The sequence below is a fragment of the Phragmites australis genome, chromosome 18 (assembly GCF_958298935.1).
Source record: "Phragmites australis chromosome 18, lpPhrAust1.1, whole genome shotgun sequence".
Classification (NCBI taxonomy): Eukaryota; Viridiplantae; Streptophyta; class Magnoliopsida; order Poales; family Poaceae; genus Phragmites; species Phragmites australis.
Genome location: NC_084938.1, coordinates 21,874,071 through 21,946,159, shown reverse-complemented (window position 1 = coordinate 21,946,159; position 72,089 = coordinate 21,874,071). Strand labels below are relative to the sequence as shown.

The 72,089-nt window shown below is 46.4% G+C and overlaps 2 protein-coding genes across 3 annotated transcripts; one reads left to right on the top strand and one right to left on the bottom strand.

The window, feature by feature from the left end:
- Positions 1-30,781: 30,781 nt before the first annotated feature.
- Positions 30,782-33,665, top strand: LOC133899804 (serine/threonine-protein kinase RIPK-like). Its single transcript, XM_062340868.1, has 4 exons — positions 30,782-31,478; positions 31,599-31,734; positions 31,946-32,082; positions 32,593-33,665. The coding sequence occupies exons 1-4, from the start codon at positions 31,065-31,067 to the stop codon at positions 33,313-33,315; spliced, it is 1,410 nt and encodes a 469-aa protein (XP_062196852.1). The 5' UTR covers positions 30,782-31,064; the 3' UTR covers positions 33,316-33,665.
- An 11,525-nt stretch (positions 33,666-45,190) lies between these two features.
- LOC133898327 (guanine nucleotide-binding protein subunit gamma 4-like) lies at positions 45,191-48,467 on the bottom strand. 2 transcript variants are annotated; one of them, XM_062338984.1, is made up of 5 exons: positions 48,047-48,467; positions 47,365-47,417; positions 46,751-46,795; positions 46,623-46,667; positions 45,191-45,928 (listed from the first exon to the last, which is right to left on the bottom strand). In XM_062338984.1, exons 1-5 carry the CDS (start codon positions 48,155-48,157, stop codon positions 45,313-45,315), a joined length of 870 nt encoding a protein of 289 aa, XP_062194968.1. In that variant the 5' UTR covers positions 48,158-48,467; the 3' UTR covers positions 45,191-45,312. The 2 variants fall into 2 exon arrangements, with proteins under 2 accessions (XP_062194968.1, XP_062194969.1); XM_062338985.1 differs by lacking the exons at positions 47,365-47,417; positions 48,047-48,467 and adding an exon at positions 47,032-47,358.
- Positions 48,468-72,089: the final 23,622 nt, after the last annotated feature.

Genomic DNA, 72,089 nt, shown 5'->3' with positions numbered 1-72,089 from the left:
GAAAAAATAGGAGGAATAATAGTGATATGCTATTAAAACTTATTTAAAACTCAGTGGAAAAATAAAAAGAAAATGGTACAACATATATTGATTATTGTCTCTTTATAAACTCATATGAGAAAATCTTTAAAAGAAAAAACTCATAAGCAAGTTTAGAGAATAATATATATATCTTTGATACCTCCTTTAAGAACTCCGAAAGGGAAAATAAGAGATATAACATATGATCTTGTGTAGATATTATCTCATCAAAAATCTTATATGAGAAACTATATAGGAAAAACTCATAAAAAAGAGTGTAATATAATTATGAATATGTATAAACTCCTACTGAACCTTACAAATCTCAGAGTTGCCGCATAACAATTCCATGAATATTGAAAAATAGAATTTGATAAGGACTTAAGGAATAAGCCAGCGAGGTTATCATATGATTTAGTTTGCAAGATTTTCATCTCACTATTATGAGAATAGAACAATTTAGGAGCAATATGTTTGGCTATATTGCTCTTATATAATCTGTTTGCATTTGAGGAATGCATGCATCATTATCTTAATAGATAATGGTCAGTGATTCAATAGAACCACATACCTAATGATTGTTGTATGTGGTTTATTATTTTACGAAGTCATACACACGTATGTGATGTTTTAGAATGATAGGTGGAAGTAGCAATTGGAATATATTTTGATGATTCCTATGAGATGGCTATATCAGCATAAAAATAGTCTATGATCTAGTGCTATGGGGATCAATTATATAGTCAGTGTTTGGATATCCCACCATAAAAATAGTCATATCTTGATTTTTTTATAGAAAAACCTAGATCTTTGATGCCATAAAGATATCTTTGATATCCTCTTTGACTCCTGCCTAATGGCGTTATTAAAGCTACGCTATTTAAGCTAGCAAGTTATCCACAAATGCAATATCTGGTCTGTTACGGTTGATGACACTAAGATATAGAACTTTGGGTTCAATATCTTTTCATCGTCAACCCAATATATGAATAAATATTGATTCATATTTATGGATTGAATGACTATAAGTGTTTTGATGGATATGATTGTTCAATATTATTTGGATACTGATGGACTGATGGATAAATATTCCTGAAGAAATATGCTCAAGTTATAGATTTAAACGAAATTTGGTTTTACCCAAATTATTCATCTCAAATTTCATCTTAAGATGATTACATATTTTGTCATGTGTGGTTTGGAGATGATACAAAATCTAATTGAAATTTCATTATAAACACACAAATGCAATTGTTTTGTTTGGAGTAACACTTATGTGGAAGAAACTCATTTAGTTAGTTGCACCACAATCTACTTAACCGCTTGAAGTCATGGAGTGATTTTACGATGTACATAATATATATTGCGAATTGTATTTAGACTTAGAATACAAAGTCCATTAGGGACTTATATGTCCAAATATATCCAATTCATTTGATCTACTCATGATATTGAATATGAGAACATAATTTCCACACATACCATGGGGTATGTAGTATCGTAATTGATGTCGGGTCTCTGCGTGAACCCTTGTGCTACAAGTCTCGCTATTTCACCACCTTATGAAATAAAAATCTATTTTGCTTCCATAGGGAAGACATTATGTTGTTAAGCAAAAGCAATTCTCCTTAATTACCACATTTGGATTGACCAATTTGAGTGCTGAAGCACTCTGCCTTAGGACTTTTGGTCTAAATCCAATTGAAGGTGTATGGCCATTTGAGGAGAAATATATGTTGAAAATTTATAGTCTTTGACATTGATTGATTCTATGGAATCAATATAGTTTGTGAAAATATTATTCTGTTTAACTCCGTGTATTTCCCAAAACAACTGAGTTAAGGTGTTCCTATGACTCATCACCTAAATTTATGTATACATTTGTGCTAGGTATTTGGATGCTGAATATCCATAAGCGTTTGGATATTGAATATCTATAAGGTGTTTATCAACTTGATGTTGATTTGTATTTATTGTTGTGGAAGAAGAATTCCTCAGTTTCTGCGGTAGCGTGCAAGAAGCTTTATTCTTTATGATTGTACTTCTCTCTCTTATTTTGATTTAGAAGTTGAGTGATTTTTTGGTATCTCTACTCTTTTCAGTACATTCATAGTAGAAATTTAGGATTTGGTGACACCTTTATTATCAGTAAATGCATCTGGCAGGTTATTTGTAATATGTTACAAATACAAGATGTTCTGAATAAAGATTCAGATATCAGGTATGTGGATATGAGGAATGAATGTGAACATGTGTGACATTCTCTTATGATTCCTGACATTTTTTGTGGTATTAATCTCCCCCTAATGTCTGGAATTGTCCTCAAAATGTTATGAGCATACGGAAAATGAATAAGTCACTTCTGAGAGACTCGAGGTATTATATGATTGACAGATAATGATACTTCATATGGATGTCCAATGCCCTTTTATGTATGCTATACGGTGGTGATATCAGTATGTGCAGAACGTAACCAATTTGCAGATGGAAAATACTTAGCTGAGGCTAATTTTTCACATATTAACTACAAAGGAGAGAGTTGTATGATTATAGTTGAATGAATTTGGTTTAATGATACGGTGTGTAAAGTCACATGTCACCAACAAAATATTGGCTAATTGCAATAATATAGTTAGTTATGCAAATAATTTGATTCTTTTGATAAGAGATTCAACTAGATCATTTGAATGTGCACATATGATATTTAATACAGTAGTGCTCAAAAACTAAACAATAATTGAATGCATGTTATGGAACGACATTATCCATATGAATGGATTTGATCATGCGTTCAGGATAATTTACTCTAATTTATTTGAACAATGAGTTTGGTATATGCATGGTGCGTTATATATAAGGGACATATGTGACACTATTTTTTAATGCATCAATCAGTATTATAGAGCACCTAGATAGTTCATAAAATTATTGAATAGAGTCACATATATGTTCTTGAATGCATTCAACAAATTGGGTGATGTATTATGAATTTTAATGTAAGAGGGCCTTAAAATTAAATTCCATGTGTCACATGTGGTGCACACAAATATGAAGATTTTGGGAATACTGTGATCAATAGATTTGTTAATAATTTTTCTTATCGTCTCTAAGGAAGAGTGACCAAGGCAATCATGCCAAGTCTTGATTTGATTAAGATAGAAAAATTATTTTGTACGGAATATATGGTACGGGTTTGATGTATGTATAGTACAATACAAATGGTATATATGGAAGCTTGCCATATGCGTTGATTAAGAGGAGAATTTTCTCTTTTGTTGTCGTAATGAGTTTCAATATGAAAACTATTCTGATGGATATCTCTACAACTTAGTAAGGTACGGGTTGAATTGAGATATAATAGAGGATCATTGATTATAACTTGTGTACCCAGAAGGGAAGTAATTATGCTACAACCAGAGTCAATAATCACTGCATCGTGTCTATCGATTGTCAAAATATTTCTTTGTCTCTTAGTAAGAGTTTAAAAATATTTTAGTTCCCTGTAATATAGAGTTTGTGGTACATATCCACAAGGCATATCTCTTCCACTATCGGATTGATTCCCGTAGAAATCTATATATAGAAATGAAGAATTCAATATGAAATTATTTATCAGATATGTAGAATACATATAAACTTATTTAGTATCATAAGTCTTGATACAATGTTGTATTACAATACTTAATAGGATATAGATAACATGGTATCTAAGGAATTAGGAGACAAGTTAAGATCTCCAAACATGTTGTGCGAAGCAAATTCGACAAACATGTTTTTCATACTCATAGGATCTTTTGGTTGCAGAAGAGTCTGGTTGTACTTGGTTCTTATAGAACCTGTTGTGAACAACTAGACTCCTTGGTGGAGTTAGTTTGAAGATTTGAAGTGTGTTTTAAATCTTTGTCGTTGAGTAGGTCGGTTACGTTCCACAAATTGAAATACAGATTAACTCAATGTCTCGGGGTGCAGTATTTCTTAGTAGAGTACTTGTAGCATCCACACTTATGATAAATACTAGATTTGTCAAGTTTGGAAATGCATTGATTATGATCCGATGCATAGGGCTTCTGCTTCTTGTTACGTTTGTGTTTACCATTGAAGTTTTTTGGATAACGTCTAAAAGTGCTACCCGAACTTGTTGTTATTCTAAATATTAGTATATACATCAGGTAAAGGAGCAGCGCCATTGGGTGCTATTTATGATTCCTTAGAAGGAATTGATCATATTTTTTGGCTTGAAGTAATACATGAATTAAGTTAGAATGAATTTGGTATTCTTTTGCACTTTATTGTTGCTGTAAGATCCTATCAGCAGGAAGCATAATAGATAAAATTTTATCTAACTTTTCCGTATTTGTAGGTTCTTTTCGTAGAAATGCAATTTTGAGCAGAATTTATGAACAACATGATTATAATCTCTGACGGACTTGAAATCATGATGCTGAAGATGTATCCATTCATGATTTGCATCGGGCAGAATGACTTTCTTCTGCTGTTCATATCTGGTTGTTTGAGAGCTAGCCATATGTGCTTAGATTCTCTTCTAGCAGATACTCAGATTTAATATATGGATGAATATGGTGCTTTATTATGTATAAAGCTCCATATTTAACTTGATCTATTAGTGGTAGATCTCCGTTTTGGGGAGGTTGTAATACCGCTAATATTCCGTGGGACGCAAGATTGACTTTGACGTTCATTGTTCATGTTGGATAATTGTGACCATCAAACACGAGTTCATCGAACTTTGATCGGTCATTGTATCCTATATAGATTTGATTAATTTACAATAGTTAAATTAAAAATCATTATGGTAATGTTGTAATAATGATGCATAATTTTGTAAAGTCAAGTTGAGACTTTAAGTACATAGTGTGGATCTTAAATTATGTAGTTAACATGTTAAAGATAATCACCAAATGTGGTGTAGATATCAAATTAGTAGGAGGCATAATTTGATATTTGTCAGTAGACACATATGTTCCTATTACCTTGTGTTATGCTAAATAGAATATTTGGAAGAACATGTTGAAGGTAATCATTAAATCAAGATGACAAAATACATATCTTACAGTAATTGTGGATAATCTACAAATATGTAGTAAATACCATTGTTCCATTACCTTTTGTTTCGCAAATATTAATGGAGGTAATCACATAGAAGGTAATCACCAAAATGGTGTAGACCTCAAATATAGTGATTTAACCTTTTGACAGTAGTCATTGAAAATGGTGTACACTATATTATAGCAATGATTTAACACTTTCACGGCAGTCACCAAAAAAATGGTGTAGACTGCACAGTAGTGGTGCGAGTAATTCGCGGTTATGACATTAACTGTAAATATCACAGTAGATTTTATAACAACCATGATCTTGTGTTATACTGATATTAGTTGAGGTTGCCACTTAAAATTTTGCATGAAAGTCCGCTTTTAATTACGCGCTTTGTGCTTTTATGAAGTAATTTTAGGCTTAAATCAAAATAGGAGTGTAGAACGTATTGAATTGCAATATAAAATAAATTACAAGAATTTAAAAGTGTAAAAAGGTAAAGACATGTTTTTAGGAATGCAGGGATGCGAACACATTGAACATGTTGCAAATCTAGCACTTATTGGGTCCAGAAATGCTTATTTATAAAAGTACATAAACTTGTACAATTATAAGCAAGTATATGGGCTATAACAAAAATAATACACATAGTACTATTCAAATGGGCTATTTATTGGAACCCTAGGGGCCTAAATAGAAATAGCCAACCACTAAATTTTTTCTTTCTGACCTAAAATAAATTTAGGCTGAAGCCCTTATATCATTTTGGTACAAGGTGGTAGAGGGGGATTTTTTTTTTCATATGGCACATGGGCTAAATAAACCTAGGCCGCAGCCCGGGCAGGTATTCGGCCCAAAGGCCCATGCGGACTCCCGTCACCCCACCCCATATAGAAACCCTAACCGCACGCTCCCCCCTATTGTTGGGCGAGATGCGACATTGCCCGCCACTTAGGACCGCCCATCTACACGCTATCGCCGTGTGACTGTCGTCGGTCAGAGCATTGATGCCGTAGTGGTGTGTGGTGTAGTTTGCTGGTGCATCACCACGTCGCATGGAGCAGCCGCATCAGATGGGACGGTGGCCGTGAGGAGCGGTGGTGTGGTGGGTGGTACGACCGCCGGCGCATCGGCCCAATCGGATCTGCTGTCGGCTCTGATGTGGTGCACCGCACGGGATCTGCCGTTGGCTGTCATGGACGGTGGGGCGGTCGCTACTAGAGTGCGGGCGGCACCGATGCCATGCTGGTCAGGTGCCGCTGCTGCTTGGGCTGGTGGTTGCCGCTGGTTGGGTGGAGCCCTGTCTTGGAGGAGTGCCGACTGGAGAGAAGCTCGTTGGCCAGCTTTGGATCGCGCTTCGAAGGAGCACCATCCGAGGGTGATGGATCCACCGTTGGTTCCGGCCGCCGTTGCTTGAGTGCAATCACCGTCAAAGAGGGATGGCCGATTAGGGATCCGCCAGATCTGGGCTCTCTGACCTCGTATGTAGTGTGACGACTGGGGTAGCCATCGAGGTTGTCTCACATGTAGGTGGCCCTGCATGAAGTGGCACCGCGGATTGGGCTTGAAGTACCACCTATGGAAGACGACATCCTTGTGCGGGGTGTCATTTGGAGACGGCAGATGGAAAAGCACCAGTGAGGTGAAGGTGTGGACGGTGAATGGCATGAAGAGCCACGCGCAAGAGGCACGCTGATCCGATCAAATCGGATATGTTGTCGCTGTAGACATGAATCAAAGGATGAAGATTAGATTGCTCCGTGTCTCACCTTCGTGCATAATTTTTTCGTCCTATGTTCTCTTGTCTAATTGCTCCATGATGCTCACCATGATCGATCGATTTCTTTGATGTTCGTCCGTCAGTGTCTGCCTTCTGTTGAAGATCAGCCTAAGAATGGTGTAATCGATGGCTGATTTGGTGCAGCGCCCGGGCCACTCACCATCTTCCAGACGCAGATTGATGATCTCTTGGAGAAGACGAAGCCATGGTGATGCTTACATTGCACGTGCGGCCTTCTAGGGGAGGCCTTCGTGCCTCTTTGTGTTTGTTGTTGCGATTGCTCAGTGGAGATCATCGTGTTGATAACGTATTGCGGTGTGAATTGTAATAAACAGTAGAAAGTAGATTGAGATAGAGATTAGAGAGTGTAATTGCTTGTATTTATTGATGAGAGAGTTTACATATTTATACATGATAAATGAACATGATGAGATGATATCTATTAGAGAGATACCTCTTACTAATAGACGTACCTCTTGATAATTGATCATATAATTATATCTAAAAGGTATCTATTCATAATAGAAACTACGGCTCATATGCAAAAGCAAGCAGCGTCAGGGATTAAACCATTACACACAAAATGGTTCTTTTTTGGCGATTTGGTCTGACTGTTTTGGCCACTTGGTAGGTTTGATTCGATACGTCGACTTTTGCCTAGTACTTGGTCTAGGTAAACATTTTTTAGGGCATTATATATGTAGTTGGTGACCAAATTGAAGTAATATCTGCATTATAAAACACTGTAACATATATAACATTCATTTGGAGTTCAGCATATCTGATTTTAGCTTAATTCACTGTTCGTATGACCAAGATTTAACCAGCCAAAATCAATGGAATCACCCATAACGGACTTTGGAAAGCTTTTTTTTTTCTTGAAAGGAAATTTATTCTCTCTTTTTTTCTTGGAAGAACTTTGCTAAACAGTTTTGCATTACCTGATTTCCAGTGTATCTTGTTGATTTCAGACTCGTGTGTCTTGACGACCAAGAACAGAGTCTGCTATAGTGCTATGTATCTCATCCCTCGCATAAGCATGTATCCATGGCTGTTGCAACAGACAACTACAGATCTTAATTGTCAAAAGATGCAAGGTTCTGCTGACCTTGTAAGTTGATTATATCACCGTATTGTTCATGCATCCGTACTCCCATGTCTAATGAAACTCCTTGTTGTCAACCAGAGTTTTTTTACCATTAAATAAATTTACGAAGGTCACCCGTAAACATAATTTATAGGATATATCAAATATACTAGATAAAATACTCGTAAAAATGGGTTTTTTTTACAGGTCCACCAGTAGATCCGGTGATATATCGGATATACTGGGGCGGGATTTTTTTTTCCTCAACTTGTGATATGATTGCGTTAGTCTGTTAAGTAGTTTTGCTGGAGACTTGAGCGACATGGAAAGAGTTGGTTAATCTGGGTCAGTATGACGCGTATCGCGTGATCTCGACTCCCTGAAAACTTCTCGTAGAACTCGATGGACGCAGAATTATACTCGTCGATTACATGTCAGCGATGATATAGTTAAGAAATCTCTAGCAGTAGTACGTATCATATCACCGTTCAAAAGTACAACGATCACAAACCTAGGAATGAAAAAAATAGAACGATCGATTGGGAGAGCTTTGGGCTTGGATTGCCTATCACAGGTCTGAGCTACGATTAGGCCAAGTTTGTGGAGAACTCCTAGCATCTCTTGTGTTCTTCTCCTACGAACTGTAGCAGTCTCAGTTTCAGTCTTTTACCCAGTTACCACTCCTTTCAAATTGATGAATTCGCTGACGCAGCCGCAGAATTTGTAACCACTAAACACTGAATTTCAAACCTCTGATCAATTTTTCCGCGGTCCGATGTTCTACTTCAGTGACTTCCATGGTCGATATCCCTAGATATTTTTGCAATTTGATGTGATATGCGACGATAACGACATTGGTTAGCTTATAATACGCAAGAGGAACAAGCTAGTGCAAATAATGGAAGGACTTATAGCTTAGCATCACTTTATTGGCTTCCTGCCAAACTGAAATTATTGTACTCTTGCTACTGTTCATATTGGTGTTGATTGTCTTCAAGGTACGAAGAACATTGCCCTCGAGAAAAATCCAGGGTGAAATTTTTGCCCTGCGCTGAAAGATAGACGTACTTGTGCATTTGGAAATGATCAAAAAATTTGAGTTCAGATTGCACTAGTCTTCAGAGTTCACCAGGCAAAGGTGTGAGAACTGACAAATGCAAGTCTACATGCTTCAACTAACCATGTATTGATATTTGCTTTTAAACATTTGCTTGACATCATGAGATTAATCAGTCCTATATCTCCCAATATATAGCAATACTTCTAACCTTGCAGAGTTGTTAGTCCAACTAATCCTACGCAGATTCAAACATAAAAGAAAACCAAGAAAGAAAATATGAACTTTCCTAAAGCCAATTTGCTTTCATATTCTGGCTCTTTGGAGCACTGGTCAATATGCACGTCAGACAACAAAATCATTGATATGTTTTTATAAGTTTACATTACTTTCGCCATAAAACGACTGGCCCCTTCGCTTAAAGCTAAAAGCAAATAAGCAAGAACGGTAAAAGCCTATTTGGAACACATGTCAATGAAAAAGGCAGGACCAAAAAAATAATAAATTACTAGACGTTATGTTCAATATAACCTTAAAAGAATATATAAAACATGGGAATAATGCTGTAGAGATGTTGGGATGCTCCATGGGAATTTTAAAATAAAATATTTGATTAATGGAGGGGTGAGGGTAGACAAAGATTAAAATCGCCTCGGATTTTCAGAAAGAAGAAGAAGATAGGCTTAAGCCTTTGTTTAAAATCCCCGAAAATAAAGTGGAGAAGAATATTTCCCTAACAAAGATAATTTTTTGGCATCATTCGTACAATCCCAAGAGGCACCATATGGAATTTTGCTACAGTACTCGAGTCCTCCAAAATTTCTCGTTTGGCTGCCTTGTCTGATTAGCTTTCCAGTTTCCAAGTTGGCTGCCTGGCTGGTGTTGCTTTCAGTTTCAGGTTTGGTGATTACCGCACGAACCTCTAAGCTGGCAGGAAATAAGTTATAAGTAGCGATGCATATGCGTTCTCCTGTAGCATCATAGGACTGTTATTTATCTATAACGTACTCCATCTGGTTGCAAATGTAGGTCATTTTAGCCTCTTTAACTATTCTCTAAATATAAGTTATTCTCGAACTTATATGTATTTTTTCTCTTTTGTTCTTGTCTTACCCTTGTTTAATAAATACTACCACTCTCATAAATAAATGAGTTATCTTTTCAATGCAGAATAAATGAAGAACAATAAAGTTATTTGATCTACTTTCTTAATCCTTGTGCATAAATCTAAAATAACTTACATTTGCAATCGGAGAGAGTATATCTCAAAATAGTGAATCTTATCTAAATAAAAAATTATTTTACATGTTTATTACTTAGTATATATGATTAATATTAGGTGGATCTCACCACCACCGTAAAATCCACATTAAGTAGTGACCATCCAATAATACTACATGAGGATGCATCTATAATACTGCTACCTAGAATCTATTATATATATTAAATGGCTAAAAATTGGAATATAATTCTATAGTCAAATAGCTGTAGGTACTGTTCATATGAGTCTAACGTATATGTATGTATGTATGTATATATACACATATTTTTTTTAAAAAATTCAAAAAAATAGCAAAATGAATAATAATTATATTGATAAATCAGCTAAAATAATCTAAAATGTATAGGAAAATATCTAAAACTCAAAAGAATATGAAACAAATTAGTTAGGTTCGTATTACTGTCGTCTACATGTTAAAATTATGTACATATATGAAAGTATCACTATTTTTTTTATAATTAAATGAATATGTTCAATATTGATAAATTCATAAATAAATATTGAGATACCTAAAAAATAGTGAATCTATTTCTTTTAATCTTTTTTTATCATGCTCTGTAAAAAAATAGATGCGATATAAGTGTGGCAATTCGCCAGTTTATTTCCAAGCTTTCAACTTTGTGTCCCGTGGATGGATGACTGGACCTTCTGGAATTTCGAATAAAGCATTCATGTTCGCCGGCCTGTAACACGGGGGCCTCTTTCCATCATAAGGGATTTTGCAGAACATTCACAGATGATATTTCCAAAGAGCGGTACGTAAAGCCGGGTAGATTATAAACAAGTACGCCCCTAGTGGAATTTTTTCTTTTTAGACTTTTTCAAAAACAATTTTATAAATGGATCATCCAGAAAATATTATTTAAAAATAAACTTTTTAAATGGCGTCACAACCTTTTAGCGCCGTTGGTGCAGTGCTTCACGTCAAGATGAATAGCAAGACGGCATAACCTTTGCTCCGTTGTCAGGCATGTGTAAAACAAATTGTCAGAACAAATTCAGAGCAGAGATGGCACTCGAGTGCTGAGCGGATTGAGAAAGCACACAGGCTGCTGGACATAACAATCCACATACTCCATGCTCCCCTCCACTTGTCTCTTTACGTATCTGTAAAGGCAGGAGGGCGAGAAGAGGGCAGGCAGGTTCGGACGAGGGCAGGCAGGGACGGAGCACGAGAGGAAATTTCCTTCCTCGGCATGTCGGGCATAGGGCGTCCGTGCTGGCGAGTGATGTACTCCTGCTGCTCGATGTGATGGACTCGTAGCCCCGTCGGTAGGGGCCGAGTGCCGACCCCATTCAATCCAGGCAAAATTGTAAAAACCACCCCAAATATCATTTGGATTTTGACTTTTCACTCTACAACTGATTTTGTTGCAAATGCCACCTTGTTAATTGTATATGGTTCAATTTCCATCCCATAACCAATTTTATTGCAAATACCATCCTGCTAATTGTGTATGGACAAGTTTACACACCCACCATGCAAGTGCTCAGTTGACTCGCTTGATTTTCATGGACACATAGCAGCGTCAGGCCACCTCAGTCAAGGATGTTTTAGATTCAGTGTGATGGGGGCATTTATCTTGTGCAAGATGATAATCAAGAGAATGGGTTGATGACCCCTAAGCTTATAAAGTGATCGGTTGCAACAACGACGGATCGTGCCACCGGTGACTTGACGTTGTTGGTCAGCCAAGCTAAACAGACGCAGCTCTACGTTAATGAAAATCGATTGAGTCAGCTGAGCACTTGCATGGTGGGTGTGAAAATTGAACCATACATAATTCGTGGGGTGGACCTAAGTGACATTTGAGGTGGTTTCTGCAATTTTGCCTTCAATCCAAAGGCGTTTAGTGGAAGGCTTATTTTTTTACCATAAAATCTATCATACTCTCTCTATTCAGAAATAAAAGACGTATTTCTTTTGGGCTTAGTCTTCGAATTTAGATTTTGATTAAGATTTTCTCATAAAATATATCATTTATAGCTGCAAAACATATATAATATAAAATTATTTCGAACTATGAACCTAGTTGTATAATTTTTATACACTAGACATTCTTATAATTTGATTAAATATTAATCAAAGTACATAATTTTTGACTTTTTCAAAAAGAAATGTGCATACTATTTCTGAACAAATGAATTATAGTATAATCCATTCAGTCAGTTTTGGATATGGATATAGTCACCATCATACTATTTTAACTACTCATTTCTAGTATAACATATATGCAAATATCGTAAATTTATAATACTATAAAAATATTATTCAAAATAAATCTAGCTCCATTCCGGTTTACCTAGCGTATAACTTTTGCATGCAAATTTCATATTAGGTGGCGCTTAAGGCTTAGGGAGATTAGTTTCCAATAACCCCTCTCGTATTCACTGACGATATCCCCTCGTTAATCTCTCAATAATCCCTCCAGCTCCTCCTTCCTCTCCTCCTCGCATGCAACAATTAATCTCTCCATGCTACTCCTCCCTCCATTCCCGGCCAAACAGCGAGCACGACTGCCATGGCAAGGATAAAGATGGCGGCTGGGATAAACAGCGAGTGCGATGAAATCTCTGCCATGGCGTGCGCGCTGATGATGTGGTGTGCGCATGTGGGTAGACCTGTTGTGCGTCGGCGGTGGAAGATAGCATGGACAGCGGCTTCGCTGCTGAAACCGATGATGGCGAGCACCAGGTAGAAATAGTGGATCCAGCCGCTATGGCTGTGGCGAAGGATTGGCTAAACAATGTCACTGAGGAGGAGTCAATGGATTACGTCACTAATTTCTTTGATGATGACGATGTTGAGGACAACGATACCCACATGAGCAAATACGAGGGTGACGACAAGGGCGCGGATGACGTTGAGGATGAGGGCGAGGATGAGGACATGTGTGGGCCTTGATTTGTCTACAGTGACCGGTGGCAAGACCATGGTACCGGCTGGCTGAGGACGAGAACAATGCTTGAAGTGCCGCAAAAAAACAAGGTCTCGAATATTGACGTCAGGAGAGTTCGGCGGCTGGCACATTAACCGAATGTCGAAACCATCAAACGAGCCTGCATGAACAAACTCTGGATCATTGACTACAATGTGCGTCTTCACATTATCCTGTTACATGAATACAGGGTTACCATGTTCCCTCACATGCCACTACGCCTTGATAGCCGGCAATAACTTGTTCACGATGTAATCACAGCTAACATCTTTGGTGATTGATGCCAAAAACCTTGGTTACTAATGTACCACAAGGCCTGTTCGCACTAGACCTCTGAGCAGGCTCCAGAAAGTGTAAGGAAATATGCCTATTTTTCCATCGAAGATCATGCTACCATCCATGTCAAACCTAGGTCTCGCAACTGCCGCTAGAAACATAACCTTTTCTATGAAGTTCTTACTTTGTGTGGTTCTTTTTGGATTCTCCTCGTCAAGCGCCAAATAGTATGTTTTTTTTGGCATGTACAGTAATCAAATTTTGTGTATGTAATCAAACTTTTTTGTGTGTATAGTAAACAAACTTACTCATTTCAGGGCTGGATGCAACATGCTCATTACCATTCTCGTCCATTTGAGCATGTTCTTCTTCCTCGGCACCATGGTTCTCCTCCCCTTGTGCGTGTTCTTTGTGCTCATGGCCACGCCCCGCATGTCCTCCTCTAATGAGTTCAAGTCTACCCTATCTGCGCCCAATGAACCCACTGCTCATGGTGACTCCGCTCCCGGCTAGTCTAGGCACACATTACCAAGGCTGGTGACTGCGCGACCGACATGTCCTTGTCCGGCGAGACCAAGGCTGGCTTGTCCAGTGACTCCGCATCCGCCGTCAACACGCCCTATAAACCTGTGGCCAACACGTCCTCACTCAGCAAGTCCAAGCCCACGTTGCCGACGTCTACCTATGCCATGGTCGCCACTACCTCCTTCTCCTTCTCGAACGTCGCCAAAATTACCTTATGTTAAACCAACAAGATCAACGTCAAAATCAATCCACGAACAACAAACAAATTAAGGGTACTGCAAATCGAATCGAACACTCACCTTCATCGCTATCAGCCCACTCAAGGTCGTACTGCAAATCGATCACCGGGCCCTCATAATCTACAATTTCGTTCCAATCAATCAGGGAAGAGTTGAGATCAAAATTGGCCATCTATTCAATTTGGAAGGAGAAGAGAGGAGTAGAGCTCAGTGCACATGTCTCTAGGAGAAGAGAGGAAAAGAGAGTACTCATAGTGATTATAGGTAGCGGGAGATTTATAAATTTTGAACTCTGAAAATTTCACCATGGCGAGCGCATGGCGATTCCTCATGCAGGATTTGGGCCATGGCGAGCGCAGGAGATCGCGCGGCGAGGCTCGGTCCACATGCAGAAATTCCGTTGGCGCATGCAAGATCGTGGCACAAGATTTGTTTTCATGCAGGGCGGTTTCGGCTGCGCGAGAGTTTAACAAGGAAATTAACTGTTGTGCGGGAGGGTAGATTCGTCCGAAATTTGAACGCGCTGGGCGTTCTTAGTCTTAACGAAAACACTAATACGCTAGGTAGATCGGAATGGAGAGGGAGTATACTATTTTCAACAGTTTAATCAAAATATTTAAAAGGATATTAATGATCAAAGTTTAACCGTATTGAGTGCACGCAACCTAGAACAATAATTTTTTTACTAGAAGGAGCATATATTATGCATGTATCATGAAAATTGTGCCAAATAGTATTTTTTTTAAAGCCTAAAAGATGTGAGAACAAACATTTCAACAGAAACGTGAATTCAAGGAACAACGACAGACACAGTGTCTGAGACACGTTGGTCAAACATAATGCACGACGTAGCTTGCCAAGTCCAAACACCGTCAACAAAGGAGTACTCCTACGTGCACACATCTGGCGCCTGGGCAGCTCTTCAAACACTTGCATGCTAAACAGGAGAAGGCTAGCTACACCCTGACAATTGGAATAATTATCTGGTTATGGCCGACGATAAATTGTCACAGTAGCATGGCACTGTGCTGTAATACAGGCTCAATCCTATCTTGCCACTTTACATGTCGTGACCAATGGCCTCTGCCCGGCAGGGAGCCGGTCGTGGTCGTCGGAGCAACGCCGAGCCGGCCGGCCGGCCGGCCCATTTCGGCACGTTGTTTTCGCGGTGCGTCGAGCGGGTAACCCCACTAGCGTGTGCGTGTTCGGGCGTCGGGGTCAGGGGTTCGGGGCGCCGTGCCGCCGTTGCTTTCCGCTCTCGAGCCGATCGACGCTGGTCCAGCCGACCCCCACGGCGGCAGGTTAGGTTGCAAGGGATCCTGCATTCCTGCGTGCGTGCGTGTAAGGACCCGAGAAAATGTACATGCCCGGCTGGCAGGGCGGCTGCTGGTCGCCTCGGGCACTTTGAATTGATTTTTTAAATAATATTATTTTATTAAAAACTTATAAAATAATACTTAAGATATGATATTTGAAGAAATAAATACCTGTTGCCCTGAGGCCCACATGCGCGTTCGAATAGGTATTGTGTCCCACAAACTATATTTAAAAAAAATCATAATTTTTGCATATAAGCTCATATGAAGATAAGTCTTTCCATAAAAATTGTACCAATCAATGATATCTACAACTTTATAGTTGAACATTTTTATATTTAAACCGCTTTAGATGCTCAAAAATAGTTATAATTTTCAGATTAAAAAACTAGATTTGAAATTTGTAACCACTTTTTGGATATGTAAACACATACAAATATAAAAGTGTTTAATTACAAAGTTATAGATATCATAGGTAGGTATCATATAAAGATTATCTTCATCCGAAATTATATGAAAAAATTATAATTTATTTTAAAATATTATCTACGAGGCATAAGACCTGTCGGCAAATGGAGTGCCCACAACCCCTGAGGCTCACTGTCACATAGCATATCAGCATGTGGTGTATCTATTTCTGTAAATATCAGATTTTAGGTATTATTTTTTGCAATTTCCAATAAAATAATATTATTCCAAAAAAGTTCATTTGAATTCGTGTCGCTTTGTTTATGCTTTCCGGAGTAGAACTTTCATGTGTTGAAGGTATTACTTCACTCGTGGAGACACGAGTGCCAATCGACTCTGGATTTACTGCTACTAATAACAGCTAATTTTCGAAGAGAGGGAGAGATTTCAGTGGTTCCTATAACACGAAGTTTGCAGACAGTCAAAGATATCGAAATCTTGAACTTCATGCCGCTTACCATCGATTCTGCAGAAAGGTTTTGGCAGGTTCAATGGCTTCTCAGGTCTCAGGTCCTCAGCTACTTTCCAAAACAAAACAAATTGTCAAACGACAAAGCGATACGCTGCTGCTTCCGTTCACAAAAAAAGAGAGAAGTGGCACTTAAGAAAAAAGTCGAAAAGAAAACTTGATTCTTCATGGAGGATAGAGATTTTGAATTGTTCATCACAACGGAAACAATCACAGTAGAATTTTCAATACATGTGTCGAGAATTTATTCCTGATAATATATACAGGTTCGGGTTTTCGGTTGTAGTAATACCTACGTCATGTGTGAATGATTATGTGTATGTATTCCCTCGAGTACAGACATATGTGGCTAACCCATTACAAGGAGTAGATCAAATCAAATCTAATCTGGGGTTAAAGTCGTTGAGTTTCTATTGCGCTAAAGTCTTGATGCCTGCTTCTAATAGCCGAGAGAAAAAGAGTCTCCCCCGAGTGGTCGTCTCCTCTTTATATAGGGGTGATGTACCAATACTATCAAACCGTAGTTGATAGAGAGTTATTTTTCTTATCGTTCAAGTAGATAGATCTGTCTTGGATAATAGTCTTTTCGAGTTAGGTAAGCAATCGAGATCTTCCAAGTATACGCCTTCTATATTCCGGACGTATCAGGTACCGTGGATTTAGTTCCATAATATCCGGAGTTGTTAAATATGTTCACGACATACTCCGTCTGTATACTTCTTATAAGTATATACCCCATAGCTAGATATTCGACAGTAGCCCCTAACTCTACTCAGCAGAGAGGATTTCTACAAGCACCCACTTGAGTACCGCCAAGTCTAAGTTTGATCGAGTAAGGTAGATGGAACTCACAGTCGAAAGAATCGAATAAAAAGATGCTCTGTTCCGAGTATCGAGTGGAAACACTTTTGGATCGAGCGCCCTACTGTTACCTACACTTGAGACTCAATAAGGGCTAGCAGTATCGACTTCTCGACATTCGTTTCTAAGTAGAGTTAAAAAACCTTTCAAATTTTGAAACAATGGGTATATGCACATTAAATACGATTAAACGGGCGTGTAGAGATAGATTCACATGGCACCATCATCCTACTTTTCACGCAGATCAAAGCGTCACAATTTTTATCCGAAGTAGAAACAATTTCCGAGTCTCATCTTGAGGCAAGGCCTATTTAATTATCTGAGGGGAGAACTTCATCGTCATTGTCTTAGCCTCGTTGCCTCCTCTGCAGTCTCGCCATTCGAATTCATTCACCATTATTCACATTCTACTCATGGACTCCATCTTTCACTTTGGTTCTTATGGCGGAAACTCCCGATTGGGCGACTTTGCCTTTAGGGGTGCTTAACACTATCTCAAACAAACTGCAACATCTAGAAGATTTCACCTTCTTCCATTGTGTCTGCACCTCATGGCGTGGGGTGCGTAGGATGGTGGAATTTGCTCTTTAAATTCTGAAGGGATCCTTCATGGACGAGGATAGCTTGGTGGAGGTCCATCGCCTGCGAAGTGAAGCAATTTTTGACCTTTATTTTCAAGGTTTAGTCAGCGATAGCTGGGAGATGATTGGAGCCTCGAACGGGCTCTTGATTCTCATCAAGTGAGGGTGTCAGATCAAATGTAGGGTAATTAACTCAGTGACCGAATGGTTCTGTAATCTCCTATTGCTTTCCTATGATGCATTCTGAGTGAACCTGAAGGGGTTCGTAATACAAAAGGATGGGAAATTATTCATCATCATTATTCTGAGGATGTCATGCTTTCATCTTCAGATAACGAAAGGAGTGCACGTTTATCTTATCAATGGACCACCACAGTGGTTTCAGATATCTAGTGGCAAGTTTTGGTGGCGTATTTCGGATTTTTTTGGATGGAGTGGCTTCGAGAGATCCATCGGGAGCTATGGTGACATTGGAACAATCGATGTTCGATTTTAAAATCTGGCAACCAAGTATGAGTGGTTCTTGACTGCTTATGGTTGAGTCTCGCGTGTTTTTCCTGAAGGTTGGTGAACAAATTGATGATCCAACCGAGCACAATTGCATTGACGCTGGTTTCCCTCTACGCATTCGGTGATGACATTTGGGAGCCACTAGAATGAGAGGTTATTCCTTGGGTGAAGAAATATCAATTCTGCTAGGCATGACCTCCGAAATCGTACTATCAGTACCCGGAGTTACCAACCCTGATTGAATTCTTAGCTTCCACCGAGTGAGCTTAGATTACCACTGGACGATTATGACGTGCTTGAAGTTTCCTATCATGACGAGGTTTTCAGGACTGTAAAATCTCTTGAGGGGAATTTCAAGTGGCGTTCTTGTAAATGTATATCACCGAAGCTTTCTACTTAGTTGAGTAGTAGGCTTTTTGGTATGTTTTTGTCTGATGGTTGCAATGAAATATTGCTGATATTTTGCCTATCTAACATGATATTGTCACTATTTTCTTATTGATAGAATAGAGTTTGCATGAGTAGGTGTAATCTTGATTCGTAGGTGTGCAGACCACTTTCAAGACTTATTGATCGAATATTCATTGATATCTAAAAACTCAACTAGACAAACGATTAGAAATATTGGCCCTCGAGTAATCACTTGAGACAAACGTAAGAATAAGAAATAGATATAGTGTAAAACTAGGAAGATAAAATAATGATACCCTTTTGTAAACTTTCACTGACTTGCGCGCTTGACCAGCGTATGGACATGAACCCGACAGAGAACACACATGAGATCTACTAGAATTTTAGAACCTTTTTTAGCTGTTAGGCATGAGATGTCTGGCAATCTCTTATGCCATTATGCTTTATTAGGTGTAGTTGTTTGCCATCAATTCAACATAAGCCTCTATTGGCTCTTATCCAAAGCAATCGATGCAAAGTCAGATAAACTTTTGCAAAAGATATATACAAAATTTACGAAAAATATGGTATTATTATGTAGCCCTCGACTATATGGTCGAGAAAAAGATTACTCAATCTAAGAGTATAAAGGAACATACCTATGTTATTGAAAGTGTATGGTGTTTTAGCCCTCAACTATCTAGTAGATGACTGGATCGAGTAAAGAGTAAAGCCGTAGCATTGAAAGTATGCGATGTAGCTACCGACTCTCTGTTTGATGTGATAATCATATAGAGCATATGCACCAAAATATACTTGATGTGACCCTTGTGCCTTTGCTCCATGACTGAATTCGAGTAGAATGTGGAGCATAAGCAATGGCATTATACGATATCCCTTCTGTCCCTCAGGTTAGTATGATAACAAAAAAAAGTGAAGCAAGAAACACCAAAAAAGTATGATATAGCCCCCGACTCTCCACTCGATCCCTCGATAGCTGGATCGAGTGGAGAGTAGAGCATAAGCATTGACTTCCATTTATCGACCACGTACTCAAAGACTCTAGCCCCAGAGCGGTTGGTTGAGATTATGTTATGGTCATCAGGTGTATTCAAACTGCCGAATATGTGAGCATTAAAAACCCACTCCCGCTTGTGCTCGTGTTCACAGCAACCTTTGATTTGACGTTCAATAATGACCGCGCACCTCTCTTTGCAGAGATTGGACAAGTCACAATGTGTCAGTGACGCCTCAACTTCCGTCAGACATGCCACGCAATCGAGGCGGCCTCGCTCTCACGCCTAGTGATATCGGATCTTGACAGCTCCGTGTGTATAGTGCGACCTATTTCTATGACTATAAATAGAGACAAAACTGAGACTGTTGGTTTTTCACCCTGTCCCCTTCCTTTCCCCCTACACGCCTAGTAGAACTTGTAGAGGTTGAAGCCATGGCCTCCACTCCACCGTCATCTCCCAAGCCCAATCTAGAAAGTGAAGAGATATAATTTCTCACGCCAAGGCCCATCGCCATGGTTCCTTCAGGAGTCATCATCGTTTCTTCCAACAGGGAGGAATCGATTGAAAGACCTAAGAGGAGAAAGAACAGAGTTTTCGTCGGAGGTCACTGACCCTTCACCCGCCACCTCCAACGAACGAGTGACACAGGACTCGGTGACACAATCCACGCAGGAGGGAGATGAAGATGGTGGTGATCTTGATGAGGACATCAACCAGGTCGCCGACAAGGTCTTCAATGATGGAGCCTCCGAACCTCCGATGTTAGAGAAAGTGCAGTTGTCTTCTCCATCGATAACTTCTAGATCGTCTTCACGCCCTATGGAGGGCCACTTGGCATCATCAACGCCGGTCAGCAGCTCCAGTAGCGTCTTCGCCTACGCCACTCTCCCTGACCCTTACACTGATCGACGTCTAGTTCCTGGTGTGATCAGCTGTCGTTCGAGGGATGAGTATAGAAGGTTCCTCTACTCGTTCAAGGGGGAGTGTGACCTGCACTATTTGCAAGAGCTAGGCCAATATTTTCTGTCAAATTTGCACTAGCCACATAGGTTAGATGAAAAAAAGTTTATAATTGAGCAGTTAATTGAATCAAATGTAATTTACCTTTTCTATGAATGAAACTTTCGGAGTTGGTCGATATTGTATCAGTGCTCGAGTATCTCACCGTTTGGAGTAGATAGCTGCACTGATTCAGGTCGGGTAACTTCGACCATTATATAGGATCCTTCCCACTTGGGTGATTACTTATGGCGCCTAGCCTATTTCTGCACCATTTGTAGAACAAGTTCCCCAGTAATGAGTTTTCTAGATTGGATCTTTTGACTATGATACTTACAAAATACTTGTTGATACTTAGCTGCTTGAATAGATGCTCAATCGCGATACTCCTTGAGTAAATTGATGTCGTTCGCTCATAATTACTCTTGCTCTTCCTCCAAGTAACGTTCCACTCATGGTGATCTGAACTGTAACTCAGTAGGGAGCACTGCCTATGCTCCATAAACTAAATAAAATAGAGTTTCACTGGTGGCCTTGTTAGTCAAAGTATGAACGACCTATAGTACCGAGGGAAGTTCTTTCACCCAACGTTTCAAGTAAGCCTTTATCCTGTCGAAGACTCGAGTTTTCATGCCCTGCAAGACTATACCATTAGCATGTTCAGCTTGACCGTTACTTTATGGGTGAACTACTGAGGCGAAACAGGTTTTGATACCAATTTTTTCATAGAATGCAGTGAAGGTCCCACTTCTGAACTGGCTACCGTTATCCATAATTGTCTGATGCAGAATATCAAATCGAGTAATTATACTCCTCATGAACTTCTTAGTCGCTTCTACGATTATCTTTCCCATGGGCTCGGTCTCGATCTACTTAGTGAACGTGTAGATAGCCACGAATAGGAATTTATAACCATCTTGGACCCTTGGGAACGGTCATAGGATATCCAAGCCCCAGATAAAGGTCAAGAAAGAGGAATTGTTTGCAGAGCTTGGGTTGATCGAGTGGTCCATATTCCAAAAAATTGGCTATGCTCGCACTTTTTGACCATCTCGGAAGTATCCTGGAGGTCAGTCGGCCAATGGAATCTTTAACGAAAAGTTTTTTTGACCAAGATACAGTAAGACACATGATTACCACACATGTCTCCATGGATATAGAATAATATTTTCTTGCTCTCTTCCTGCATGATGCACTTTATTAAGATTTTGTTAACCCCTTTCAGTAGAGCTTGCTATTTACCAAAGCGTAAAGCCTGGACTGACGAGCAATTTTCTCTACATATATCATCATCACGGATGTCTCGACCTTCGAGATATGCTTGGTATGGAGTCATCCAAGTCGCTTCGCGTTCGAGTAGTGCAGCATCCATGTCTGGGGGTTCTGCCTTGCTGACTGGACCAGACTGCTGGTTGAGTTGGGCAGCATCCGTTCGTCGAATGGTCAGAACATATGGTTTGAGGAGTTACTCAACGAAGACTCCTATGGGTACCGGAGCTCGGGAAAAAGCGAGTCTACCAAGTTCACCGCACCAGAGTTATCATTGTTGATGTGCGTTACTTCTAACCCTTCGAACTTCTGCTCGAACTTTCACACCTCGTTCATGTAAGCTGTCATGTTGTTGTCCATTCGACGATAAATTCTGCTAGTACTCTTGACTTTACACTTGTGCGTGGCACATATCCGACATCGAACTTATTGAGCTTGACCTTCCACTGCGCGATTGGTTCAGTAGCCTCTCTATTGCGTATGATATCCTTCAGCGGATATGTCATCACGACGGTGATCTTGTGTACTTGAAAATAGTATCGTAGCTTCTGGGAAGACATCAATACTGCATATAACAACTTATGCACTTGTGGGTAACATAGCTTAGCGTCATGTAGGACTTTGCTCATATAGTAAACAGGTTTCTAGACCTTGGCCTTTCTTTTAGGGTTTTCCTGTTCGACCACCAGGACCGTGATTACAAGTTTTGGGGTTGCTGCAATGTATAAAAAGAGCTATTCTTTTTCGTTAGGCTATGTAAGAATTAACAGAGACAATAAATACCTTTTTAAATCCTAGATGGCGCACTCTGATTCTTCCACTCAAACCGGTCGTGTTTATTCAATAGCTTGACGAAAAGCATCCCTCGCTCGCCCATGTTAGAGATGAATCGACTAAGTGCTGCAATGCATCCTGTTAATTTTTGAACTTCTTTCAGTGTTCAAGGCGACCACATCTGATGAAGAGCTTCGATTTTGCCCGTATTGTCCTCAATGTCTCGACTTAACACTAGGAACCCGAGAAGCTTACCAGGCAGAATGTCGAACATGTATTTTTTGGGATTAAACATCATACAATACTTCCTGAAGCTGTCAAATGTTTCCTTGAGATCGATGACTAATGCATCTTCGGTTCTGGACTTGAGTACAATATCATCGACATACACTTTTACATTGTGCCCAATTTGTGGTTATAAACAGTTCTGAATACAGTGTTGATAAGTAGCACCAGTGTTTTTTAAACTGAAAAGCATATTTACATAGCATAATACACCAAAAGGAGTGGTAACAACAGTTTCTCCTCATCCTCTATTTCCATGCTAATTTGGTGATACCCCGAATAGGTATCTAGAACACATAGTAATGCATAACCTGCCATGGAGTCGACGATCTGGTTGATGCGAGGAAGAGATAAAGGATCCTTGGAACATGCTTTGTTGAGGTTAGTGAAGTCGATGCATATTCTCCATTTGTAATTGGCTTTCTTAATGAGGACAGGATTCGCCAGCCATGCAGGAGTTTGCCGACCTCTTCTCGGATGGCTTGCTTCCTATCCTCCGCAAATCTTCGCTGCTTCTGCACCACGGATTTTGAGTCAGGCTTAACAGCTAGTCAATGCTTGATCACCTCCCTAGGGACTCCGGACATATCGGACGGTTGCCACGCAAACACGTCTTGGTTTTCCCGGAGTAAAGTGATGAGCTCGAGTTCCTATTTAGGGTCGAGGTTAGTCCCAATCTTAATCGTCTTGGCTGGTTCAGACAGGTCGAGGGGTATTGCCTTGACACCACCATCAATCTTTTTGTCGTTGGTGTCGTTGCTGGTCTCACCCTTGGTGCCATCGTTGTACTTGGAAGTATCAGTAAGACTTACAAGCTTGGAGTCCCTGATCTCAATGGTGGCTTGATGCTTCTAACACTTGGAATTTGCGCCCTTAGAAGTGGTTGCCGCTCGACTGAGGTGCTCGACCATGTTCAAGCTCTGCTTATCGCATTTGATTGCTGCACGCTGATCTCCTCCAACAATTGGGACTCGGGATCTTGATCGTCTGGTATGCATAGTGCACCATTGCTATAAACTTACCTAGCATTAGGCGGCCCAAGATCACATTGTACGTCATCTCGAAGTCCGCTACATCGAAGGTAAGCTTCTCTGTACGAAAGTTGTCGGGCATGCCAAATGTAAACGACAACTCAATCTGGACCAGGGGTATGGTCGATGAGTTGGGGGTTATGCTATGGAAAGGCTCGACTCCCGCCTTAAGCTCCGACCTTTGAACTCCCATCTTATTTAGGGTCTTGGCAAAGATGAGGTTAATTGAACTACCCCCATCGACCAAGGTTCGGGGAACCAAAAATGTTGAGGATAGTCGGCTGGATCACAACCAGGCATGGACCATGGTGTGAAACTACAGGCAGATGATCAACTTGATTGAAGGTGATCGGAACCTCTGACCACTTGAGGTATTGAGTAGGCCTAGTCATAGCCAACTTGACCTCTCGTTCAACCGCCTCGTACTTCCTCTTAGATTCATACACGACGGATCCTCTGAAGTTGTTTGCTAGACTTTGTTGGCCTCATGAAATTCGGGCTCACTGTTAATTTTTGGCTTGTCCTGTTTGTTGTTATGCTTAGTAACAGCGGTCTTGAGATTTTCATCAAACTTCTTTTTGATGACATGGCATTTGTCGAAGTCGTGTTGGCTGGTGCCACTTATCAACGGTGTATTTAGAACTGTTTACAACCCCAAATTGGGCGAAATTTAGAAGCGTATGTCAATGTTATTACAGTCAAGTCCAGAACCAAAGATGCATTGATCGTCGATCTTCAGGAAGCATTCGACAGCCTCAGGAAGTATCGTATGATGCTTAATCCCAAAAAATGCACATTCTGCGTTCCGTCCGGCAAGCTTCACAAGTTCTTAGTGTCAAGTCGAGGCATTGAGGCCAATCTGGGCAAAATTAAAGCTCTTGACCAAATGCGATTGCCTCGAACACTGAAAGAAGCTAAAAAATTAACAAGATGCACTATAGCTTTTAGTCGATTCATCTCTAAAATGGATGCCTTTAGTCAATCTGTTGAAAAAACATGATTGGTTCTAATGGACGAAAGAAGCGTAGCGCACCTTCTAGGATTTTAAAAGGTATTTATCATCTTCGTTAATTGTTACGTCGCCTAATGAAGAAGAAGAGATCTTTGAACGTGTGGATCTTTCAAGTAGCCATCTTCCCGAGAAGATCCATGTCTCGGATGCCTCGCTTGAAGGCAAGGATGACTAACTCATCGAAGATGTTCGAGATCGTATTACACCTATTGCTGAACCGACAAATGATATCTCAGAGTAATTTGTCTTGACCCTGGTTCAGCTGATGGAGGTCGTTCTCTGTTCCTGGGTGCTCGAATATGCCTTAGAAGTTGGCTATGAAGTGAGCCTTTTACTCGGCCCATGATCTAATCGAGTTAAGAGACAGGTTCAACAACCAGGACCTAGTAGGTTCATCGAGTGCGATTAGCAGATAATTGGCCATTAACTTGTTGTCTTCGTCTGTTGCTCGAATAACTGTGGTATAGATTTATAACCACTCGTTAGGGTTAATCTTCCCATCGTACTTATATATCGGGCCTGCCTTGAACTTCTCGTGCCATCGTATCGACCGAAGCTCATATATGAAAGCTTCGCAGCCTCCATCGAATTCTTCAGGAGATGAGGGAGGACTATCACGCATGTTCCTTCGAGCAGGGGAGTTACGTTAACCATCTCGTCTTGGAGATCTACTATCGTAATAATGGTGGTCGTCCTTCAAGCGTTTCTCACGGTCATTGTCTATCACTGTACATATATCATACCAATAGTGAGGAATATGATTCCTCGGGTCTTCTTGGTTGCTGCGCATATGGATAGGACAGTTACAGTTTGGCCCGCAAAGTAGTGCTCAGGCTCGATTACTCGAGCTTCCCGCCTGGGACCCTCGACTTGGGGATGCTTGTGTCTGTGGTTCCTTGAGCTAGTGCCTTGCTAGCTGGAGTGCCTAGAGTTACTAGGATTGTTCGCTTGAGCAGCTTGGATCTAGGCCACATCGAGTAGGGCCCTAACCTGATTAACCGTAGGGGTTAAAGGATGCATTAGATCCAACTCTGGAAGGGATCTTAGAATTAGATGGGCTCCCTGGATATTAGCATCCGGAGTGCTAAAAACATCGTTGCCCAAACTTGGTTGTGGTCGAGACGATGTTGCTCTGCGATCGTTATTATGAGATAGCTTGTTCCTCGATGCTTGAACCATTGGCGGTGGAGGTTTGCCCACCGTAAGTTGTCGTTGAAGACCAGGAGGTATCTGACTTCCTACGGTCCGTCGATGTAGAGTTATGTTAGGGACACGTAAAACTCCAGCTACAGATGTCTCTAGCGGTACTTCACCAGCAATGTCGGTACCAAGAGTGACGGTTACCGTTGCTGGATCCTTAGGAATTTTCGTGCAATTGTTTACCACGGTGTTTGGATCTACCACTATTGGGTCAGCAGGTGGGATATCGACTCCTCTGGCTACGAACATAAATCGATCTATTCGGCTGCTCTGGTTGGCGGCGGTGTCATCATCACCACCCTTATCACTGTCGGTGTCCATGCACTGGAAAACATTAGGCTCCTTAGGATCCCATTCGAGATGTCCTACCTCACGGTATGTGTCCAATAGCCTAGACTCGATAATACCGGTGCGGATCAGTTCACTTTGATGGTCCCAACAGAAGATCATAGTTCTGATTGCGATCTCCAATCCAACTAGGGGCGATTCGAGGGTGATCGCTGTTGACTCGAAGTGGTCGTAGAAGCCGGCGTCGGAGAATCCAGTGCCGATATGCACTTGAGACACAGTCGATACTGAAAAGCAGAAAACCCCTACCTTGCGCACCAGTTGTCGAGGATTTGTTCCTGACAATGTGTCCAGAAATAATAAGGTTATCCTTATGGATCAAAGATCGAACATGAAGCGAGACACACACAATGTATACAGGTTCAGGCCTTCAGTTGAAATAATACCCTACTTCATATGTGGATGATTATATGTATGTATTCAATCGAGTACAAGCAATGCGGCTAACCTATTACAAGAAGTAGATCGAATCTAGTCTAACCTAGGGCTAAAGTCGCCAAGTTCCTATTGTACTAAAGTCTTGATGCCTGCCTCCAATAGCCGATAGAAAAAAAAAGTCTCTCCCGGGGGGTCTGGGTCCCCTCCTTATAGAGGTGATATATCAACTCATATCCAGCCGTAGTCGATCGGGGGTCCTTTTCTTTATCGTTCAAGTAGATAGATTTGTCATGTATATTTGTCTCGAGTTGGGTAAGCGATCGAGACTTTTCTAGTATATACTTTCTGGATTCAAACGTATCAAATACCACGAATTTAGTTTCATAATATTCGAAGTTATTAAGTATACTCATGGCATATCTCATCCTTATATTATATACTTCTTATATATATATATATATATATATATATATATATATATATATATATATATATATATATATATATGGCGCTGCTATTCTTAGCGCTGCGCGTTGAATAGCTATTTAGCGCCCCAGGATACCCCGCGCCCCGATCGTAGATTCGCTCGGGAAATCCGCTCGAAGCCGTAAAACTTTCGACCGCAGCCGTATATTTTGCTTCCGTAACCGTATGAAGAGCATATTTGGTCCGTTTCGATCGGGAAAACATTTTTTAGCCGTAAAACTTTCGATCACAGCCGTAAATTTGCTTCTGCAACCGTATGAAGATGTCCTTTGGTCAGGGAACCGTATAACCATAAAATAATTTTTGTTGAGAACGAGTTGATTTCCAGATTTTTAATCGTACACAAAACAATCAGGGAACCGTATAACTTAGATTGGTCAGTAGTAAAATATACATTTATGAACCATATATGAATCATACAGAGAGCCGTAAATCATATTGTTATGAAGCGTAAAATTTAATTTTATGGTAACGAGTGATCTTTCGTACACATAAACATATTCAAAGTATCCATGTAACCATAAATCAATTATGATTAAATCATTCGTGCTTTTATTTTTCGGAGTCGTAGCCATTTAAAAGGGCTCCATTCAATTTAGATTGTGACCGTAACTATAATTAATTTAATACGGTACGCTGCTGTTGTTATTTACGGAGGGCGTTATGAGGGGGAAACAAAATGGGCGCCATTCACGGGATGACGGTTGGCCCAATGAGGGGAGGTTACATGAAAATAGAAAGGCCTCAGGAAAATCAATTGGCCAGTAGATTTCCAGATTTTTTGTAAATTGTCCTGTCGTGAATAAATAACGTATATACGGTTAAAACAAATGAGTAAATACGAATGGGTAAGGTTATGTGCCACAAGGGGGACCGTGAAAGAATAAAATATATATGGTTATATTATCTAGTTCAGTACGGTTATGTGCGGGTTCGGCATCAACATGACTGTCAAAGGTATGTTAGACGTATACGACCATATATAATATAAAATTATGGTTGGGAATCGATACAGTTAATTGCCACGTCGAATCGTTAAATAAGAAAGAAATATACGGTTGAAATATGAATGGAACACGGTTGCGGTTGTTTTGATCTGGTTGCTATATGGTTACGGTTATAAAGATTAAATAATTACGGTAAGGATATAATACATAAACGGTCGTAATAACATAAAATTTTATGGTCGTAATAATTGCTGGATTACGATTGCGGGTTGGTTGGCGGGGTTTCGCGAGTTTGGTCTGGGTCGGGGGGGGGGGGGGTGAGGGCGGGGCGCGGGGTGGTTCGGGGCTGGTCTGGGTCGGGGGGGGCGGTGCGACCGGTGCGTTGAATAGCTATTTTTAGCGCAGGGAGTAGAATAGAATATATATATATATATATATATATATATATATATATATATATATATATATATATATAGTTAGATATTCAACAACGGTTCGATTGGTCATGCCTACATAGACAAACATAATAAGAATTAAGAAACTACTGCACATTAATCTAAAAAAGTGTTTCTATCGTCACTGCTGTTTCTTGCCCTGTAAGAACAAGCCCTGCTGCTTGTTTTCTTTCCGTGGTATTTTCCCTCCAGCAGAAGAAGCAACTGGGATTAAGATGCGAGTAAACTAATCTTCCGGTGCAAGAACAGGATGGCACGGATTAGAGTTGGAATCGAATAACCTAAGCCCCGGAACATTCTTTATCTGCAACCGTGTGAGTTTTGCCCCTACAGTCTACATCACAGCCTCACAGCCAGGCAGATATACAAGTCTACACAGAAAAATAATTTCAGAAACTCTACTGGTAAACACGACAGCTCGGCTGAATTCCGGTTAGCAAACAGCTAATCTCGAGGCATCCAGTTTGCTTAAATTTTAGACGAGATCCACGAACCATCATGATTGAAATGCCAGTGCAACCGAAGACAAGATGTTTGGCATGCCGTTACCCTGTAAATTCCAGCAGAGATCGTGTCTGCAGAACGGCTCAGACTTTTCAGGGCGCGCAACGAACCTCTGCCGGCCCGCCCGCCCGCCAGCCTGTACTTCTCTTCTCCATGTGTCAGACGACAGGGCGCTGGAACGGAAAACCAGAACGATTGTTGTATCGCTTGGAAGATTCGCAGAGATCTGATCCCGATGCTACTCCACCAGCTTCAGGTAGCATCGTAGCGACTGGATGGAGCCAACGGTTTCGTTGCAACGTCTTTGCATCTAGCTAGACATCAAAGTTTAGTCATAACGGGCACGTTTGGATGGAGCCCCTGCTAGCCCAGCCGAAAGCTGGCTCGCAAATTTTTTGGCGGAGGAATTCGGCGCCCTCATTCTGCCCGTGAGTTGGCGAAGAATAAAGTAGCGTGTGCTATGAATGGTCTGAGTAGGCCAATTATTATGTCCATCCAAATAGCAACCGAAGTTGAAAATAAATTCTATAGTAATCTGTTGTGCAAAAGATCACCTTTCATACGATGATATAGGTTTATATTCTCTCTTCTCTTTAATTTAATCATTAGATCACGAAATAGACAACGTGAATAGAATCTTAGGATAGACAATGTGAATAAAATCTTAGGATGATATTTTTTAGATAAGATTCTATAAAATTTATTTCATCAAAATTAATAGAGCTAGAGTGAGAGTCATCCAAACATGCCTAACATTTCGCCGCCCCCCCCCCCCCCTCCATAACTTGAACTAAAAAATAGCCGTGCAAGTTTCACATGCATTACTTGTTAACCATTTAATCTCAGCACGTACCACGCGTGAGTTCGTTGTAAGCAACCCCAGTTTTTCCCCTTGTAAATTGTCCAGTAGCGATCACATCATCACACCTCGTTACGTACCGCGTACTGGTGAGCCTCGCGTAAAGCCGAGAAAAAATGTGACGCGCGCGCCGTATTTTTAGCCCCACGAACAGCGCGAGAACGGTCGAGTCCACGGACCACGGCTCCCAAACCGGCGGGTATGAGGCGTCCGCGCGCGGCTGCGGATTTCACCGGTCGCCGGGTCCAAAAGCAGGGGAGGCGGAGGGTGGAGTGCCCAACCACTCCGCGACCCTTCGGGGCTGCGCTTTTGCTCGGCTTTGACGCGGGGTTTTTGCTCGGTTTTGCATGCGCCGCGCCGCGCCCCGCGACAGGGTCAAGGCAAGGCAGAGGCGTGGGTCCGTTCTGTTAGGACGTCGCACGGGTGGGCGACCGGCTCCAGCTCCCTGCGCCTCCGCTATATATGCGCCACTAGGCGCGTGTGCTTCCCCAGCTATCTCTCTCCCCCCGCCGATCTATTCTTCTCTCCAAAGTCCAGGCGCACAGCGATCATTTCGGCGGCGCGAGCAAGCAAGCGCATTTGAATCCATATCCAGCCGTCGTTGTCCGATCAGTTCTTGGTTTCTTGGAGTTAACGTACGTGATGGCCGCGCAGCCGTGGAGGTCGCTGCTCTGCTGCGTGGGCGGCGGGGGCGCGGATGAGGACGGGCTGCCGTCGCCGCGGCAGAGGAGGAGAAGGGGGGACCGGGAGAGGCTGCTGCTGCTGCCGTCGTCGGCGTCGCGGGTGTCGCTGTCGAGCCTGAGCTCGTCGGGGACTCTCACGCCGGAGGACCTGTCGATCACGCTGTTCGGGTCCAACCTGCACGCCTTCACCTACGCCGAGCTGAGGGCGGTCACGGCCGGCTTCTCCCGCGCCAACTACCTCGGCTGCGGCGGGTTCGGCCCCGTGTACAAGGGCCGCGTCGACGCCTCGCTGCGCCCGGGCCTGGACGCGCAGGAGGTGGCCGTCAAGTACCTCGACCTCGACTGTGGCACGCAGGGACACAAGGAGTGGCTGGTAAGTGAGACCGTTCACCTCGGCCGCCAACAATGACCGCCGCCCATTAATTCCGCCATTGCTGGGCTCGAGCTCGATCGGTGTGCTAATTAGCTAACTTTGTGACACACCGATTTGCAGGCCGAGGTGTTCTTCCTTGGGCAGCTGAGGCACAAGAATCTAGTGAAGCTGATCGGCTACTGCTACGAGGACGAGCACCGGATGCTGGTGTACGAGTACATGAGCAACGGCAGCCTGGAGAAGCACCTCTTCAAAAGTGAGCACAAAATTACCAACCCCTTCATTAAGTTCACGTGTCTCGATCGTTAATATGGTGTTTACTTTAGCTGTTCTCTTACTCCACTGGTGTTAATTAAGTTATTAAAAAATTAGTTAGCCAAATAATGGGCGCTTAGGTTTCTATCCCAAAAAAAATATTGGGAAGACTTGAGGAAGCTGACCCGAAGCGTCCCGCCAACTACGTGCAGATCTCGACGGTTCCATGCCATGGATGACGAGGATGAAGATCGCCGTCGGCGCCGCGAAGGGCCTCGCGTTCCTCCACGACGCCGACACGCCGGTCATCTACCGCGACTTCAAGGCCTCCAACATCTTGCTGGACTCGGTGAGCGATCCATCCGGCTCAAATTTTCCATGACTTCTTTTCGTTGAGCTTTGTGTAGCGGTAGTTTTCAGACGTAGGTAAAGAGCGGCCGTTTCTGACGCATGGCTGCTCTGACAGCAGCTCCTGCGTCGTAGCAGAAAAGGAAGGTGACGACACAAGCCGTGTGGCTGAAAATTTAGCTTGCGCAAATCACATATTAAAATGACTCCTTTTTTCACTATTGAATTACGAAAATTGTTCGCTAAAATACAGATTCATTTTTTCGAAATTTGACCCTGAATAGCCCATAGGAGATGAATGTCAAAGTCTGCCACGCGTTTGGAAATCGTTGGCTGGGTTCGTTAGAAAGCAAGCTCTGGCGTGATTGCAACTTGGAAGGTTCTTGGAAGCCCGAGCCCGATCAAAACACTAGGCAGATACTAGCATGATACTGACAGTGATAGCAGCGTTGTCTCGCAAGTATCTCACTGTAATCTTTGCCGAACTCAAATCTGATTCTTTGGATTTCAGGACAACAACACCAAGCTGTCCGACTTTGGGCTCGCGAAGGATGGGCCTCAGGGCGACGCTACTCACGTCACGACGCGTGTCATGGGGACAAACGGGTACGCGGCGCCGGAGTACATCATGACGGGACACCTGACTGCCAAGAGCGACGTCTACAGCTTCGGAGTGGTGCTCTTGGAGCTCTTGTCCGGCCGTCGGTCCGTCGACCGTGCTCGACGGCGCAGGGAGCAGAGCCTGGTGGACTGGGCTAGGCCCTACCTGAAGAAGTCCGACAAGCTTTACCGGGTCATGGACCCGGCCATGGAGTGCCAGTACTCGTGCCAAGGAGCGGAACGGGCCGCCATGGTGGCGTACAAGTGCCTGAGCCAGAACTCGAAGTCTAGGCCCACCATGAGGGAGGTGGTCCAGGCCCTCGAGCCCATACTAGACATGGACGACTACTTTCAGGTGGGCCCATTCGTGTTCACCGTCGTAGTGGAAAACAACGACAAGTCGAATGAGAGCAAGGGCAAGCTGGTTGATGGCGGGAAGCAGGCTGACATGAGGATCGAGACGACAGTGAATGAGAAGTACCAGAGCCACCAGGACCGGCACCGGCAGAAGTTTCCGAACTCGGCGGTCCACGCTGACGTGGTGCTGCACCGGGACGGCGATGTCGGGCCGCACATCAGCTCGCTGCGGCAGCACCGGAGGACACCGAGCTACCTCAGGGAGAGGGGAGCGTAGGGCGGACAAGAGTTTTTGAAGGAAGCAGCGAATGGGAAGAAGATGTACATAATTAGGCTAGACTGTAGAGGGTTGTGACACAAGTCACACCACACCTCATTGGTTTGGTTACGAGATTTGTTGGTTCCATTATTTTGTTCTTGATATTGATATATACTTGGTGCCAATTTCGTCAAAATTTTGTGAATTTTAAGGAAAACTAAATATCTAATTTTGGAATTTTTTTCACTGGCATATGAGATCCATAAAGCAAAGACAAAAACTGACTGAAATTTCACGAATTTCGCCCTCTTCACCGAAGCTACTTCTTCTTCTCACTCTCCTTCTTGAGCTGCTCTGAGCTCTTCATCTGCACAAAAGCATCCTAATCTTCCGGTTTCAAGTGCTTGTAGCTCTTGAAGGGTGCCACCCCTTTTGGTATGTACCGATTCACAAGCTTGCTCTTAAAGTTTCGGTGAAGTTTCGTGATCGCTTTCATTATTGCATTGACCGCGGCGTTCTTTTAACGCTCACTCATGTTTCTAAGGTACTCCAGATACTCTATGATGACATTATTGAACAAGTCTCTCTTCACTTCGTCACTGAGGTCATCGAACTTAATCATTATCGGCACCCTCTCCAGAGCAATGAGCCCTGTGACCCTCCGGAATCTATTCAGGGCCTTTTTCATTCGTAGGTAGCCCGTCAGCATCGATTCCCGAGATGGTAACCTTGTCCGTCAGCCATTGTGTTTGTGTCTTTAACTTTCAGGCTCGTGCAACACTACCAGCTGTCTGGCTTGGAGACTACGCCGCCGCCATCTAAAGAGAAAAAAGTGGAGTCGACATAAACAAAGAACATTCCTCCATTCAACAAGTGTAAAATGTATTGATTCGCTTGCATCAATACTTCTTCGGCGGGATTGTATTCTTCGTCACTTGCCCAACGTTGGCTCTCTCGATTCAGTGACGGGTCAAGGCTCGGGCTGTGATACTGGCTTTCGTTGCTACTGGAGAGGACACCGGGTGCTGGCTTGGGCTCCTATCCGCCCCATCTTGCGCCGGAGTAGTGGACTATGCGGTTTATATGTTGGCATTCGAAGTGTATCATGCATATTGCACTGCATTGCATTTCATATGTATTGGAAGTTATGTCGTAAAGATCATGATAGTACCGGTACACATTGTACGCTACCCGATGAGGGGTGCGATGTAAAAGAAGACATGTCATGGCATTCATATGCATGTCATATGGAATTAATTGTTGGATATGTTGAAGTTGCATTGGAGGTCATTATGAGAAGCGACGCTTCTTCGTGGATATGTTCATTGTGGTATGACTTTGTGGATTTATGAAGGTATTGAAGTCATACGTGGATTTGCATTGCACAGTGTCCATATGCATCATATTGTGTTGCAGTAACCTTCTATATACAATTTATTTGTGATGAATGATATGCAGACGTTTGAGTAATCATACTAATTGTAGAATGTATGTGGTGACGAGTGAGTTATTCTTAAATGTATCATTTGTTATTAATATGGTTTGAACTCTATTCATGATATCTTGGATGATGATATTTCCTTACAAATCCTATTTAACTCTTAGGAGTTGAAATCAATTATTGTTGATATCATGTCAAATGGATAGATAGTTTTTATCTTACTTATGTTATAGTTATGTTTGCTATGAACATGTATTTATCGATCTTCTTTTAGAAGTAACTATTTAACTTGTTTAATGAACATGATGAATAATGTAATGTCTTCTATACCTGTTTAAGTTTTAAAATGATGGTTTAAATAATGTGGTTTAAATAGCTTATTAAAGTAGTTCACTTGCTGAGATCATCAAATCTCACCCTTGTATTTTTTTTCTCCATAGGTTGTCTTTTTGAAGCTAAATTAGAGGGAAGGACTTAACAGCACGTTTTACACGTCCATGACATCACTTATACCATTCAAAGTAATGTTACTATAATAATGTAATAGATGCTGGTGTCATTATTTGACTATCTTATAAATGCCCTAGGTCAAGCTCATGTTCTTTTATTTTACTAGGATATTGTTAAATGTTAGTATGATGTTCTTTCATATTATATAGCTCTATCTGTTGTTGCTTTCGCGTTATCTCTCATTCAAGAAAGGTGTCGCTAAATTTTATTTTAGATCGGAGTATTTGTAATATAGTTAAGTAGTATTTCAGATTTTTATGGACCCTGAATGTTACAACATGGCTCCAGAGCATGCTTCTCAAGGCCTCTTGTCAACAAAATCCGACGTATTCACCTTCGGCATTCTAATTCTTGAGATCATCACTGGAAATAGAAATTCAGGATTCCATCAGCACGAAGACTTCATGAGCCTTCTCGGATACGTGAGTCTATTCTATATTTACATGTGTAAATTTGTTTTGCTTGTTTTGTACCTTGTAATCTTTACAGCTACCTATTCTATGATGAAAATTTTGATAGGCATGGCAGCTATGGAACGAGGGACGATGGTTTGACCTCGTGGATGCATCATTGGCTACGAGTTCTTGTACTCTAGAGATGATGAGATGCATGAACATTGCACTGCTGTGTGTGCAAGAGAATGCCGCCGATAGGCCTACCATGTCAGATGTGGTTGCAATGCTAAGCAGCGAGAGCATGACCCTGCCAGAGCCTAAGCATCCAGCATATTTCCATGTAAGGGTGGAGAAGGAAGAGGGGTCCACAATGGCAGAGCCATACAACGCAAATGATGCGACTATACCTAGCCCACGAGGTAGATAGTATTCTGATTTGTTTTTTAGATGTGGAATTTCATTATGACTGATTGAGATTGTTTGTGCTGAGTCGAGAATCTGGGTCAATTGCAGAACTATGTACCTTGGGTGTCATTTGTCTTTTCTAGAAATCCAGGACTTGAAGATTAATGCTAGTACGATCATTTTGTTTTATTGTCCCTGATGGGAACCTGGCAGGTTAGGTTCCTTGTCTATGGAATGAATTAAGAGGAAATTGCATCATTTGTCCCAAATATGAATTTACCGATACACCGTACAAACAAACTTAGCATCTTTTTTCATTTTCTTTTGAGAGGAACATATCTTTTTTCATTTTCTTTTGAGAGGAACATACAAAACATCATAAGCTCAGTTGTAAAAGCAAGTGCCCAGAATGTTCCAATACCAGCTCGTAATGCCGGTTCGGACCATCAAACGAAGCTGGCAGAAACTGCTGAAGAAAATAAGGTTAACGGGGTCCAATCCAATCCTTTGAGCTACAGCATGTAGACCACCATCCATCCATGCATACCATCCCACACTTCTCCTATGTGTTGGTCTACAGATAGCCTGACCCAAAATCAGCCGGCGGACATAGCAGAAGCCGATTGGCTGGTGGGTGGGGGCAAGTGGGGTGGTGAGATGTGATTTAGGTATTTTTCAGATATGAACCATATTTTTTCTCTAAAATTGGGTGTTCGTTCTGAAAACTGTTTTACACCAAGATAAAATAAGAATATATCTTGACTCTCTTTTTAAAAAAATCAACAATTTGAATGCACTGTTTCAACAATTCATACACTATTCTTTACCAATCACATACGAAATAATGAATATGTTATCACAAGTTGAAACTGGTCTCATTAATTATTGAATGTGAGAAACCAAGTTGAGATGTGACTTGATTTGATTGTGATGAGTCATTGGTAACTTTGATTTGAGTTAAACTTAGTTGGCATGATCTTGGTTGTGCGTGATTTTGTTTATAGCCAATCTAAGTTGGAGTTGGAGTTTTAGTTTTGGGTCTAGGATATTCGGTGTTTGGGAAGTTGGCTTTATCGGATGGTCTGGTGTGGTGCTGAAGCTGACGCCAGAGTAATTCTATGCTCAAGCAAAAATGAAGATCAAGGCACCGAATTGTCCGACGATTAGGTTAGAGAGCACTAGGCTATTTCCTGTAGAGAATAAATTTTCGGTGAAAAGTGGAAGATCTCACCGGAGTATTTTCCAGTGCACGGCAAAATTTTAAATTCGAGTTTGGTACCAAATATGAAGAAGTCACCGGACAGTCTAGTGTGGGAGTTTGTGAACACCGGATAATACACCAGACTAATTTTTGCATAGAGGTTGCAGAAGGTGACTCTGACGGAGATAAAGGCGCCGGATAGTCTGGTGTGGGAGTTTGTGAACACCGGATAATACACCAGACTAATTTTTGCAGAGAGGTTATAGAAGGAGAAGATAAAGGCACCGGATGGTCCGATGATAAGAAAGTTAGCACGGGAGCTTTACACCAAACCAATTCTTACAGAGAGTATTTTTCAGTGCGTTGAATGGAAACACACTCACCGGATGTTCTGATGCTTAGTTAGTAAACATGCTGGAACATTCGATGCTCACGTTTTCTGTAGAATGAGTTTTGACTAAGGATTTATGTTATGGGCTAACTAAAGATATCCTTTGAATTTAGAGATATGTGTTTGCTTGTTTTATGAAGATATGCCATTTGAGAGCCTTATGATAGGTTTCAGAGGAGAGGAGAGGATATGCTTAGTCTTTGTAATAGGCTAAAGCTTTTGTGATAAAAACAACATGTAATCTGCCAAAATAGGGTTGATCTCTATGCTTAATGAAGTTTATTTTCTCGTATAATCTTGTGTTCATCCCCTTCTAGCTTCCTTCTTTTGGTTCCCTTGCCTTCATTGCAAGTTTTCTATTTTTTGTTGATTTTCGTTTTTGCCTTTAAGCTGCAACTTTTTAACCTTGAGAAATTGTTCTTCTTGTTGCTCGAGGTATAAATGTTCATATTCTCTTGTATCTGAGAAGGTCTTGAATCATCTTGCCTCTAGACTATCAACTTGAAGAGTTGCTTCTTTCAGTGCCTGTCATTTACTTAGTTCTTCGTTCAAGTTTCAAGTTTTTGTGCACAAAGACACATGAAATAGTCTTGAATAGAGTCTATGGTTCATATTCCATCCGTGAAGTCATGTTTCTTTGGAACTTTCTCTCTCGCTTTGTGTTTCTAAAGTTTATGCTTATGTTTGTACGTTTTTAAGAAGCGTTGGGTTAACAAGGAATAGGCCATCTATTTCGCAAGAAATTTGTAATCCGCTTATTCACCCCTCTCTTCTAATCATCTATCTTGGTCCTACAATTGGTATTAGAGTTGGTTTGATCATTAGTTGATCTTAACCGGTTTTGTGATTCATAGGCGATATGGAGAGAAGTGAGAAGATTCTTTTATTCGATGGACATGACTTTTCATATTGGAATGTGCGCATGTAGGCTTATCTTCTAAGCCAAATCGAACAATATGAGACCAACAACAATGTCAGAAATATTTTGTTCACTAACCTGAGTCGGAATGAGTTTGACAGGGTCCAATACATCTGTATTGCCTAAGAGATCTAGACTACTTTGAGTGTCTTTCATGAAGGCACTAATTAGATTAAGGCTAGACGCCAAAACACATACAACCAAGAATACCAAATGTTCGTGTCAGGGCCTGGTGAATCTCTGGACGCTATGCTTGTTTATTTTGATGTAATTATGAGCAACCTTAGATCCACTAGTGTTTTGCCTTACTCTGATCATGAGAGGGCGATCAAGCTTCTTTATGCTCTCGATCGTAGCATATGAGAAGTGAAAATCTCGAGCATTGAAGAGTCACTAAATTATGACACGTTAACTTGTGATGAACTCTTCAGCAAGCTCAAGTCCACCGAGATAGCTAAGGCGGCTTAGATTGGTCTCGAAAACCCCTTGTCTCAGAACATGGCGTTGGTTTCCAGACTTAGCGGTGGCAACCAGTTTGGAGGTGGTGTTTCTTATGCTAACACTTTATCTGGTGGATTCGTTTTATCATCCCTTGCCTCTATCACAGAGGAGCAGGTGGAGGTACTTGATGATGAGGATCTTACCCTCATTGTGAAGAAGTTCACTCGCTTCTACAACAACCGCCGAGATCAGAGGAGGTGTGGTTCTCGAGCCTGCTCTGAGTGTGGTGACACCACCAATTCAAGGTGGAGTGCCTTAAGCTCAAAAAGAGGTAGGATAATGACCACGACCACAACAAGCATGAGAAGAAGAACAAGAAGTCCTTCTTCAAGAAGAACCATGATAAGATGGCTAAGAAGGCTGCCAAGACGACTTCTAGGGTATTTATGGTGGCTCTCAGTGACATCGACACCTCATCAAGCGAAGAGGAAAGCTTAGAGGAGAAGGAACCACAAGTGAAGAACAAGAAGAAGGACAAAGACTTCATCGGCCTGTGCTTCATGGCGGATGACAACGACAATGACAGCGATCCTGCGGTTTATCCTTCCAAGATATTTTCTTCCTACGACTAGCTTTACATCCAAGTTGATACCTTGAATGATGCTCTTGTTAGCCATGATAGATTACTTAAGAAAGTTGTCTGCGAGTTGAAGGATCTTAGACCTAAGTATGAGTCTGTATCTTCTGAACTTGCATTGCTTAGGTCTAGGCCGGATGTTGAGGAATATGAGAGTTGTTTGATTATCACTGCTAAACTTGCTGAGCATCAGAATGTGCATACTCAAGTTGCTAGTGGGCTTGAGAATACCCAGAAGAAGCTCCTTGAGAGGAGTCTAGATCTACTTTTTTGGCAACTTGGAAGAATTGTCCTTTGCTTGCAAAGGACGTTGAACTGAAAGACAAGTGTATTAAGGAGTTAGAAACTAGATTGGAGAGTGCTAGGTGTTCAAAGGATGTGCGGCTGAACTGTTCCACCTGTATTATCTTTCAGGACAAACTCAGCTGGGTTGGAGAGCAAGTTCAAAAGCTTTTGACTGAAAATGAGTACATTCTCTCTCTAGTGGAGAAAAAGCTCAGAGGGCAAAGAAAAAATAAATTTGATGTCATGCGACCAATTCTACAGCCATGGCAACCACCTAATAGAGAGTTACTTGTGCGTTTGTTGGACAATGAGGATGCCACTATGCTGAATTTTGGAACTCATAATTGGCTGGAGGAAGGGTTGTTTAAGGAATTGTTGCCTAATTTGCAGAAGTTGTTTAGTGGAGACCAGAAAGAAGTGGCAACCACAAGATTGATTGAGTTGAAGCTTCCCTGGCTACCACCTCTGAAAAACATGTGAGTATCTTCCAATTTTTCACTGAATGTGCACTGTCCATATCAAGAAAATCATCATTTAGTGTATCAGAAGTTCATGCATTCATTTCCACTATTTATTGGAGTGCCTAATCCCACAAAAGATATAGTGCTGAGCATAGTACGATGTGCACAAATGAAAATTATTGCTAATGAGTTGGTTCATGATGAAGGGCATTTGAGGAAACTCCATTGGTCTATGACAAATTAATCCAAGAGATGAATCGGTTCAAGCAGAGGACATTTTTATTGGGATCAATTGACCTCAGGCCTTCGCCACCACTTGTGTGCAGAAGAGGAGTGTTGCTGCTGCTTAGGTGTATGCTTTCTATTGTTCTTAAGGTGAGAAGCAACATGGTGAACAAATTCAGTCCACTAACTTTGTTCAATAGAGTTGATATGGGTAGCAATGGCATATTTCATATCCCTGAACAAAGTATAATGGTGCCATATGCGATTGTAGTCCAGCTACTGAAGCTAATAAGTTTCATTCATTGTGCAAAGCAATCTGGGTAGCAAATGAGTTTCAATTGGGGTTGTTTCCTTACTACAAAATGACATGTTTGCTTGGTATTCATGACAACAAGCTTGCTCATGGATAAGAGGTGTTGAATTGAGTTGTCAATCCAAAGTCTGTGCTAGTGCATGGCTCAATTTTAATTGATTGCCATATTGTCAAAGTTGTTCGGCTATTTACTGGAGCGACTACAAGCTACATCAGAAATATATTTGCTAGGCAAAAGACTATTGTATAAAAGGTGATAATAAGAGCATGAACATCGATATCCCATAAGTAAAAGAACAAGAGCACAACAAGATATCTCCATTACACACGATTTCACAAATTAGTAACAGCAGTTTACAGAATATACATGCAGAAACCATGTGTACTGATGAAACTGAATAGCAAGAATAAAGAGCTAATATAAGTGTTCTCATATTGTTTTGTAACAATTGGCTCCAGGACTTATCAAGTCCTGCCCCTGTGACGTTCGTATTCTCGTCGGCTCAACTCGTTACCTCGCGTAGCCCGGCCCAACCTACTCCTCCCTCTCTCTCTCCGATAGCCTAGGCCCGCATGTCATCCCCGTCCCTCCTCTTCTCCCACGCCGCGCGCAACCGCCGCCCACGCCGCCTGATTTCGCCGCCCCGTCTCCGTGTCCGTGCCCATGATCCTACAACAACCCCGCTCTCTCTCACGCCTCTTTAGCCACCCCTAACCCCCTCCCCTCCTGCTCTCCCGTTCCCACCCAGCATCGCTGCCCCTCACCTTTGCTGAGTGCCATTGTCGGTCGCAGAGCTCCGCCGAGTGCCATCCGCCACAGCTGAGCCACCTCTGGCCCTTCTGAGGTCGTCTTTGGCTTCGCAGGAACGCGAGGAGTCTCCTCCGCTGCCCCTTGATGCCTTTCCATCACTGCACGACCCTTCCTGCCGAGCTCCGGTGAGCACCGTCGTCACCTCTCCGTCGCTAGACCTTTCCATTGCACCCCGAAGCCCGCTGACCGCCTCTTCAACATCGCAGGACCCTGAGGGAGCTTCCCCGACCTTCAATTTTGTCTCTCCGCTATCGGTACCATCATCCCGTCGAGCTCCGACCCCGCCGCCTGCTTCTCTCCATCGCCAACCACCTCCGACTGTCGTGAAGCCTTCGGTGAGGACCTCCATCGCCTCCTCTTTCAATAGCTCCATTTCTCGTCGTGGTTGGTAGGCCGTAGCGCTAGATCATGCATCGCCAGCGATGCTCCCACCATGCCTACGGTGGGGCCATCGTCTCTCTGTCGCTGCCGGCCGCCAATCCTCCCCCGAATGCCCTCGACCGTCCGATCGTAGGTGCACGATCGAGATTAGAAGCCCAAATACTGTTTTGCGTTTTAAATCTCAGCCGTCCGATCTAGATCGTGCGCCCTAGATTTAAATAACCAAATCCTAATCAGCCTTACCACGTTAGGTGCCACGTGTCGCAGCCACATTGGCAGCCCTGTCCTACGTGGCAAGATGCGTTAGTGCACCTAAGCTAGTCAGCCGTCTGGTAAGCTAGTGACGTTAGCATGACACAATAATTAGATTTTTCAATTCAAAAATAAATCCTTAAATCTCTTAAATTTGGTAATTTTATATGTAGGCCCCCAAACTTTTCTATTTCACAAAAGACCCTTTTTAGCCCTTGTAATTTTAATTTTTAACCTCCTATAGGTCCATGAAATTTTACAAATAAGTCCCTAGAACTTTCTGTTTCTACAATTTAGCCCTTTTTTTCAGAAAGGCCCCCAAAGCTTCAAACCCTTATAACGTTTTTGTTATAGCTCTGTTTTAGGCGATACTTGCGCCCAAGCGATCATAGCAGCGAGTACTATCCGTTAGTAGGATTTTCATAGTGCTTTGCTTTTGTTTAGTATACTGTTCTTAGATGTTTGTGCTCGCTTATTTTCGGTGTGCGCGATTGCAATAGGAGACGAGCAATACGTGAGCTTGCAGGACCATATCTTTGAAGAGTTTGAGCAATCCACTACTAAAGGCAAGTGTCTTGATCACATTGGTTCAATTGTAGGAAAGTGTGTCTTTTACTGGTTGGTTTGGTTGGTATGGCTATTGTGTGCGCATTGGATGATGTGCGAGTACCTGCTTGAGATCCTAAGGACCGGTTCATGGACATGTAACCCGACATAATAGCGTAACTACGAGGCCTATATGGGTATGGCCTGGCCAATTAATTAGCCACCTCTCTGGTTCTGTGAGCACAATTGGGCAGTTGAATGGCATAAGAGGGGGCTTCTAAAGTGATGGAATCACTGTTAGCAGTTAAATCTCAGTGGGTGCTTGTAGTTCGGTGGGAGCTTTGTAACGACCTTGTAGTGGTCTCCTGGCGCACACATCGAAAGTGTTGCAGTGCTTGGCCAGCGCAGCAACATGGAGACTGTCACCTGGTAATGCGGGTGATGAAATCACGACTCGTGGGTAAAGTGTGCAGACTCTGCAGAGTATAAAACTGATCGATTAGTCGCGCTCATGGTCAAGAGCAGGCTTAGACTTCTTCATGATTAGTGTGGATCTTGGATGGTTTGTTTTGGGTAGTCGGATGGTGGTACCCCGATGAGTTGGTAGCCGGATATGGGGTATCTGGTGAGTCTGGTAGTCGGATGGAATCCGATGAGTTGTTTCTTTAATGTTAGTGTCGTCACACATAGTAAATAGGATTGCTAAGTCATTTTTTGAGTCCTAGATTAGGATGACATAGATGCAGTAAACCTGAGTTAAGCCTTTCTAATAGAACAGCACAAGATAGTGCTGCTATTCTATTCCAAAATTTAGCAACTCAGAGGATAAAATTCAGATAGTATCAACAACAGAGCAGAACCACCTTAACACATTCACTGAACAAACTGAACAATGAGATCATGGAGTTCATCTATTGCAACAAAACGATCTGAACTAACAACAGCACCTGTTCCAATTAATCAATCATAGGTCTGGAACTAATTTACGTAGACTACAACCACAATTTCAGTACATTTGATCATCACTGAACATCAAACTCAAGCCACTGTTCAGATCAGAGGAGAACCTTTATACTCACAGAGAAACACGCTCAAAAGCGTCGATGATAGAGGCTAGGCACGACACTCTATCCGCTAACCCAGAAAATCTATCACCCACCATTGCCGGCGAAGAGAAGATCCGAGATACAGAGCCTCAACCGCATTGCGACGCACGTGCGGGTGAGCCTCGGCGTCACAGCACCGGCTTCCACCACCACCAGCTCCCTCCAGCGTCGCACACAACCGAGGAAGAAGAAGATCCCAGTACACACGCACACGCCGGACAGAGAGGAGGCAACTCCGTGAAAAGTGTGTGTGTGAGAGAGAGATGCCACTTCTATCTTTTTTCTTCCAATCGGGAGAAGAACCAATCACAGATATATGAGGCCCTCACTTGAGCATGCACACTAAGGATGGCTGTCTCAATCAAAATCGGTTCAGCCTCAGATAAATCCCCAAGGTCCAAGCCCAACCTAGCGGATAGCAGGAAGCCCAGCCATGCCATGGATGCACGCACGAGCGCTGGAGATGCAGGCACAACCATTCCACTGCCGCCACCTTGGAATCGCCGAGGTCATATCAAATTGGTCTCATGTCCGCCCCCCCCCCCCCCTCCCCCCTTGAACCCTAGACCAGCCCCAGCTCAAGTACTGAGCTTCTCATGGGCTTGGGCCAATTTCAACAGGGGGCGAAAAGGAAGAGCCCACAGGTTAGCCCAAGAAAAGGAACAACATTAAAATTTATTTAAATGACAACAATGACAAGGTTCACCAATTTTAAGATTGAACAATCTTCATGTACACATCTGGGAAGGGTAACCCCTACTATAAGTTACAGCAACCATCGATTCCTGTGTTGTTGATATGTTGCAAGAACCCTGGGATCATGGTGGTTCAGCCCAACGGCTTGAGGAGAAGCCGCATCTTAAGGAGGGTAGAATGTCACATACCTTGCTGTATGGACCACGGCTTATGGGCTCGCATAGCTCAGGTTGAGACCTAAGATGATAGGGATGGTTAAAAGTGAGGACCTCTAGATGGGATATCGACGGATGACGAACAGAAAGGCTTTAGCCGCCTCTGCCTTACCCCTTGCTGCCTCTACCTCATATTCTACTTCTCTAATCCCAATCTCATGCTTATTCCCAGTCTAGCTTGCTATTCACAATCTATGCTGCTGGTTCTTCCAATTTGTATCCCCAATTAGTGTGTATCCAATGTGGATTTTGGCAATACATCTCATGAACTTGGTTTGAATTGGTGTTCTCATGCTGAGTTTGTAACATTACTCTCAAATCAAACCTACTAATCAAGCACAAAACGAAGAGTAACAACCGCACACTAGCTATCACAAATCTAGTTTAGCATAAGCATCCACCGCCACAACAGGGATTATTACCGCACGGCGGGCACCGGCATCCTCCTTTGCACCTGGGGCAGGAGCACACGCAGCCGCAGGAGCACTCGGGGCACGACGGCGCCGCCGGGGCACCGAGGCACGACCCGCTGCAGCACGCTCCCCTGCCGGTGCCGCGGCAGGAATGCTCCCCTCCGCAGCACGACGACTGGCACTTGCAGCAGGAAGGCCGCAGCCCGCTGCAGAACGACGACCAGCAGCTCAGGCACCGGTTGAGGGCAGCGAGGCAACCAACGCATCCCGCACAGGACCAACTGGAGCAGCAGCTGGGGCAGCTGCAGCACCGGGGGCAGTCCGAGCAGCTGCAGTCGCTGGAACAGCAGCTGCTGCACTGCGGACGGCAATGGCTGCAGTGTGGCTTGCAGCTGCAGCTGGGAAGACTGCAGCTGCAGCGACCGGGGCTGCAGCATGAAGGGGTCTTTGGGCAGCCGCAGCTCGGTGTACAGCACTGCGTGTCGCAGCAGCAGCAGGAAGAATAGCTGAAGCAGCTTGGCGCCTTGGGTTTTGGCAAGCAGCGGCACCAGCAGCACAAGCATGAAAAGCAGGTGCACAATTTTGATCTGCAGAAAAATACGTTTCCCTGATTATCGTGAAATTCACTTTGATAGGAAAGTTGCAAGAAAAAGCGCTATTTGTCATGTTAACAGTGAACAATACTTCGAGAGGGCAACACAGGCTGGAAAAATGCCACAAGCCCACTATAACAGATGTGAGATGTCAGATATTTAGCCTCACTTTTCCCACTGTAGATAGTAAGTTGTATAAGATTGTGACATGTCTAACAAATGACTTTGTCGGTGTGTCAAGGTTCTACTAATAATTAGGTGAAGCTGATAAAATGGGTTTTAAGTCGAAAATTCAGTTCGACAACGACAGTAGCGTAGAAGAAGTATGCAAGTCCTGATGTCAGTAATCCAGCGAAAATATAACCTTGCAAAAGGCCAACAAATGCGCAGAGAAGTTTTTCACCAAAAATACTAACTGTTTCATCCAAGATATGCTGCTTCTTTCATGTTTTAGCATAAATATATCACCAAACTTGTTTAGCAATCTAGAACTGAATTAATTACAAAGAGCTGAACTCTACCCTGATTAGTTTATGGTAATACTTTGTATTGATGGTATGTTTATTTCTTCACCAAATCTTCTCAGCATAGATTCATTTCAAATATTGTTCAAAATGAAATAAGCATTTATAAACTTGGATGCCCATGCCCATCAACCCGAAGAATGTTAGAGCGAAGAGTAAGGTACCTGATCCACCAATAGAGACTGCAAGAACCGTGTTTCCTTTTGTTTCTGTAAGTAGAAGAGCCCGCAAAAACTGATAAGCAGCATCAGACACTCAATTGACATGCAAGATATAAGTCCAGAAACCATACATTGGAATCAGTGGGTCGGTCTTTGCACTGACAAACTCGTTGACACTGTCAGAAGGTATAGATGAAAACATTAGCAACTTGCTAAGCAACACAGGCAATCAATGATACACATAGACATACAACTATATAATTCTTGACAGCATTTATCCTCCAACAACAAAGAAGAACAAAAATGGAATCTAAGCAACATTTGAATAGTCCAAATGTGAAGCATTGGACCACCAGCTGGACAAAAGATAATTATTACGAAGCAAACGTTGTCCAGCAAAATCACAGTATACCTGTTGCAGTTCATGTGAGGCTGTTTTCTTTCAATCAAAATGTGGGGTCAAGGAATATCTGGCGAAAAGTTAAGATTTTTGTTTCTCTGCTAGGTCTTCATCACTATAATTGACTCTTTCAAAATCAAGAAAAAAAAGAGTAATAACTGAAATAAAATAATAGAAACTGATGCTAACTATTCTTTTAAACGGCATTGAGTCTGAAAATAGAATGAACAAGAAGAAGCCTCACTGGCCACTTCCCCATCTGAGCCAAACAATCACTGCAAGTGATAAGATAAGATTCCGGATGGAAGACTGGTGAGAGAAGCGGAAAGGGAAAGAGAGCATTACTCTTTGCAACACCTCGAGACCGGTTGAATCCGTTCGAGTCCCTGAATCTCTTGCTGCAAAAGGTGAGTGAGTAGACCCAGTCAGTCAGTCAGGCAGGCATTCAGGCCGAGACACATGGTTCGTACAGTGCTCCTCCACGTGTCACGAATGAAAGCAGTAAAGAACACAAGCAATGCGCAGCACCAGCCTCTGCAAATTGATCGCCATGGCGATGCCAGGCGTTGGCATTAGCAGCAGAGATCTGAGAGCCTATCACCAGCAGCAGGCACCCTCGCAAGTTGCAGAGTAAATCAGAGAGAGACTGCACTCGCAATCCGATGTTGTAACTCCCAAACACCAAATACATGATCATCTTGCCTAATTATGCAAAAAAAAAACATTTTTTTTTCAGACGCACAAAAATAATCTAGTAGAAAGGTCAATGCCTGGGTGCTCATCGAGGAGGCCGTGCCCACGACAAAGGGTACGTACGGCACGGCACGGCCGAAACAGAGGAGCGTGTCGTGCCTGGGGCCTTGCGACGAACTCTCCCTGTCCCGGAACCCCAAACCGATGAACTGAGATTTCCCAATCCCCACATGGAACGAGCAAACACGCACGCTTTTCTTTAAAAGAATCAAGAAAGATTCGCCGGTAGCACTTCGATGCTGCAACAAAGCGGGGAGACGGAACGGCGGCTGACCTCAAGGAAGCCGAGCTCCCGATTGAGGATCTGCAGCTCCAGCTGCAGCCGCCGGCGGCCGCACAGGTCCGGGTACATCGGCGGCGACTTGGGCCTCGGCGCCTCCCCCATCGCGCGCTGGCGTCAACCTATCAACAACGGCCACACCGAACCTACCAGGGAAAGCTTATAGCCGGGCAAGCTAGAGTTAGCGCGGGGCCAGGGGAGTGTGCCGTGTGCGTGAGAGAGACAACGGGGCAAGGTGGCGAGTGGCGAGTGGTGACCGACGGCTGTTTATAAACCGGCCCGGGCGGGACGAGCGCTGGGTGGGTCGCTAGCTGCGGCGGGAGGGGGCAGGTGGGGGCGCCGGGGAGCGTCTGCACGAAGCGCAGCAGCCCAGCCCAGCCCAGCCCTGCCGCCCGCGCTACGGTAAGCTGCGTGCGGCTGCGGCTGTGGGGTCCCGCCTGCGCTGCGCGGCTCGGCACGGCACGGCACGGGCGGGCAATGATAGCGCGGGCGGCAGCTTGGCAACGCGAGCGACGCGGTGTGCTGGGGGGGTTTTCGGCTCGGTGCCGCGGGGTTCGTGCGGGTTCGGGGAGCGAGTGACCGACCCATGTGGCGGTGGAGTGAAGGGGCGGGTGGGCACGGCACCTGGTTTGTGTTGGGTTGGGCTCGGGTGTTCGGTTGCAGGATGAACACGCACGTCGTGGGCAGCGGAGGTACGAGACAGTGTTCAGTCGTGTCATCATCGCTTCACAGGATCGCAGGCGTGCGGGGCCCGATGAGCTAGCTAAGCTGTACGGGAAAGTGAGACGTGGACGGATCGCTGATCGATCCGGTAGTTACAATTTGTGCTGGATGAATGTGCTGTGTTCCCATCCACCTGAACAACTTTGTACGCGAGTCGGATGGAGATGGATCACTCCAGCTCTCTCAATCCTCGCACTGGGATTAATGTGTTGTCTTCCATCTGAACAGAAAAAAATAATCCTAGGAGCTTTCGACCTAGCCTAAACGCTGACCCTGGCCTAAAAACTCCTGGCGTCCATAAGCGCTTCCGCTCTGTTCCCCGCTTAGCGTGAGCTTTATAATCTGCAAACACTATACATGGTTCATGGTTGAGAAGAGCGCAGCACTGAATAGCATCCACCTTGCACGCCTCTCTTCGAGTAGTAAGCAGTAAAAGAAGTGGAGGACTGAACCGAAGGACAGGCACACGATAGCCATAGTGTTTTCGTAAGTGCCAGCTTTTCATACCTCGAAACATAAAGTGCTTTTTTTTCTTTTCTTTTCTTTTTTTTTCGAAAGGGAAGAGATTTCATCCAATTCATATCGGTCAAATACATTCTTATTTTACAATCACTACCATAAAACAATTGAAAATTGCAAAAACGACAATCAAGACCTTTCTGCAATCTTCTACCCTTGTATTGTCTTTGGCCGCATTCGACGCGGATAAGCTAAAGCCAGCAATGCAGGACACCAGAGACCTTCTCTTCTCAAACGTTGTAAAGCCGTAACAACTAAGGATCAGGAAGTTCCACCGGGCCACATCTGGGACACTGAACGAGCATTGACAGTCTCAACGCCGAACTCCATAAGGATCTTCAAGCTAACACCACTAACCACAAGCTCACCAGAGTAGCCTTGACTGGTACCGCCAAACCAAGATCTTGCGACCCGGATACACAGACAAAGCAAGGGGATATGAGAAATCCCCTCCAATCGCATCTTCAACAAAACAACTAAATCTACAATAACACCAAGAAAGGAACAAATCATACTGACAAAACAACAGCGATACTTAGTAGAACTCTAAACAGGTAGCATATTATTAGTAGTATTGCTTAGAACCTAAGCACTACAGACAAACTTGATGGAGCCATCGACTGTGAAGTGTTCCTCGATAGCGCACACCAAATAGAAAGGAGCCCACTTCAGAACGCCATATCCGAACCCTACGGAGGTCATGCTACTGCCTAGAATGTAGCAAATGACGGACAAGAACACGAGTGAGACGTCAGCCACGCGTAGATCCACCACAACCAATAGCAGCATCAGTTTGGTCGCTATTATCATCATCACCACCACTAAAAAGAGAGAGCCGATGATGGAGGATTGACATCTGGCACCAAGAAACTCTAAATATCTAATTTGAAACCGGCTAAAATCCAAGATCCGTCACAACCAGTAACAGCATTAGCTCAGCTACTATCACCATCACTACCACTACTAAAAAGAGAGAATCGACGAGAAAAGATTGACATCTAGCACCAAAAAATTCTAAATATCCGACTTGGAACCAGCTAAAACTCAAAATCTATACCCACCAAACTAAATCTACATCATACGCTGTAACTACCCTACTAATTATACTGGACATCGATCTGCTAGTTCCTCTTCCTTCTAAGAGTTGAGAGCCCGTCCGAGAAAAGAGATCAGCCGGAGTGACACCGGGATCCGAAAATCATCCTAAAGTTCGGCTAACGCTACTGTAGCTGAGGAACGGCTCGCAGTTATAGTGCTTTCTTTTCAGTAGCACAGCACAAATCTAGTATAGCTACAGCCTACAGCCTACACTCGTCTCGTGGCAGCTCCAACCGTACGAAGGAACTACTTGAACCTCCAAGCTGAAACATGAAAGATACACCATTGTTTACTACCACCACCATTGTTCTTGCTTGAGAACGCCTGAGATCCTTTGATACTAGTAGTATGATCTGACGTATGAGCTGAGCCGCATGCGTCGCCGCACGCTAGCAGCAGCTTCACCTCACTTTTAACTGCCAACAGCGCCTCTGCTTTCGATCTGCAGACTCCGGCCGCGAGGATTGGCCGGCCGGCCGGCCTCACTGCCCGGCTGTCTCTGACGTCTGACCTGAAGAGGCAGCACAGTTGCGCAAAAAAGCGGAGCAGCAGCATGGCCACGTGAGGGCTCTGCCACCTGCGCGCGGGTGTGGGCCGGCAGCAGGCGCGCTGCCGCCGTGGGGGCTCTCCAGTCGCACCGCACGGTCTCGTCCGACGGGTGAGTGACGCGTCGGAGGTCCGGCGTGGTTCTGGGATGGCGTTCCTCGGATGCTACCTGTGCTCGCTCGTACGGTCGCGCTGTGCAGGGTTACTAGTTGCAGGTGAAACCTTTTTCTGATGATCGTGATTCTTCATGAGAGCGAGCTTTACGTCCGGGGCCGGGTGTTTCTCTGGTTTTTTTTTTAAGGGGAGGGTGTTCCTCTGGTTGCCGGACCCGGGTGGGTTTGGGATCAGTTGAGATCCACTGAGTTTTACTCGACGGCCCAGCCTGTTTTGTGGCCGATGCTGTGCTTTTGCGACGGTTTCCGGTTGGAGTTTTTATATTTTTTTTATTTTTATATCTAATATTTAAATAAATAAACTTATGATGGTAAGATTTGTATAAATAGGTGTTTACCAGCCTTTTTAAGGGTTGGTAAGGATGTCACGGTGGTAACGTCACCTCTTACCGCTCTCTCAAAGGGTGGGTAGGGTCCTCCCCGCACTTACGGCTGTACCGCCTCTTACCGCCCTCTCAGGGGACGGTTAGCTTCACCGCTTGAATTTTTTTTAATTTAACTTTTGTATACATCAATTTAAAAAATAGTGTACATTCATTTGGTGAAAAATGTTAATTGTGCAAAAAGTAGTCAAAACGGCATCACAGAGTAGTTACTTTTTGAAAATTTTTGATCGATGTAAATTTGTCAATATTTTTTATTTATTTGATGTAAAATTGTATGAGTAATTTTTTAGTGACGTAATGTTGGGAGGATATAAAATCTAATTTTTTGAACAATTGTAATTGTGAAGTATTATTAGCATAATACTCGGCACGGAGATTACATACGGTGACAAACATTACATGTGACATTAGGTTTGTCGTTGCTGTACCAATGAACCCTAACCATAAAGACACGACGATAACAAACATTAGCTTGTATGGTACGCATAAAGATTAATCTAATGGCGTACCACTGCTAATCCTCACGTGCCTTAGTGAGTGAAAATATGTCGGGTTATAGTAGATGCTCTCTACTGAGTGCGCATAGGATATTTGTACTTTCTCAGGACATCGGGCCACCTGTTTTAGCGCGACGGGCCCTCTCTCGCTTCTTTGCCCTCTCTGCTTCGCGTGCTTGAGACGCAGCGAGCTCCTGCGCTGCTTTCCTCATGCACTTCTTCTCCTGCCGCTTCAACCATAGTTCCTCTTGCTGTTACTCATACTCCCGGCATTTGTACGTTTTCCTCCTCCACCGTATGCTCATATCGACCCACAGCTTCTGGTCTTCATTTTGCTCCATGTCGAGCCATTCAATAAAGTCACATATAGGTGGAGGAGACTGGACAAATAAAATAAAATGTGAGATTAGTAAACTAGTGTGTGAAATTGTATGGAACAAGATATAGAAAGTGTCACATGACTGATCTATGTCGCTAAACCGGTGGGTACTCATACGGTTCATGTTGAGGCTTATCGTATTGGTAGTTGGCACACATGAAGAAGCATAGACCATAGGTGTAGGAGATATTCTGTGACTCACGAAGCCTACAAAGGTCGTCACAGAAGCACATCGGCGGTTCGACCCCCTAGGGAATGAAAATCCCCCAATGTTTCTTAGATGAGCTTGGTGGAGCCGAGGAAGACATTGCAATTGAGAGAGGTGAGGAAGGAATGGTCTATCCATGGATGAGGGTGAGGTTATTTATGATGCCTGGGGGCTGGTACATGGACTGAGTGCAAGTGCTTGGCTGGGGGCTGGAGCATAGGATTCCCTGTGAAAGATGAAAAAGTTGTAGCATTGATGCTAGGTAGAGATTTCATAGGATTCCCTGTGAAAGATGGAAAAGTTGTAGCATTGATGCTAGGTAGAGATTTCCTGTGTCAAGATAGAGGTGTTGTGATTTAATTTATGATTAATGCTGAGTCTACAACCTGTCGTGAGGTCACTTCATGTCTAAAGCCAGACTCACGACAGAGGTATCATGTGGTCACTTCGTGTATAAGTAGTTTTGTAAGAAATGCTCTTCTAGCTCTGGCGTGAACGGTTCATACAAAGTCGAGGATGAGGAATGAGTCAACCTGTTGAAGAAATGCAAGTAGCATGCGATCACGTGTGATTAAGAAATGCAGTAATGACATGGTAAATAGACAATAGAAAGTAGACACGTTCGAAAATGTAAGACTACTTCGCGAAGCGAAGATGCATCATGTAACAAACATGTAAGTTACAATAGCAAAGGTAAAATCCTACTGATGTCTCCCCCACTACCGTCAGTCATTTCCACCATCATGGTCCCGATGTCACTGCCACTGGTTTGCCCTCACGTGGCCCCTAGAGTAGGTCAAGGCGTCCGGTGGACCAATCTGCTTGGTAGGCCTAGTAGCGATCATAGGTGTCGAGGCCTCCTCCTGGGTCTGCTGCATCCGAAGTGGAGCACTGGGCAACATGGACCGCGTGACGAGGTCGTAGTCCAGTGTGGCCCTGAAGAAGTCCCTCACGAGGTCGAACGGGGGGTCTGGCCCAGGCTTATCCTCCTGACTCAGGTATGACGACTGCGATGGTGTCACCGTCGTCCATGTATAATCACTCAAGGGGCCTGCGAATGGATGAATTTATTAGATACGGTAAATGTGCAAATAGATGTATTAGTATAAAATGCAATGGTGTACCTGTATGGTATGCAGGTGCATCAGTAGATGGCCTGACGTGAGTGCCGAAGTAGGGTGCGAACGGTGGAGGTATGAATGGTGGACGTGCGAACGGTCGAGGTGCAGATGAAGACGTCCCGGCTTCATCACCGTAGTAACCTGCGGAATATATTAGATATACTATTGAATATATTGAATGCAACATTATATTGGCGCCCATTACCTGAGAGGCCTGCGAGCGGTGAAGGTGTTGACACTGGGCATGGTCTAGGTGTCAGCGTCGATAATTATGTAGGTGTACCTAATATATTTTTTAAAATTAATGCATCAGTAACAAAAGAATATCGCTAACCATTGTGCGTATGAAAAATGCGTATCTGTTGTGTCCGGGCCTGGAGGGCGTGGTCCAGGTAGCGATGTTGATGTCGGTCCTGGTGGAGGTCGTTGCTCATCAGACCTCCTGGACGACTCTGCGTGGACCCCACTCGACCTGGAAGGAGCACCGGTGACGTCTGCGGCGGATCGGCATGAGGTAAGCTTCAGGGCCTGCGCAGTCTTGTCGAAAACCCTCTTGACAAATCCTGCTATATCCGTCGCACTAAGCTGCATCCCTTGCCTAAGGCGGTCCATAGTTTCAACCGCGTCCCTATGGATATCGTATATGATATCGGCCTGTTGAAACAAACATGAAATGAGAATTTTAGTTTATAGTGGTTCTTATGGGATTATATGATAAATAAACGAGACGTTAATTACACATACAGCTAATGCAGCGTCCTCGTTCCAATGGCCTGGGTAGGCCTCCGTAGTCGAAGCGATCTGCTGTCGAACAGTATTAGGTTGTAGGTGACCCGTGTACATGTACGCGGGATGTACCACCGCAGGTACTCCTCAAAGCTTGGCTCGACGAAAGGATGAGGATCCTCGATGACATCCTCAAGGGCATGGGCCCACGCCAAGACGTATGGCGCCAAGTGATCTGCTCAGATGTTGCCACCCAGTTGGCCCTTTCGTGTATACCTGCAAGTCAACCATGTTATATAGACTATAAATGAGACGAATGCTATGAATTATATATTTGATTTTAGTTACCAGTGAACGTGGCCTGGAACCGTGCGAACGTTAATGAGGGGGAACACCTAGAATCATCTGAACTGCCTTATCACGCGGTGGGGTGAGTACTCCTCGACATAGATGTTGAAGACTAGCGGCTTCTTCGTAAGCCAGTATTCCTCGCTGCGGCTACACAACGGAGACAGACCGATAGACGCTCGGGCTTATATCAACAAGTGGTTGTAGGGGGTCCAGACACGTCCTCTGGATGTAGATGGTCGAACTGCGCCCTAAAAAGCTCGTACGCGCTGTGGGCCTGCTCGTGCGCCTAGTGCGGCTGTGGAGAAAAATAGTAAGAAATCGGAATTAAAACATGTGGCCAAGTGAAACAAAGCTATATTTCATACGTACCCAATGTCGACACCACAACGAGCCTATGGTGGGCCCGTCCTCCTCGAGTTTGCCGTACCATTCCTCAGGGTATGGGGACTGGTCCACAACGGGCCGGCCAATCACGAACCGCTCGTACGACCATAATTGCAGCAATAGTGGGCACCCAACAAATGTGGGTTGTGGCTCCTTCTTCGTGCACGTGTCACACAAGACCCGATACGTCGCTGCTAGGACGGCGGAGGCCTAACTCAACTGGGGACATCATCGGGCTCCACATTTACGATCCACCTCATGTACGGAACAAGGGTCCTCGACACCAGGTGGCCTTGGCCGCTGGTGAACATAACCCATCCGAACAACCAAAGTAGGTAGGCCTCCAAGTGCCTCGAGACCGAGTACACACCGGCGTCCAGGTGGACGTATGTAGGCTTGAAGTAATACAAATAATGATGAGTAAAATATCTTTGAAATTGTAAAGTAAATGGGAAGGTAAATTGCAAGGTACCTGGGACTGGAGGATCCACTTCTTCGTGGACCCTCGCGGATCCACTAGGAACTCGGGCATGTAGGTGGGTGCGTCGTCCGTCGACTGAATAGGGGTGAACTGCTGGTGCATGATGTTCATCCAGTCTACATCCACGTTGATGCCTCCAACGGTGGCTCCAGCGCAAGGTAAGCCTAACCGGTAGGCTACATCCTGCAACGTCGGAGCCATATCGCCGCAGGGGAGGTGGAAAGTGTGGGTCTTAGGCCTCCACCAGTTGACCAGTGCAGCAAGCGATCGAAATAGAATCGCCTCACTGCTGTCTCAGGGTTCTCTATCTCTCGTGCCTCCACAAAACGACACAGTTGTAGGAGTCCAGATACTGCCAACCTGAATTGGAATATAAAGTGAATGAAGAGAATGCAATAAATAAATAAACATGCACATACATAGCTAATTAGTGACATATCGGTGCTTCCAATGATCATCGATCGTAAGTAGCTCTCCAGGGCCACATGGTTGGAAAACTCCTAACTTCATCTGGTGAACGACAGACAAGAAACTGCGGTGCTTCTTGTCCACTGCAGGGTCAAGAAGTGCGGGGGTCGGTGGGTGCGTCATATTTGTATTGAAACCAAATATAAATAGTCTGTTCCATGAAAATATACACACAGTTATGTGAACAGTATATAACATACATGTACACAAAGTTACATGAACATATTACAACATATAGGTATACAATCAAATACAAATGCAACGTACATATGTAAGACAAAAACCTTACAAATATAACATTGAGATACGCTAAATACAGTCACACTTGACTGCCGTCATGACCCCATCTACACACCAGGTGTATTTTTCGAACAGTACAAGTATGTGTGACCTGTTTCATCGCACTTGCTGTATCGCTTCACCCTTGGACCCGCCTCGGATTCATCCATATCATTTCGAATCTGCCGAGTTTGTCGACGTCCTGGTGTGTACTTCATCCTCTCAAAGTCCGGCACATAGATCCATGAGGGACCTGGATTACTTGTAAATGTATCAACAATGTCGTAGTCATAAAGCTCATGATTCCATATGTTCAGTATCTGATCCTCCATAAAGTAGTGAGAAACATATTATCTGGGTAGCATATTGTGCTCCCCACATGCAACTATGATGTGTGTACACAACATGTGTAGCAATTGTGGCTTCTGGCACGTACAGATGTATGTTCCAATCCTAAACATGTACTCTTGCACATGACGCTCACATCTGCCACCCCTACGACCCTTATCATGGTCCTCCTGATTGGCACGGTGCATATGTTCCTTATTTGTGGCCTTTTCCATATACTCACATAGCATCGATCCATACAGCATATGGTTATCTTCCATTTCCGTTGAAGCAGCTGCGTAGCAATCAATGAAATATCTGCAAGTCTCATGCATAATACCTTCAACAATTCGAACAGGTGGGAGGGACCTTATACCCCGCATGACCTAGTTGTAGATCTCAGCAAGATTAGTTGTCATTATACCATACCTTGCTCCTCCAATGTTGTACATCAATGCACATTTCTTTCTTGGCTCATTTTGTATCCACTGCAAAAAGTTTCTAACAGTTGACACTGACCTCCTTACTATCTGGGGAGTATCTGTTGGGATGGGTCCAAGAGCAATCAGGTCATCTCCTATGTCTCCTAGCTCAGCTGTCTGCTTCATGGTTAGTTCGTTTAGTCTTGTCCATAGGGCATTGAACTTTCTCTGCTAGTTTTGGCAGCACAATTTCTTGAAAAGATTCATTAAGTCCTTGTTTTTAAATTGTCTGTAAAAAGTTTGCACCCATATGCCTCATGCACCACCTGCTCTTCAAGTCGGGCCACTTTTCTCTTACACACCGTCGAACACTGTCGTATTGCATATCCAGCAAAGCCTGCAACAGCCCTGCACGTCTATCATGAATCAAACATATATCAGGCCGGTCCAGAACAATAGCATGCTTCACCCTCTCAAGGAACCAATACTAGCCCTCCTCGTTTTCACTCTCCACGAAGGCAAACCCCAGTGGTAGGACTTGGTTGTTCCCATTTACTCCAATTGCAGACAATATCTGTCATTTATACTTCCCAGTGAGGAACGTTCCGTCCAAGCAAATGATGGGTCAACAGTGTCTAAAGGCCTTTATGGTTGCCGCAAATGCAAAGAAAGGACGCTGCAATACTCGCTTCCTTTTATACTTCACATCAGTCGAGGGGTAATGCTTGATGTCAAAGTAACTTCCAGGGTTTCTCGCATATATTGTGGCTAGTTGACGTGGTAGGTTGTTATATGAATCTTCGTTTGTTCCAAACCTTATCTCAATAGCCTTCTGTTTCGCCCTCCATGCCTTGGCATAGTTGTGATTGTGTGTGTGTGTGTGTGTGTGTGTGTGTGTGTCTGTGTGTGTGTGTGTGTGTTTGTGTGTACACTTGAAGAGAATCCAGAGCAGATGCTACTTGAAGTCATCCCACACCTCATCATCTGATGAGGGGGATCTTGAAAAAAATGCTAGAGTTGGAGGTCGGGGGCATCTCGTCCGGTGGGGCCTCCTCCTCCCTGAACGAGGATGCGGGTGTGGGAGGCATCCTCGGAGAAGGAAATGGAGGTAGAAACAAATCCATGGATCGCGCAGAGGTGGAGGCGGCTGGCAGTAGGCGAGAGAGAGCAAGAGAGTGAGAGTGAGCAAACATTTAAAGTCATTGGGAAGACGATCGAGTAGTCGAGCGCGTGAAGCTTGATAGTTGCACGCGTGAAGATGTACAGATTTTTTAGTATCACTGTCGGTTCGTAAACACAACCGGTGGTGATTGCCATTATCACTGTCAGTGACATGGGAACCAGGGGTCCCCGAGTCCCGAGGCCAGAACAGCAGAGTGCCACATGGGGCCCTCCCTCGGGGGTTATCTCCCCGAGGTCCGAGAAGACCAAGTTCCGGGAGAGGGTGCTTGGGGCCATGAACAGTGGTCCCCGGGTACCCGAGTTCCCCGATGACCCAAGGAAACCAAGTTCCGGGAGAGAGTGCTCGGGGCCATGAACAGTGGTCCCTGAGTACCCGAGTTCTCCGATGACCCGAGAAGGCCGAGTTCCGGGAGAGAGTGCTCGGGGTCATGAACAGTGGTCTCCGAGCACTCGAGTTCCCCGATGATAAGCAAAGTCAGTTCCGGGACAGAGTGCTCGGGGCCGTGAACAGTGGCCCCCGAGCACTCGAATTCCCCGAGGACCCGAGTAATCAAGTTCCGGGAGAGAGTGCTCAGGGCCATGAACAGTCTCAAAGGGGGTCCCTCCGGATCCCCGCTTGAGGAGTTCACCCTCCGACAGCTGGCGCGCCAGGTAGGGGGGTTACATCCCTGAATCCATTTTGCTTCCTGCAGAAAAGATGGTAGGGGGACAACATCTCCAACGCACCGGCTCCAGCTCCAGCGAAGAACTGGAGCCCATCGCTCAAGAGGCCCCAGTTTCTGCTGCTCCTTAGCAGCAGCAGCCACGGTCCGCCCGTACGGCGCTCCTCTCTCATGGGGACAATGGCGCTGGGCCCAGTAGGGCCGCCGCCGCCGTTGCAGGCGGGCTGCCTAACCCTCAGCAAGCGGCAGGCACTCCTGCCGCGATTTCTACGTCTGGACCGCGCCGGGCGTCGTTACGACGCAGGCTCGCCTTTGGTGACGCCAGTCCTGGGAGTGCGTTGCTTGCTGTGCAAGCACTCCTGAGGCACCCGCCTGTCCAGGCAGCGGGGGAAACCCTAGAAGGCCGTTGGCTTCAAGAGGTGGCCGCCCTGGTGGGCACAGCTCACCGGCAGGTGCTGGCCGAAAGCTCCCGTGCCACCTCCCACCACGGCGCAACCAAAGCCGGTCCATCTTCAGGTGGCGGCAGAACCGGCCGAGGGGCCTCCAGGAGGAGTGCCGCCCCCTGACCACAACCGGAGCTCAGGACCTCCGCTTACACCTAAATGAGCGGAGGGCTGCTGAAGATGCGTGCGTCACCCTCGAGCGCCATCGAGAGTCCCGGCACGAGGCCGAGGCAGAGGACCAGGCTTCCTCTATGCCGACCCATGACCGTCGGGGTTCCCCAGCGCGTCGGCGTTCGCCGCCCAAGGGCGCTGCCCGTGTTGCGGGATACGGCACAGGCTGCCGTGCTTTCACCAGCGAGCTTTGTCGGGTCAACTGGCCCATGAAGTTCAGGCCAGAACTGCTGGAGAAGTACGACGGGTCCATCGACCCCATCAAGTTCCTCCAGATCTACACCACTGCCGTCCAAGCGGTGGGCGGCAGTGCAAAGGTGATGGCCAATTATTTCCATGTAGCCTTGAGGGGCTCTGCCCGTTCATGGCTTATGAACTTACCCCTAGGATCTATTAGTTCCTGGGATGTTCTTTGCAACCAGTTCATGGACAACTTTAGGGCACATTCACACGCCCCAGCTTGGAGTGCGACCTCCACGTCATAAAGCAATAGGAGGGGGAGACGTTGATGCGCTTCATACAACGCTTTAGCCAGGTCTACAACACCATCCCGCGGATAACCCCCCACGCCATCATCGTCGCATTCCGGCAGGGCGTCCGCGATGAGCGGATGCTCGAGAAGCTAGGAACGCACGAGGTCGAAACCACTGCGGAGCTATTCGCGTTGGTCGACAAGTGCGCAAAGGCGGCGGAGGCTCGGGTGTGGCATGTCCCGCCCCTGAGCAAACCGCTGCCGACCAACCAGGTTCTTCCCACTTTGATAGGCGGGAAAAGAAAAAGAGAAGAAGGTGCGATGCTGCCCCTGTTGTACTAGCGGAGGGCCCAGCCCGTAGGCCAGCAGAGGGCCCTGAACGTAGGCCGGCGCGCCGGGCTGCTGCCGACAGAAGGCCTGCTCCCGGGAGGGCTCCAGCTCCCGCAAAGGCTCCTGCTCCTCCGAGGGCCCCCGCTCCCGCGAAGCCCGAGCCGAGAAAGTGGTGCGAGATCCACCAGACTGAGTGGCACGACCTCACAGAGTGTCGGTCGGTCAAAGGCCTCATCGAGCGGTACCAGAAGGAGTGCGAAGAGCATCGTAGGGGCAGTGACGATAGAGACGGCCCCCGAGAACCAAGAGCTCGGGTTCCAGGAGCCCGAGCACACCGTCGCCTTCATCGATGGAGGCGCGTACACGCCCTCCTCCCGCCGCTGCATAAAAACCATGCGGCGCAAGGTGTGCTTGGCCACCCCGAGCACTGAGGCCGCGAGGCCCCTGAAGTGGTCGGACACTCCGATTACGTTCAGTCTGGCGGACCACCCCGCGAGTACTGCACGTGTGGGGCGACTACCCCTGGTAGTGTCCCCCACCATCTGCAATGTGAAGCTCAGTAGAGTGCTGATCGATGGGGACGCTGGCCTAAACCTCCTCTCCCAGGAGGCCTTCGAGAAGCTGCAGGTGTCTTCCAGGCGCCTAAAGCCATCGGTTCCCTTCTATGGGGTGACACCAGGGCATACCCTGCCCCTCGGGCAGGTCGAGCTACCCGTGACATTCGGGAGCCGTGACAATTTCTGGATAGAGAACGTCATCTTCGATGTTGCGGAAGTCCCCCTCCCCTACAACGCCATACTCGGGCGCCCGACACTCGCTTGGTTCACGGTGGTCACGCATCATGCCTACCTCACGGTTAAGATGCCGAGCCCCGCGAGCCCCATCTCCGTACCCGCCAAGACCGGCAGCGCCGTCTCCTACGCCGAGCAGCTCTACTCGGCCTTGGTCTCTGCTCGGGCCGAGGTCAAAGGTCACCCAGGGGGCCCAGGACCCTCTTCATCCAAACCCCGACTCGCCGCCAACGCCTCCGTTCCCACGAAGGAGGTCGTGGTGGGCGAAGACTCCTCCCAGGTCGTTCGGATCGACGGTGACCTGGGCGGCAAATAGGAAAGCGCGCTCATCACCTTCCTCCGGGCTAACGTCGACGTGTTTGCATGGCAGCCGTCTGATATGCCCGGGATCCATAGGGAGGTGATCGAGCACCACCTTGTTGTGCATCCCGGCGCACGGCCAGTGAGGCAGAAGATCCGGCGGCAGGCGCCCGAGGGCCAGGAGTTCATTCGGGAGCAAGTCAGCAAGCTCCTTGACGCCGGCTTCATACGAGAGTTCCTCCACCCATAATGGCTGGCAAACCCAGTCATCGTCCCGAAGGCCAACGGCAAGCTTCGCATGTGTGTCGACTACACCGACTTAAACAAGGCTTGTCCGGAAGATCCTTTTTCTTTACCCCGCATAGATCAAATTGTAGATGCCACTGTGGGGTGCGATCTTTTATGTTTTTTTGATGCAAATTCTGGTTATCATCAAATTCGCATGGCCATACAGGACGAGAAAAAAACTTCTTTTACTACCCCGGTGGGCACCTATTATTATGTCTGAATGCCTTTCGGTTTGCGCAACGCTGGGTCATCTTTCCAGCGGGCCGTGCGCATTACCCTTGATTCGCAGGTTGGTCGCAACGTCGAGGCTTACATCGACGATCTCGTGGTCAAGTCCCGAGATCGCGCCACCCTGCTGGAGGACTTAGCCGAGACTTTCAACAGTCTCCGCACTATCCGCTTGAAGCTCAACCCCGAGAAGTGCGTATTCGGGGTGCCCGCGGGCAAGCTCCTCGGTTTCTTGGTTTCCAGCAGAGGAATCAAGGCCAACCCAGAAAAGATCCGGGCCATCGTGCAGATGCGTCCCCCGGCTCAACTCAAGGAAGTCCAGCGTCTCGCCGGCTTCATAGCGGCCCTGGGGCGCTTTATTTCCAAGCTTGGGGAGCGAGGGCTCCCTCTCTTCAAGCTCCTGAAGAAGACCGATCACTTTGGCTGGACGCCAGAGGCCGAGCAGGCCTTCCACGACTTGAAGAAGTACCTTAACTCACCACAAGTAGTGGTGGCCCCCTCCGAGGGCGAACCTTTATTGCTCTACATCTCGGCCACTCCTCAGGTCGTGAGCATGGTACTGGTGGTAGAGTGTGACGAGTGCTCGGGGCAAGGTGCTGGGTCCCAGCTCTCGGCCGCCCCCGAGCAGCCCCCAGTTCTCGGGACTCCTCCCAAGCAAGGAGTCGAGCCCGAGTCCATGGCTCCTCCCGACCAGGGAGTCGAGCCCGAGTCCATGGCTCCTCCCGACCAGGGAGTCGAGCCCGAGCACTCGGCCGGTCCCGATCATTGCGCCGAGCTCGGGGGCTGTGACAAGCCCTCGGGCGAGGCCTTAGTCCGGGCCCGCCGTGTACAACGACCGGTGTACTTCATCAGTGAAGTCCTCCAAGACGCCAAGACAAGGTATCCCCAAGCCCAGAAGATGCTTTATGCCGTGCTCATCGCTTCTCGGAAGCTGCGCCACTACTTCCAAGTGCACAAGGTCTTGGTGGTAAATACATATCCACTAGGGCCGATCCTCCGGAACCGAGAAGGCACTGGGCGCATTGTCAAATGGGCAGTGGAGCTGGTGGAGTTCGATCTGCACTTCGTCAGCCGGAAGGCAATCAAAAGCCAGGCCCTGTCTGACTTTATGGCAGAGTGGACGCCCATCCCCGAGATCGACTATGAAGAAATTTCCGCATACCCCGGGCATGACGCGCCCGAGTACTAGGTCATGCACTTCGACGGCTCCCTCAAGCTGAAAGGCATGGGGGCTGGAGTGGTTCTCACCTCCCAAAAGGGTGAAGTACTCTGGTACGTCGTGCAGCTGCATTTCTGAGCAACCAACAACATGGCGGAGTATGAGGGCCTCATCGCTGGCCTCCGAGCAGCGGTGGGCCTCGGGATTCGTCACCTGCTGGTCAAGGGAGACTCCTAGCTGGTGGTCAACCAAGTACCCAAGGAATACCAGTGCACGGATCCTCAGATGGCGGCATACGTGGCGGAAGTCAGGAGGCTGGAGAGGCACTTCGATCGCCTGGAGCTGCGGTACATATCTCACCGTGACAATGCTCTGGCCGATGACCTCTCTCGCCTGGCCTCTTCCTGGGCGATTGTCCCAGCTGGAGCCTTTGAAGAAAGGCTCACACGACCATCCGTCTTGCCTACCGACCAGGACGAAGGGGAACCCTCGAGCCTAGTTGAGGGAACCCAGGCGGCGCCCTCAGTGGGAAGTCCCGTATGGGTGCCGCCGCCCGGTGAGTGTGCTGCGCTTGCCGGCGGTTCTCAAGATGCCTCGTGGATCGACGAGATTCGAGGGTACTTGAAAGAAAATATCCTTCCCAGGGATGATGCCTCTGCCAAGAGGATTGCACGACAGTCCAAACGCTATGCCATAATAGATGAGGATCTCTATCGGCGCGGCACGGACAGTGTCCTCCTGAAATGCATCACCCGGGCAGAAGGCGGTGAGCTCCTCACTGAGATCCACGAGGGCGAGTGCGGTGGCCATGCATCGTTCCGCACACTGGTTGGGAAGGCCTTCCGGCAAGGTTTCTACTGGCCTACAGCTCTCCAGGATGCTTCCGAGTTGGTTCGGTGCTGTAGGGCGTGCTAGTTCCACGCAAAGCAGATTCACCAGCCAGCTCAGGCTCTCCATACCATCCCCTGTCATGGCCCTTCGCGGTCTGGGGGCTGGACATCCTGGGTCCATTCCCCCGAGCAATCGGGGGCTATGAGTACCTCTACGTCGCCATCGACAAGTTCACCAAGTGGCCGGAGACGGTCCCAGTTATCAAGGTTACCAAGAACACGGCGCTTCAATTCATCCGCGGTATCACAAGTCGCTTTGGTGTCGTGAACAGGATCATCACCGACAATGGCACCCAGTTCACAAGTGCCCTGTTCGGGGACTACTGCGAGGACCTCGGCATCAAGCTCTGTTTCGCCTCTGTCGCTCATCCTCGGAGCAATAGGCAGGTCGAGCGTGCAAATGCTGAGATACTGAAGGGGCTCAAAACCTGGACCTACGACGTGCTCGCAAAGCACGGGAAAGGGTGGATCAACGAGCTGCCTGCTGTGTTATGGGCAAACCGGACCACGCCAAGCCACTCCACCGGGGAGACTCCTTTCTTCCTCGTGTATGGTGCCGAGGCGGTCCTCCCCTCTGAGCTCACTCTTGGCTCCCCTCGGGTGAATGCCTATTCAGAAGGCGAACAGGAACAGCGAAGACGCGACGACGTCGACTACTTGGAGGAGCGCCGGTGCCGAGCCGCTATATGAGCAGCCAGATACCAGCAGAGCCTATGGCATTATCATTAGCGTCACATCCGGGCCCGTATACTCAAGGTTGGGGATCTAGTTCTCCGACGAGCTCAATCGCGCGAAGGAAAGAATAAACTGTCCCCTATGTGGGAAGGCCCCTTTACTGTGATCGGTGACCCGCGACAAGGCTCGTTTCGGCTGGCTGTGGAGGATGGGCAGCCGCTCCCAAACGAGTGGAACATTGAGCATCTGTGCAAATTCTATCCCTAGGTAGACATGTTTGTGCTCGGGCCAACCAGGCCAGGGGTCCCCCCGCCCAAGTTGGCTAGGGGCTACCACCAACCATGTAAGTTACCACTTCTATACAAAATTATCAATATATTCTCTTATTTTGAGTTCTTTCTCTGGAATCCATATGTTTAATATGTTTGGTGAGATGCTCGATTGTGCGAGAAAAAACGCTCTCTCATTTTTTCCGTTGATAAAAATGAATCGCGGTCGGTATGCGCGCAGGCAGTTGCTGCTGACTTAAGTCTGTTGTGGTAGGCTGTGGTGTCCGGTTGCATGGCAGTGCCCCGAGCATCACAGAGCCTCTGGGGTTCTCGGGTAATCCTACTGCTTGAGAAAAGAGTGGTCGGGACCGCCTAGACCCCAGGGGCGGGCTGTCGGTGCTCGGTCTGGCCAGTCCTACCCCAGGCGCCACCGAACCATTGGACCTCTTGGTTATTCCTCTGTCTGTACACTTTGCTGGTCCGGGTTTTCGAGAGGTCTCAGGTCAAAAACGAGAGCAGTCTATAATGAGTACCGCACTAACAGAGTGCACCAAACAAAGAGTCTTTTCCTATTTTCTTAAAGCTTACAGATCAATAATCAAGAATAAATTAGCCTGACCGCAAGGGCCTCAGTGCCCAGGACACTGCTCGAGCCTAGGGGTCCTCGGGTAATCCTACCACTCAGGCATGAGTGGTCGGGACCACCTAGCCCCTGGTTCTCTCACCTGCTTTCCAGTACTCGGGCACTCCGTACAAGGGAACCAAGTTCCCGGGTACCCCAAGCTCGGGGCGCGTACACCTCGTGGATCGGACGGCCGAAAGGCTGACAGTTGTCCGGTGAGTGACTAAAGTCATATGAATTTCCATTCATACAATACGCAATAAACTATTGTTCTCGAGTTATCCTCGCGACCCTCGCATTCTAATCTGTTCGGCGGGATGGTCTCCTCGCGCACAAAACCCTGCCCACGTGCTCGCCTTTTTTGGAACGACAGAAACAGACAGTAGTCAGGTGTACCGTACATACAACGATGGCTGACCGAAGTCCTTTATGGTGGCCGTGGTGTTCGGCTGGCTTGGCAGTACCCCGGGCACTACCGAGTCCCTGGGGTTCTCGGGTAATCCTACCACTTGAGCAAAGAGTGGTCGGGACCGCCTAGACCCCAGGGGCGGGCTGTCGGTGCTTGGTCTGGTCAGTTCTACCTCGGACACCACCAAGCCATGGAGACTCTTGGTCGCATTTCCGCCCGCACGTGTCTCCGGTCTGCTTGTTTGAGAGGTCGCAGAGTGGAAAAGTGTTCGTTGGTCGTGGCGTGCTCCGTGCTGGATTGACTTATCTCTCGAGCAAGGAAGTTCGTGCCTTTGTCTCTTGACTTAGTAGCTGCGGACTCGCGAGGGCTCGGGGGCTAGACGCTCGGGTGGTCCCACTACTCGGACGATGAGTGGTCAGGGCGACTCCACTCTCGAGGAAGGAAGGTCGGGCTCGGTCCGGCTAAGTACCTCTCGGGACATCAAGCGAATAGAAACATCAAGACAAGCACAGTGGAGTTTCGATCCCAAAAGAAAGGCTTCTATTATATTTCAAAAAGAACCGTTCTGGAGGGAATCACTCTCATATTTACAACATTCAAAAAACAAAAAATCTAGGCTAATCGGCAGGCTCCGACGGGGGCGAGGATGCGTCGTTGCTACTGCCGCTGCTCGGTTCCGGCGGCCGCTTCTTCGGCCTCGACCACTCCCTGCTGGACCGGCTCCAGCGAGAAGGTAGGGTCTCAGCTGCGGTAGCAGGCGAGAAAGTGCTAGGCCACCGCCTGGGCCAAAGCACACCCCTCCTGGGACGCCAACTCCTGCACAGCCTTCGGGAGAGCCTTGAGGCGCCGTCTTTGAAGCCGAGGGCGAGGTGGCCGATTGTCTCTTTGTCCAGCCCCTGCTCGCCCACGTGGACGCGCCTGAGCCCGGCTACCCTCACGGACTTCCGCGCCTGACGAAGAATGTCTCGCATCATCAGCTTCACGTTGGTCTGCTCGGCCACGACAGTCTCGAGCTCGTCCTTCGCGATCTGCAGTCGTTCCTCAAGGCTGATATCGTCGGCTGCGCTGGCAGGGACGCCCCTAGTGGTCGGGGCCTCGGCTTGTGCCCGCTTCAGCTGCTCAGCCAAGGCTGCGACGGCCTGCTCTCGGGCGGCCAGCTCGGCCTCCCACTTGGCGGCCTGCTCCTCCCGAGAAGTGAGGGCCGCAACCACCTCCACCGCGGCCACTTGCTCCGTCCTCGGAATGCTCGGGGCAGGCTCAGACGGCGCTGGATGCTCGGGTGCGGCCGCTCCCCTTGGCTCAGGGTAGGTCGGCACCCTCGGCTCCGGGCCTGCCGACGCGCTCAGCTCTGCGGCTGGCGCGCTCGGCCCAAGAGCGGGAGCTGGCCTCGGCTCCTCTGGCTGGCTCTGGCCTCAGGCGGGGTCCTTAGGCAGCTTGAAAACAAAAAGGTAAGTACCTAAACCAGCATCCGGGCAGACATGCTCGGGACAGAGAGGGAATTTACGTCGACTTCGGTCCGCGGTACTGCCACCGGGACTTTGGCCCTGCGACTTCGGCCCGGGGTCTGCTTTCCTCCCCTTCGGTGGAGGGCTCTGGCCCTTGGGCCGTTGAGGGGCCACCTTGGAGCCTGCCTCCGGCGGTGGGTCGGTTCTGGCACCAGCTGTTGCGCCGTCGGCCCGGCCCTGGTCCTCGGGCTCCCGCGCCCTGGACCTTGCCTCCGTCTCGGACTCCGCGCCCGATGATTGGCCGCCCTCCTTCGCGTCGCCCACCACCGGCCGTTGTCATGGAGGCGACGACGACGATGAGGATGACGGCTGGGGCACGTACGACCGGGGGCGCTTCCCCTTGTTCCCTTGGGCCACCGCCCAGCCGCCTGTGGCGTCCTTGCCGCCGGCCTGCTGGCTGCTGCCCGCGGCATCCCTGCGGCTGGCTTACAGCCTATCGCCCACGGCATCCCTGCGACCTGCTGCCCGCCGCCTGCCTCTTCGTCCACCCTGGGGATTTAAATAGTCTTGGGGTTCCGGTGCCCCGGACGGTCCACCAGGCCCTGGGCGTCGAACTCTGGCAGCGTCGCTTGCAGTGCCACCCGACCCGGGTCCGCGTAGAGCGTCAGCTCCTCTTGGGGCAGGACCGCCTGGGTGAGGTCCTCGACACCGGTCACCACCCTTAGTAGGGTCGCCAGCGCTCCCTCCTCCAGGTCCCCTTCGGTGCCAATGTGGGTCCTCGTGATGTCGTTCGGGCCTGTGTACATCCAGGCGAAGCGGGCTCGTTCCCGCAAGGGCGCCAGACGACGGCGCAGGTAGTCAGCCACCACCATCACTGAGGTCAGCCCCGCCCGGCACAGATCGTCGATGCGGTTCAGCACCGGGCGCATGCGCTCATCCTCCGCGGGGGCCACCTCCCAGGTCGACCTGTGGGGCTCCGCCGCCGTCTCGGGCAGTGTGAGGCGGTCATGAGGGCTGACGTCGACGTAGACCCAGTCTCGGCGCCAGTCCTCCCATTTGCTCCGCAGCACTTGTGGAATGTAGAGGTCACCGAGCCCGTTCGACAGCTTGAAGTTGCAGCAACCGGTGAAGTCCACGCCGGAGGATCCCCTTTTCTTCCCGGCCGCTCGCAGGATGAAGAAATGCCGGAACAAGGCCACTGAAGGCTGCACTCCCACGAACATCTGGTAGAAGTGCGGGAAGATGGCCAGGATTACCACCGAGTTCGGACTTAGGTGGACGAGCTGGATGCCGAAGGTGTCCAGCACGAAGGAAACGAAAATGACGATGCGCTCCGGCCGGTCCGTGGAAGGCAGAAAGCTCGTCGATGACACCATCGACGCCTCCCGCTGGCCGGCAGGCACCATGAGCTTGCGGACTTTCTCCGCCCCCTCCTCGTTGATGATGCGTGACTCCGGCAGCACACTGTCGGAGCCCTTATCTCGGTGGCTGCTTCCTGCCCTCGGCATCTTTCGGGGGTGGGGAGTGTGCTGGAAAGGGTGGGGGAGAGGATGCGCTGTGGGCCGAAGGAAGGGCGAGAGCTCTTGAGCGCAAGGAAGAAGAAAATGAAGGTAATGATCGCAAAAATGGCGTAAGGGGGTAACTGTTCGCTCCCCTCTCCTTTTTATGTCCTGGGGATTTCAAACGGCGCTTTCCACGGCATATTCGGCGAGGCGTATTTTCTCGTTCGGCGCGGGTGCCAGGCGAATCTCCCTTGATACGTGCGGTTGCCAGGTGCACTATCCTCGATCCGCACAGTTGCCACGCGCGCCGCCCACCTCGTTGTCACGAGCCTCGGAAGTCGGAAGGACACGCGTCCATTCGGTTCCCCGCTGGGCCGTACCAAAAGCCTGGGCCAGAGAGATCAGCGCCTGAGAACAGGCCACATGGCATCGGTGCTGGGATCGGCCTCAATGAAGACAAGGGTCTCATTCGCAGCCTCTGGGCCATCGCCTACCAATGGGCCCGGGGGCTGCTGTCGGTGACATGGGAACCAGGGGTTCCCGAGTCCCGAGGCCAGAACAGCAGAGTGCCACGTGGCGCCCTCCCTCGGGGGTTATCTCCCCGCGGTCCGAGAAGACCAAGTTCCGGGAGAGGGTGCTCGGGGCCATGAACAATGGTCCCCGGGTACCCGAGTTCCCCGATGACCTAAGAAAATCAAGTTCCAGGAGAGGGTGCTCGGGACCATGAACAATGGTCCCCGAGTACCCGAGTTCCCCGATGACCCGAGAAGGCCAAGTTCCAGGAGAGTGCTCGGGGTCATGAACAATGGTCCTTGAACACTCGAGTTCCCCGATGACAAGAAAAGTCAGTTCCGGGAGAGAGTGCTCGGGGCCGTGAACAGTGGCCCCCGAGCACTCGAGTTCCCCGAGGACCCTAGCAGTCAAGTTCCGGGAGAGAGTGCTCGGGACCATGAACAGTGGTCCCCGAGCACTCGGTTCCCCGAGGACCAAGAGAGGACATATCCGGGAGAGAGTGCTCGGGGTTGTGAACAGTAGTCCCCAAGCACTCACAGTTCCCCGAGGGCCTGAGAAGTCCTTCGCCGGTGGTCCCCACAAGGGCTCAGCGGTGAGATGTCAAATGGTGAGAGACCCGATGCTGTATTTAAGAGGGCGCGTGTCCTGTCACTTCCAACAACTCCCCCCACGCTTACTGTCAGTCCCTGCCACGGCCTGGCAGGGAGGCGTGGGGACATTTAATGCACGGGTCCCATCGCGTGTCATCCGGCGAGCCTCGGGATAACATCGCAGGACTCGAGGCAGCACCGCCTGCCGCCCTGCTGTGTCAGGCCTGTTCTGATTGGGCGGGCACGCAGGGCTGCTCGGTGGCTGACCGATGGGCCCTCCCCGCAGCACTCGCCGAAAAGCAGAATGATGACAAACAAAACCGGATGGGGGCACGTTTTCAACCCTCCCCGTCACCTCGCGCAGCAGCCCATGATGGTTGCTTTCCATTTATGGCGCTTTGGAGCTCGCACCATCCTTTCTAGGCACGCTACTGCCCCGACAGGTATATAAGCGGGGCGGGCTCCCCGGAGAACGAGAGAGAGTTTCTGAGGACACACAAGACAGAGGCCTGAATCTGGTACAAAATAGATAAGATGGAGACCGAGACTTAGATCGACCGAAGAACAAGGAGCACGAAGCTCTAGACTTAGACAAATATTCTTGTAACACAGCAGATCCTCAGAGAGACATTTTCAGAGCATTTATAGCATACACACAGGAGTAGGGTATTACGTTCAGTGTGGCCCGAACCTGTCTAAAAATCCCCTGAGCATTTACTTCCCCCTGCATCCGATCATTCCACTCCACCTGCATCTCATTTACTCCATTTATTTCACCTACAAAGCGGATTCAGAATCACCCCCCCCCCCGACCGAATCTCAAAGGGGGTCCCTCCGGATCTCCGCTTGAGGAGTTCACCCTCTGACAGGGACCATCTCCCCGAGGGCCCGAGAAAATCCAGACCCGGGAAGGGGTGCTCGGGGCCAAGAACAGTTGGTCCCCGAGTACCCAGAGTTCACCGAGGACCCGGGAAGAGCCAATCCAGGAGAGGGTGCTCGGGGTCAAGAACAGTTGGTCCCCGAGTACCCAGAGTTCCCCGAGGACCTGAGAAGCCCCTTGTCGGTGGACCCCACAAGGGCTCCACGGTGAGACGTCAATCGGTGGGAAGCCCGATGCTGCATTTAAGAGGGAGCGTGGCCGGTCACATCCAACCACTCCCCCCACGTCTGTCGTACTGAGTACGTCAGTCCCTACCACTGCCTGATGGGAAGGCGTGGGGACATTTAATGCGACGAGTCCCATCACACGTCACCCTGCGGGGCCCATAAAGGGAGACGGATTGAAAATATCGTCGATGGGCTCGAGGCGTATCGCCTATCACCCTGCCGTGTCAGACCCACTCTGACCGGACGGGCATGCAGGGATATTCAGCGGCTGGCCGGTGGGCCCCCCTGCACCTGCTAAAGTTGGGGCACAAAGATCGACGGGACCGACCGAAGGGCGCATTTTCAACCCCTGTAACATCAAACTATAAACCCATAATGGTTGCTTTCCATTTATGGCTTACAGGAACTCGTGCCCCTGTTCTGGGCACGCCAAGCCTCCCCCCGATAGGATAAAAGGGGGGGGGGAGCACTTCGTAGAAAGACGGGCTAACTTGAGGTGAAGAAGTTTTAGCGAAAAAAGAAGCAAGAAGCAAGACCGAAGCTCAAGACTTAGACAAAAAACCTTGTAACACAGAGATCCAGAGAAAGACATTCCAAGAGCATTAATAGCACATCATACACAAAGGAGTAGAGTATTACGCCTTCGTGCGGCCTGAACCTGTCTAAATCCCTTGTGCATTTACTCCTACTAGCAGACGATCATCCGTCCCGCCTAGATCTTATACATTCGCATCAACACCCACGTACGAGGTAGATCCAGAATCAGCCCCCGGTCGAATCTCAAAAGGGATCTCTCAGGATCCTCGCTTGCGGTGTTCATCCATCGACAGTGGTGATATATTACTATCATTTTATATTACCTATTAGTATAGTTAATCAATATCACTGCCAGTTCTTACTG

Coding starts and splice junctions, on each gene's coding strand:
- LOC133898327 (XM_062338984.1), bottom strand. CDS start 48,157: ATGGGGGAGGCGCCGAGGCCCAAGTCGCCGCCGATGTACCCGGACCTG. Junction 46,796..47,364: donor GTCTCGAGGTGTTGCAAAGA/GTAATGCTCTCT, acceptor ACCTTCTGACAG/TGTCAACGAGTTTGTCAGTG. Junction 45,929..46,622: donor AGTCTCTATTGGTGGATCAG/GTACCTTACTCT, acceptor ATTTTTCTGCAG/ATCAAAATTGTGCACCTGCT.
- LOC133899804 (XM_062340868.1), top strand. CDS start 31,065: ATGGCCGCGCAGCCGTGGAGGTCGCTGCTCTGCTGCGTGGGCGGCGGG. Junction 31,479..31,598: donor AGGGACACAAGGAGTGGCTG/GTAAGTGAGACC, acceptor ACCGATTTGCAG/GCCGAGGTGTTCTTCCTTGG. Junction 31,735..31,945: donor GGAGAAGCACCTCTTCAAAA/GTGAGCACAAAA, acceptor AACTACGTGCAG/ATCTCGACGGTTCCATGCCA.